Genomic DNA, 71,844 nt, shown 5'->3' on the forward strand with positions numbered 1-71,844 from the left:
CAGGTTTTCTCGATATTCGAGTCCGTCCTGGGTCAGGTTTTCTCGATATTCGAGCCAGGCCTGGGTCAGGTTTTCTCGATATTCGAGTCAGGCCTGGGTTGGGATTCTCAATATTCGAGTCAGGCCTGGGTCAGGATTCTCGATATTCAAGTCAGGCCTGGGTCAGATTTTCTCGATATTCGAGTCAGGCCTGGGTCAGACATTCTCGATATTCGAGTCAGGCCTGGGTCGGGATTCGCGATATTCGAGTCAGGCCTGAGTCGGTGTTCTCGATAATCGAGTCAGGCCTGGGATGGATTTTCTCGATATTCGAGTCAGGCCTGGGTCAGGTTTTCTCGATATTCGAGTCAGGCCTGGGTCAGGATTTTCTCGATATTCGAGTCAGGCCTGGGTCAGGTTTTCTCGATATTTGTGTCAGGCCTCAGTCAGGTTTTCTCAATATTCGAGTCAGGCCTGGGCCAGGTTTTCTCGAAATTCGAGTCAGGCCTGGGTCAGGTTTTCTCGATATACTAGTGAGGCCTGGGTCAGGTTGTCACGATATTCGAGTCAGGCCTGGGTTGGGATTCTCAATATTCGAGTCAGGTCTGGGTCGGGATTCTCGATATTCGAGTCAGGCCTGGGTCAGGTTTTCTCGATATTCGAATCAGGCCTGGGTCAGGTTTTCTCGATATTCGATTCAGGCCTGGGTCAGGTTTTCTCGATATTCGAATCAGGCCTGGGTTGGGATTCTCAATATTCGAGTCAGGCCTGGGTCAGGTTTTCCTGCTATTCGAATCCAGCCTGGGTCAGGTTTTCTCGATATTCGAATCAGGCCTGGGTCAGGTTTTCTCGATATTCGATTCAGGCCTGGGTCAGGTTTTCTCGATATTCGAATCAGGCCTGGGTTGGGATTCTCAATATTCGAGTCAGGCCTGGGTCAGGATTCTCGATATTCGAGTCAGGCCTGGGTCAGGTTTACTCGATATTCGAGTCAGGCCTGGGTCAGGATTTTCTCGATATTCGAGTCAGGCCTGGGTCAGGTTTTCTTGCTATTCGAATCCAGCCTGGGTCAGGTTTTCTCAATATTCGAGTCAGGCCTGGGCCAGGTTTGCTCGATATTCGAGTCAGGCCTGGGTCAGGTTTTCTCGATATTCGAGTCAGGCCTGGGTCAGGTTTTCTCGGTATTCGAGTCAGGCCTGGGTCAGGTGTTCTCGATATTCGAGTCAGGCCAGGGTCGGGATTCTCGATATTCAAGTCCAGCCTGGGTCAGGTTTTCTCGGTATTCGAGTCAGGCCTGGGTCAGGTTTTCTCGATATTCGAGGCAGGCCTGGTTCGGGATTCTCAATATTCGATCAGGGCTGGGTCAGGTTTTCTCGATATATAAGACAGGACTGGGTCAGGTTTTCTCGATATTCGAGTCAGGCCTGGGTCAGGTTTTCTCGATATTCGAGTCAGGTCTGGGTCGGGATTCGTGCCATTCGAGTCAGGCCTGAGTCGGTGTTCTCGATAATCGAGTCAGGCCTGGGTTGGATTTTCTCGATATTTGAGTCAGGCCTGGGTCAAGTTTTCTCGATATTCGAGTCAGGCCTGGGTCAGGAATTTCTTGATATTTGAGTCAGGCCTGAGTCAGATTTTCTCGATATTCGAGTCAGGCCTGGGTCAGGATTCTCGATATTCGAGTGAGGCCTGGGTCCGGTTTTCTCGATATTCGAGTCAGGCCTTGGTCAGTGTTTCTCGATATTTGAGTCAGGCCTCGGTCAGGTTTTCTCAATATTCGAGTCAGGCCTGGGCCAGATTTTCTCGATGTTCGAGTCAGGCCTGGGTCAGGTTTTCTCAATATTCGAGTCAGTCCTGGGTCAGATTTTCTCGCTATTCGAGTCAGGCCTTGGTCTGATTTTCTCGATATTCGAGTCAGGGCTGGGTCAGGTATTCTCGATATTCGAGTCAGGCCTGGGTCAGGTTTTCACGATATTCGAGTCAGGCCTGGGGTGGGATTCTCAATATTCGCGTCAGGTCTGGGTCGGGATTCTCGATATTCGTGTCAAGCCTGGGTCAGGTTTTCTCGATATTCGAATCAGGCCTGGGTCAGGTTTTCTCGATATTCGAATCAGGCCTGGGTTGGGATTCTCAATATTCGAGTCAGGCCTGGGTCAGGATTCTCGATATTCGAGTCAGGCCTGGGTCAGATTTTCTCAATATTCGAGTCAGGCCTGGGTCAGGTTTTCTCGATATTCGAGTCAGGCCTGGGTCAGATTTTCTCGATATTCGAGTCAGGCCTGTGTCGGGATTCGCGACATTCGAGCCAGGCCTGGGTCGGTGTTCTCGATATTCGAGTCAGGCCTGGGCCGGATTTTCTCGATATTCGAGTCAGGCCTGGGTCAGGTTTTCTCGATATTCGAGTCAGGCCTGGGTCAGGTTTTCTCGATATTTCTGTCAGGCCTGGGTCAGTTTTTCTCAATATTCGAGTCAGGCCTGGGTCAGGTTTTCTCGATATTCGAGTCAGTCCTGGGTCAGGTTTTCTGGATATTCGAATCCAGCCTGGGTCAGGTTTTCTCGATATTCGAGTCAGGCCTGAGTCGGGATTCTCAATATTCGAGCCCAGCCTGGGTTAGGTTTTCTCGATATTCTAGTCAGGCCTGGGTCTGGTTTTCCCGATATTCGAGTCAGGCCTGTGTCAGGTTTTCTCGATATTCGAGTCAGGCCTGGGCCAGGTTTTCTCGATATTCGAGTCAGGCCTGTGTCGGGTTTTCTCGATAATCGAGTCAGGCCTTGGGCAGGTTTTCTCGATATTCGAGTCAGGCCTGGGTCAGGTTTTCTCGATATTTTAGCCAGGCCTCGGTCAGGTTCTCTCAATACTCGAGTGAGGCCTGGGTCAGGTTTTCTCGATATTCGAGTCAGGCCTGGGTCAGGTTTTCTCGATATTCGAGTCAGGCCTGGATCAGGTTTTCTCGATATTCGAGTCGGGCCTAGGTCAGGTTTTCTCGATATTCGAGTCAGGCCTGGGTCAGGTTTTTTCGATATTCGGGTCAGGCCTTGGTCAGATTTTCTCGATATTCGAGTCAGGCCTGGGTCAGGTTTTCACGATATTCGAGTCAGGCCTGGGTTGGGATTCTCAATATTCGAGTCAGTTCTCGGTCGGGATTCTCGATGTTCGAGTCAGGCCTGGGTCAGTTTTTCTCGATATTCGAGTCCGTCCTGGGTCAGGTTTTCTCGATATTCGAGCCAGGCCTGGGTCAGGTTTTCTCGATATTCGAGTCCGGCCTGGGTTGGGATTCTCAATATTCGAGTCAGGCCTGGGTCAGGATTCTCGATATTCAAGTCAGGCCTGGGTCAGATTTTCTCGATATTCGAGTCAGGCCTGGGTCAGGTTTTCTCGATATTCGAGTCAGGCCTGGGTCAGGTTATCTCGATATTCGAGTCAGGCCTGGGTTGGGATTCTCAGTATTTGAGTCAGGCCTGGGTCGGGATTCTCGATATTCGAGTCAGGCCTGGGTCAGGTTTTCTCGATATTCAAGTCGGGCCTGGGTCAGGTTTTCTCGATATTCGAGTCAGGCCTGGGTCAGGTTTTCTCGATATTCGAGTCAGGACTGGGTCAGGTTTTCTCGATATTCATGTCATGCCTGGGTCAGATTTTCTCGATATTCGAGTCAGGCCTGATCAGGTTTTCTCGATATTCTAGTCCGGCCTGGGTCAATTTTTCTCGATATTCGAGTCAGTCCTCGGTCAGGTTTTCTCAATATTCGAGTCAGGCCTGGGTCGGGATTCGCAATATTCGAGCCAGGCCTGGGTCATGTTTTCTCGATATTCAAGTCCAGCCTGAGTCAGGTTTTCTCGATATTTGAGTCAGGCCTGGGTCAGATTTTCTCGATATTCAAGTCAGGCCTGGGTCAGGTTTTCTCGATATACGAGTCAGGCCTGGGTCAAGTTTTCTCGATATTCGAGTCAGGCCTGGTTCAGATTTTCTCGATATTCGAGTCAGGCCTGGGTCAGGTTTTCTCGATATTCGAGTCAGGCCTGAGTCAGGTTTTCTTGCTATTCGAGTCCAGCCTGGGTCAGGTTTTCTCAATATTCGAGTCAGCCCTGGGCCTGGTTTTCTCGATATTCGAGTCAGTCCTGGTCAGGTTTTCTCGATATTCGAGTCAGGCCTGGGTCAGGCTTTCTCGGTATTCGAGTCAGGCCTGGGTCAGGTTTTCTCGATATTCGAGTCAGGCCTGGGTCAGGATTCTCGATATTCGAGTCAGCCTGGGTCAGGTTTTCTCGATATTTGAGTCAGGCCTGGGTCAGTTTTTCTCGATATTCGAGTCCAGCCTGGGTCGCGATTCTTAATATTCGAATCCAGCCTGGGTCAGGATTCTCGATATTCGAGCCAGGCCTGGGTCAGGTTTTCTTGATATTCGAGTCAGGCCTGGGTCAGGTTTTCTCAATATTCGAGTCAGCCCTGGGTCAGGTTTTCTCGATATTCGAGTCAGGCCTGGGTCAGGATTTCTCGATATTCGAGTCCAGCCTGGGTCGGGATTCTTGATATTCGAATCGAGCCTGGGTCAGGATTCTCGATATTCGAGCCAGGCCTGGGTCAGGTTTTCTCGATATTCGAGTAAGGCCTGGGTCAGGATTCTCGATATTCGAGTCAGGCCTGGGCCGGATTTTCTCGATATTCGAGTCAGGCCTGGGTCAGGTTTTCTCGATATTCGATTCAGGCCTGGGTCAAGTTTTCTCGATATTCGAGTCAGGCCTTGGTCAGGTTTTCTCGATATTTGTGTCAGTCCTGGGTCAGTTTTTCTCGATATTCGAGTCAGCCCTGGGTCAGGTTTTCTCGATATTCGAGTCAGGCCTGGGTCAGGTTTTCTCGATATTCGAGTCAGCCCTGGGTCAGGTTTTCTGGATATTCGAATCCAGCCTGGGTCAGGTTTTCTCGATATTCGAGTCAGGCCTGAGTCGGGATTCTCAATATTCGAGCCCAGCCTGGGTTAGGTTTTCTCGATATTCTCGTCAGGCCTGGGTCTGGTTTTCTCGATATTCGAGTCAGGCCTGGGTCAGGTTTTCTCGATATTCGAGTCAGGCCTGGGTCAGGTTTTCTCGATATTCGAGTCCGGCCTGGGTCAGGTTTTCTCGATATTCGAGTCAGGCCTGGGTCAGGATTTCTCGATATTCGAGTCAGGGCTGGCGCAGGATTCTCTATATTCGAGTCAGGCCTGGGTCAGGTTTTCTCGATAATCGAGTCAGGCCTTGGGCAGGTTTTCTCGATATTCGAGTCTGGCCTGGGTCAGGTTTTCTCGATATTTTAGTCAGGCCTCGGTCAGGATTTCTCAATATTCGAGTCAGGCCTAGGTCAGGTTTTCTCGATATTCGAGTCACGCCTAGGTCAGGTTTTCTCGATATTCGAGTCAGGCCTGGGTCAGGTTTTCTCGATATTCGAGTCAGGCCTGGGTCAGGTTTTTTCGATATTCGGGTCAGGCCTTGGTCAGATTTTCTCGATATTCGAGTCAGACCTGGGTCAGGTTTTCACGATATTCGAGTCAGGCCTGGGTTGGGATTCTCAATATTCGAGTCAGTTCTCGGTCGGGATTCTCGATGTTCGAGTCAGGCCTGGGTCAGGTTTTCTCGATATTCGAGTCCGTCCTGGGTCTGTTTTTCTCGATATTCGAGCCATGCCTGGGTCAGGTTTTCTCGATATTCGAGTCAGGCCTGGGTCAGATTTTCTCGATATTCGAGTCAGGCCTGAGTCAGGTATTCTCGATATTCGAGTCAGGCCTGGGTCAGGTTATCTCGATATTCAAGTCGGGCCTGGGTCAGGTTTTCTCGATATTCGAGTCAGACCTTGGTCAGGTTTTCTCGATATTCGAGTCAGGACTGGGTCATGTTTTCTCGATATTCGTGTTATGCCTGGGTCAGATTTCCTCGATATTCGAATCAGGCCTGATCAGGTTTTCTCGATATTCTAGTCCGGCCTGGGTCAATTTTTCTCGATATTCGAGTCCGTCCTGGGTCAGGTTTTCTCAATATTCGAGCCAGGCCTGGGTCATGTTTTCTCGATATTCGAGTCCAGCCTGGGTCAGGTTTTCTCGAAATTCGAGTCAGGCCTGGGTCAGCTTTTCTCGATATTTGAGTCAGGCCTGGGTCAGATTTTCTCGATATTCATGTCAGGCCTGGGTCAGGTTTTCTCGATATACGAGTCAGGCCTGGATCAGGTTTTCTTGATATTCGTGTCAGGCCTGGTTCAGATTTTCTCGACATTCGAGTCAGGCCTGGGTCAGGTTTTCTCGATATTCGAGTCAGGCCTGGGTCAGGTTTTCTCGATATTCGAGTCAGGCCTGAGTCAGGTTTTCTTGCTATTCGAGCCCAGCCTGGGTCAGGTTTTCTCAATATTCGAGTCAGCCCTGGGCCTGGTTTTCTCGATATTCGAGTCAGGCCTGGTCAGGCTTTCTCGGTATTCGAGTCAGGCCTGGGTCAGGTTTTCTCGATATTCGAGTCAGGCCTGGGTCAGGATTCTCGATATTCGAGTCAGCCTGGGTCAGGTTTTCTCGATATTTGAGTCAGGCCTGGTCAGGTTTTCTCGATATACGAGTCCAGCCTGGGTCGGGATTCTTGATATTCAAATCCAGCCTGGGCCAGGATTCTCGATATTCGAGCCAGGCCTGGGTCAGGTTTTCTCGATATTCGAGTCAGGCCTGGGTCAGGATTCTCGATATTCGAGTCAGCATGGGTCAGGTTTTCTCGATATTCGAGTCAGGCCTGGGTCAGGATTCTCGATATTCGAGTCAGCCTGGGTCAGGTTTTCTCGATATTTGAGTCAGGCCTGGTCAGGTTTTCTCGATATACGAGTCCAGCCTGGGTCGGGATTCTTGATATTCAAATCCAGCCTGGGCCAGGATTCTCGATATTCGAGCCAGGCCTGGGTCAGGTTTTCTCGATATTCGAGTCAGGCCTGGGTCAGGATTCTCGATATTCGAGTCAGCATGGGTCAGGTTTTCTCGATATTCGAGTTAGGCCTGGGACAGGTTTTCTCAATATTCAAGTCCAGCCTGGGTCGGGATTCTCGATATTCGAGTCAGGCCTGGGTCATGTTTTCTCGATATTTGAGTCAGGCCTGGGTCAGGTTTACTTGTTATTCGAGTCAGGCCTGGGTCAGGATTCTCGATATTTGAATCAGGCCTGGGTCAGGTTTTCTCAATATTCGAGTCAGGCCTGGGTCAGGTTTTCTCGATATTCGAGTCACGCCTGGGTCAGGTTTTCTCGATATTCGGATCAGGCCTGGGTCAGGTTTTCTCGATATTCGAGTCAGGCCTATGTCAGGTTTTCTCAATATTCGAGTCAGGCCTGGGTCAGGTTTTCTCGATATTCGAGTCACGCCTGGGTCAGGTTTTCTCGATATTCGAGTCCAGCCTGGGTCAGGTTTTCTCAATATTCGAGTCAGCCCTGGGACTGGTTTTCTCGATATTCGAGTCAGGCCTGGTCAGGTTTTCTCGATATTGGAGTCAGGCCTGGGTCAGGCTTTCTCGGTATTCGAGTCAGGCCTGGGTCAGGTTTTCTCGACATTCGAGTCAGGCCTGGGTCAGGATTCTCGATATTCGAGTCAGCCTGGGTCAGATTTTCTCGATATTTGAGTCAGGCCTGGTCAGGTTTTCTCGATATTCGAGTCCAGCCTGGGTCGGGATTCTTGATGTTCGAATCCAGCCTGGGCCAGGATTCTCGATATTCGAGCCAGGCCTGGGTCAGGTTTTCTCGATATTCGAGTCAGGCCTGGGTCAGGATTCTCGATATTCGAGTCAGCATGGGTCACGTTTTCTCGATATTCGAGTTAGGCCTGGGACTGGTTTTCTCAATATTCAAGTCCAGCCTGGGTCGGGATTCTCGATATTCGAGTCAGGCCTGGGTCATGTTTTCTCGATATTCGAGCCAGGCCTGGGTCAGGTTTTCTTGTTATTCGAGTCAGGCCTGGGTCAGGATTCTCGATATTTGAATCAGGCCTGGGTCAGGTTTTCTCAATATTCGAGTCAGGCCTGGGTCAGGTTTTCTCGATATTCGAGTCACGCCTGGGTCAGGTTTTCTCGATATTCGAATCAGGCCTGGGTCAGGTTTTCTCGATATTCGAGTCAGGCCTATGTCAGGTTTTCTCAATATTCGAGTCAGGCCTGGGTCAGGTTTTCTCGATATTCGAGTCAGGCCTTGGTCAGATTTTCTGGATATTCGAGTCAGGCCTGGGTCAGGTTTTCACGATATTCGAGTCAGGCCTGGGTTGGGATTCTCGATATTCGAGTCAGGTCTCGGTGGGGATTCTCGATATTCGAGTCAGGCCTGGGTCAGGTTTTCTCGATATTTGAGGCCGGCCTGGGTCAGGTTTTCTCGATATTCAAGTCAGGCCTGGGTCAGGTATTCTCGATATTCGAGTCAGGCCTAGGTCAGGTTTTCTCAATATTCGAGTCCAGCCTGGGTCGTGATTCTCGATATTCGAGTCAGGCCTGTGTCAGGTTTTCTCGATATTCGATTCAGGCCTGGGTCAGCTTTTCTCGATATTCGAGTCAGGCCTTGGTCAGGATTCTCGATATTCGAGTCAGGCCTGGGTCAGGTTTTCTCAATATTCCAGTCAGGCCTGGGTCAGGTTTTCTCGATATTCGAGTCAGGCCTGGGTCAGCTTTCCTTGATATTCGAGTCCAGCCTGGGTCAGTATTCTCGGTATTCGAGTCAGGCCTGGGTCAGGTTTTCTCGATATTCGAGTCAGGCCTGGGTCAGGTTTTCTCGATATTCGAGTCAGGCCTGGGTCAGGATTCTCAACATTCGAGTCAGGCCTGAGTCAGGTTTTCTCGATATTCGTGTCAGGCCTGGGTCAGCTTTTCTCGATATTCGAGTCCAGCCTGGGTCGGGATTCTCGATATTTGTGTCAGGCCTGGGTCAGGTTTTCCCGATATTCGAGTCAGGCCTGGGTCAGGTTTTCTCGATATTCGAGTCAGGCCTGGGTCAGGATTTCTCGATATTCGAGTCAGGGCTGGGGCAGGATTCTCTATATTCGAGTCAGGCCTGGGTCAGGTTTTCTCGATAATCGAGTCAGGTCTTGGGCAGGTTTTCTCAATATTCGAGTCTGGCCTGGGTCAGGTTTTCTCGATATTCGAGTCGGGCCTAGGTCAGGTTTTCTCCATATTCGAGTCAGGCCTGGGTCAGGTTTTTTCGATATTCGGGTCAGGCCTTGGTCAGATTTTCTCGATATTCGAGTGAGGCCTGGGTCAGGTTTTCACGATATTCGAGTCAGGCCTGGGTTGGGATTCTCAATATTCGAGTCAGTTCTCGGTCGGGCTTCTCGATGTTCGAGTCAGGCCTGGGTCAGGTTTTCTCGATATTCGAGTCCGTCCTGGGTCAGGTTTTCTCGATATTCGAGCCATGCCTGTGTCAGGTTTTCTCGATATTCGAGTCAGGCCTGGGTCAGGTTTTCTCGATATTCGAGTCAGGCCTGGGTCAGGTATTCTCGATATTCGAGTCAGGCCTGGGTCAGGTTATCTCGATATTCTAGTCAGGCCTGGGTTGGGATTCTCAATATTTGAGTCAGGCCTGGGTCGGGATTCTCAATATTCGAGTCAGGCCTGTGTCAGGTTATCTCGATATTCAAGTCGGGCCTGGGTCAGGTTTTCTCGATATTCGAGTCAGGCCTGGGTCAGGTTTTCTCGATATTCGAGTCAGGACTGGGTCAGGTTTTGTCGATATTCGTGTCATGCCTGGGTCAGATTTCCTCGATATTCGAGTCAGGCCTGATCAGGTTTTCTCGATATTCTATTCCGGCCTGGGTCAATTTTTCTCGATATTCGAGTCCGTCCTGGGTCGGGTTTTCTCAATATTTGAGCCAGGCCTGGGTCATGTTTTCTCGATATTCGAGTCCAGCCTGGGTCAGGTTTTCTCGAAATTCGAGTCAGGCCTGGGTCAGGTTTTCTCGATATTTGAGTCAGGCCTGGGTCAGATTTTCTCGATATTCATGTCAGGCCTGGGTCAGGTTTTCTCGATATACGAGTCAGGCCTGGGTCAGGTTTTCTTGATATTCGTGTCAGGCCTGGTTCAGATTTTCTCGACATTCGAGTCAGGCCTGGGTCAGGTTTTCTCGATATTCGAGTCAGGCCTGGGTCAGGTTTTCTCGATATTCGAGTCAGGCCTGAGTCAGGTTTTCTTGCTATTCGAGTCCAGCCTGGGTCAGGTTTTCTCAATATCCGAGTCAGCCCTGGGCCTGGTTTTCTCGATATTCGAGTCAGGCCTGGTCAGGTTTTCTCGATATTCGAGTCAGGGCTGGGTCAGGCTTTCTCGGTATTTGAGTCAGGCCTGGGTCAGGTTTTCTCGATATTCGAGTCAGGCCTGGGTCAGGATTCTCGATATTCGAGTCAGCCTGGGTCAGGTTTTCTCGATATTTGAGTCAGGCCTGGGTCAGGTTTTCTCGATATTCGAGTCCAGCCTGGGTCGGAATTCTTGATATTCGAATCCAGCCTGGGCCAGGATTCTCGATATTCGAGCCAGGCCTGGGTCAGTTTTTCTCGATATTCGAGTCAGGCCTGGGTCAGGATTCTCGATATTCGAGTCAGCATGGGTCAGGTTTTCTCGATATTCGAGTTAGGCCTGGGACAGGTTTTCTCAATATTCAAGTCCAGCCTGGGTCGGGATTCTCGATATTCGAGTCAGGCCTGGGTCATGTTTTCTCGATATTCGAGTCAGGCCTGGGTCAGGTTTTCTTGTTATTCGAGTCAGGCCTGGGTCAGGATTCTCGATATTTGAATCAGGCCTGGGTCAGGTTTTCTCAATATTCGAGTCAGGCCTGGGTCAGGTTTTCTCGATATTTGAGTCACGCCTGGGTCAGGTTTTCTCGATATTCGAATCAGGCCTGGGTCAGGTTTTCTCGATATTCGAGTCAGGCCTATGTCAGGTTTTCTCAATATTCGAGTCAGGCCTGGGTCAGGTTATCTCGATATTCTAGTCAGGCCTGGGTTGGGATTCTCAATATTTGAGTCAGGCCTGGGTCGGGATTCTCAATATTCGAGTCAGGCCTGTGTCAGGTTATCTCGATATTCAAGTCGGGCCTGGGTCAGGTTTTCTCGATATTCGAGTCAGGCCTGGGTCAGGTTTTCTCGATATTCGAGTCAGGACTGGGTCAAGTTTTGTCGATATTCGTGTCATGCCTGGGTCAGATTTCCTCGATATTCGAGTCAGGCCTGATCAGGTTTTCTTGCTATTCGAGTCCAGCCTGGGTCAGGTTTTCTCAATATCCGAGTCAGCCCTGGGCCTGGTTTTCTCGATATTCGAGTCAGGCCTGGTCAGGTTTTCTCGATATTCGAGTCAGGCCTGGGTCAGGCTTTCTCGATATTCGAGTCAGGCCTGGGTCAGGATTCTCGATATTCGAGTCAGCCTGTGTCAGGTTTTCTCGATATTTGAGTCAAGCCTGGGTCAGGTTTTCTCGATATTCGAGTCCAGCCTGGGTCGGGATTCTTGATATTCGAATCCAGCCTGGGCCAGGATTCTCGATATTCGAGCCAGGCCTGGGTCAGTTTTTCTCGATATTCGAGTCAGGCCTGGGTCAGGATTCTCGATATTCGAGTCAGCATGGGTCAGGTTTTCTCGATATTCGAGTTAGGCCTGGGACAGGTTTTCTCAATATTCAAGTCCAGCCTGGGTCGGGATTCTCGATATTCGAGTCAGGCCTGGGTCATGTTTTCTCGATATTCGAGTCAGGCCTGGGTCAGGTTTTCTTGTTATTCGAGTCAGGCCTGGGTCAGGATTCTCGATATTTGAATCAGGCCTGGGTCAGGTTTTCTCAATATTCGAGTCAGGCCTGGGTCAGGTTTTCTCGATATTTGAGTCACGCCTGGGTCAGGTTTTCTCGATATTCGAATCAGGCCTGGGTCAGGTTTTCTCGATATTCGAGTCAGGCCTATGTCAGGTTTTCTCAATATTCGAGTCAGGCCTGGGTCAGGTTTTCACGATATTCGAGTCAGGCCTGGGTTGGGATTCTCAATATTCGAGTCAGGTCTCGGTCGGGATTCTCGATATTCGAGTCAGGCCTGGGTCAGGTTTTCTCGATATTTGAGGCCGGCCTGGGTCAGGTTTTCTCGATATTCAAGTCAGGCCTGGGTCAGGTATTCTCGATATTCGAGTCAGGCCTAGGTCAGGTTTTCTCAATATTCGAGTCCAGCCTGGGTCGGGATTCTCGATATTCGAGTCAGGCCTGTGTCAGGTTTTCTCGATATTCGATTCAGGCCTGGGTCAGGTTTTCTCGATATTCGAGTCAGGCCTTGGTCAGGATTCTCGATATTCGAGTCAGGCCTGGGTCAGGTTTTCTCAATATTCGAGTCAGGCCTGGGTCAGGTTTTCTCGATATTCGAGTCAGGCCTGGGTCAGCTTTCCTTGATATTCGAGTCCAGCCTGGGTCAGTATTCTCGGTATTCGAGTCAGGCCTGGGTCAGGTTTTCTCGATATTCGAGTCAGGCCTGGGTCAGGTTTTCTCGATATTCGAGTCAGGCCTGGGTCAGGATTCTCGACATTCGAGTCAGGCCTGAGTCAGGTTTTCTCGATATTCGTGTCAGGCCTGGGTCAGCTTTTCTCGATATTCGAGTCAGGCCTGGGTCAGGATTCTCAACATTCGAGTCAGGCCTGAGTCAGGTTTTCTCGATATTCGAGTCAGACCTGGGTCAGGTTTTCTCGATATTCGAGTCAGTCCTGGGTCAGGATTTCTCGATATTCGAGTCAGGGCTGGGGCAGGATTCTCTATATTCGAGTCAGGCCTGGGTCAGGTTTTCTCGATAATCGAGTCAGGCCTTGGACAGGTTTTCTTGATATTCGAGTCTGGCCTGGGTCAGGTTTTCTCGATATTTTAGTCAGGCCTCGGTCAGGTTTTCTCAATATTCGAGTCAGGCCTAGGTCAGGTTTTCTCGATATTCGAGTCACGCCTGGGTCAGGTTTTCTCGATATTCGAGTCAGGCCTGGGTCAGGTTTTCTCGATATTCGAGTCAGGCCTGGGTTGGGATTCTCAATATTCGAGTCAGTTCTCGGTCGGGATTCTCGATGTTCGAGTCAGGCCTGGGTCAGGTTTTCTCGATATTCGAGTCCGTCCTGGGTCAGGTTTTCTCGATATTCGAGTCCGTCCTGGGTCAGGTTTTCTCAATATTCAAGCCCGGCCTGGGTCATGTTTTCTCGATATTCGAGTCCAGCCTGGGTCAGGTTTTCTCGAAATTCGAGTCAGGCCTGGGTCAGGTTTTCTCGATATTTGAGTCAGGCCTGGGTCAGATTTTCTCGATATTCATGTCAGGCCTGGGTCAGGTTTTCTCGATATACGAGTCAGGCCTGGGTCAGGTTTTCTTGATATTCGTGTCAGGCCTGGTTCAGATTTTCTCGACATTCGAGTCAGGCCTGGGTCAGGTTTTCTCGATATTCGAGTCAGGCCTGGGTCAGGTTTTCTCGATATTCGAGTCAGGCCTGAGTCAGGTTTTCTTGCTATTCGAGTCCAGCCTGGGTCAGGTTTTCTCAATATTCGAGTCAGCCCTGGGCCTGCTTTTCTCGATATTCGAGTCAGGCCTGGGTCAGGATTCTCGATATTCGAGTCAGCCTGGGTCAGGTTTTCTTGATATTTGAGTCAGGCCTGGGTCAGGTTTTCTCGATATTTGAGTCCAGCCTGGGTCGGGATTCTTGATATTCAAATCCAGCCTGGGCCAGGATTCTTGATATTCGAGCCAGGCCTGGGTCAGGTTTTCTCGATATTCGAGTCAGGCCTGGGTCAGGATTCTCGATATTCGAGTCAGCATGGGTCAGGTTTTCTCGATATTCGAGTTAGGCCTGGGACAGGTTTTCTCAATATTCAAGTCCAGCCTGGGTCGGGATTCTCGATATTCGAGTCAGGCCTGGGTCATGTTTTCTCGATATTCGAGTCAGGCCTGGGTCAGGTTTTCTTGTTATTCGAGTCAGGCCTGGGTCAGGATTCTCGATATTTGAATCAGGCCTGGGTCAGGTTTTCTCAATATTCGAGTCAGGCCTGGGTCAGGTTTTCTCGATATTTGAGTCACGCCTGGGTCAGGTTTTCTCGATATTCGAATCAGGCCTGGGTCAGGTTTTCTCGATATTCGAGTCAGGCCTATGTCAGGTTTTCTCAATATTCGAGTCAGGCCTGGGTCAGGTTTTCTCGATATTCGAGTCAGGCCTTGGTCAGATTTTCTCGATATTCGAGTCAGGCCTGGGTCAGGTTTTCACGATATTCGAGTCAGGCCTGGGTTGGGATTCTCAATATTCGAGTCAGGTCTCGGTCGGGATTCTCGATATTCGAGTCAGGCCTGGGTCAGGTTTTCTCGATATTTGAGGCCGGCCTGGGTCAGGTTTTCTCGATATTCAAGTCAGGCCTGGGTCAGGTATTCTCGATATTCGAGTCAGGCCTAGGTCAGGTTTTCTCAATATTCGAGTCCAGCCTGGGTCGGGATTCTCGATATTCGAGTCAGGCCTGTGTCAGGTTTTCTCGATATTCGATTCAGGCCTGGGTCAGGTTTTCTCGATATTCGAGTCAGGCCTTGGTCAGGATTCTCGATATTCGAGTCAGGCCTGGGTCAGGTTTTCTCAATATTCGAGTCAGGCCTGGGTCAGGTTTTCTCGATATTCGAGTCAGGCCTGGGTCAGCTTTCCTTGATATTCGAGTCCAGCCTGGGTCAGTATTCTCGGTATTCGAGTCAGGCCTGGGTCAGGTTTTCTCGATATTCGAGTCAGGCCTGGGTCAGGTTTTCTCGATATTCGAGTCAGGCCTGGGTCAGGTTTCTCGACATTCGAGTCAGGCCTGAGTCAGGTTTTCTCGATATTCGTGTCAGGCCTGGGTCAGCTTTTCTCGATATTCGAGTCAGGCCTGGGTCAGGATTCTCAACATTCGAGTCAGGCCTGAGTCAGGTTTTCTCGATATTCGAGTCAGGCCTGGGTCAGGTTTTCTTGTTATTCGAGTCAGGCCTGGGTCAGGATTCTCGATATTTGAATCAGGCCTGGGTCAGGTTTTCTCAATATTCGAGTCAGGCCTGGGTCAGGTTTTCTCGATATTTGAGTCACGCCTGGGTCAGGTTTTCTCGATATTCGAATCAGGCCTGGGTCAGGTTTTCTCGATATTCGAGTCAGGCCTATGTCAGGTTTTCTCAATATTCGAGTCAGGCCTGGGTCAGGTTTTCTCGATATTCGAGTCAGGCCTTGGTCAGATTTTCTCGATATTCGAGTCAGGCCTGGGTCAGGTTTTCACGATATTCGAGTCAGGCCTGGGTTGGGATTCTCAATATTCGAGTCAGGTCTCGGTCGGGATTCTCGATATTCGAGTCAGGCCTGGGTCAGGTTTTCTCGATATTTGAGGCCGGCCTGGGTCAGGTTTTCTCGATATTCAAGTCAGGCCTGGGTCAGGTATTCTCGATATTCGAGTCAGGCCTAGGTCAGGTTTTCTCAATATTCGAGTCCAGCCTGGGTCGGGATTCTCGATATTCGAGTCAGGCCTGTGTCAGGTTTTCTCGATATTCGATTCAGGCCTGGGTCAGGTTTTCTCGATATTCGAGTCAGGCCTTGGTCAGGATTCTCGATATTCGAGTCAGGCCTGGGTCAGGTTTTCTCAATATTCGAGTCAGGCCTGGGTCAGGTTTTCTCGATATTCGAGTCAGGCCTGGGTCAGCTTTCCTTGATATTCGAGTCCAGCCTGGGTCAGTATTCTCGGTATTCGAGTCAGGCCTGGGTCAGGTTTTCTCGATATTCGAGTCAGGCCTGGGTCAGGTTTTCTCGATATTCGAGTCAGGCCTGGGTCAGGATTCTCGACATTCGAGTCAGGCCTGAGTCAGGTTTTCTCGATATTCGTGTCAGGCCTGGGTCAGCTTTTCTCGATATTCGAGTCAGGCCTGGGTCAGGATTCTCAACATTCGAGTCAGGCCTGAGTCAGGTTTTCTCGATATTCGAGTCAGGCCTGGGTCAGGTTTTCTCGATATTCGAGTCAGGCCTGGGTCAGGATTTCTCGATATTCGAGTCAGGGCTGGGGCAGGATTCTCTATATTCGAGTCAGGCCTGGGTCAGGTTTTCTCGATAATCGAGTCAGGCCTTGGACAGGTTTTCTTGATATTCGAGTCTGGCCTGGGTCAGGTTTTCTCGATATTTTAGTCAGGCCTCGGTCAGGTTTTCTCAATATTCGAGTCAGGCCTAGGTCAGGTTTTCTCGATATTCGAGTGACGCCTGGGTCAGGTTTTCTCGATATTCGAGTCAGGCCTGGGTCAGGTTTTCTCGATATTCGAGTCAGGCCTGGGTTGGGATTCTCAATATTCGAGTCAGTTCTCGGTCGGGATTCTCGATGTTCGAGTCAGGCCTGGGTCAGGTTTTCTCGATATTCGAGTCCGTCCTGGGTCAGGTTTTCTCGATATTCGAGTCCGTCCTGGGTCAGGTTTTCTCAATATTCAAGCCCGGCCTGGGTCATGTTTTCTCGATATTCGAGTCCAGCCTGGGTCAGGTTTTCTCGAAATTCGAGTCAGGCCTGGGTCAGGCTTTCTCGATATTTGAGTCAGGCCTGGGTCAGATTTTCTCGATATTCATGTCAGGCCTGGGTCAGGTTTTCTCGATATACGAGTCAGGCCTGGGTCAGGTTTTCTTGATATTCGTGTCAGGCCTGGTTCAGATTTTCTCGACATTCGAGTCAGGCCTGGGTCAGGTTTTCTCGATATTCGAGTCAGGCCTGGGTCAGGTTTTCTCGATATTCGAGTCAGGCCTGAGTCAGGTTTTCTTGCTATTCGAGTCCAGCCTGGGTCAGGTTTTCTCAATATTCGAGTCAGCCCTGGGCCTGGTTTTCTCGATATTCGAGTCAGGCCTGGGTCAGGATTCTCGATATTCGAGTCAGCCTGGGTCAGGTTTTCTTGATATTTGAGTCAGGCCTGGGTCAGGTTTTCTCGATATTCGAGTCCAGCCTGGGTCGGGATTCTTGATATTCAAATCCAGCCTGGGCCAGGATTCTCGATATTCGAGCCAGGCCTGGGTCAGGTTTTCTCGATATTCGAGTCAGGCCTGGGTCAGGATTCTCGATATTCGAGTCAGCATGGGTCAGGTTTTCTCGATATTCGAGTTAGGCCTGGGACAGGTTTTCTCAATATTCAAGTCCAGCCTGGGTCGGGATTCTCGATATTCGAGTCAGGCCTGGGTCATGTTTTCTCGATATTCGAGTCAGGCCTGGGTCAGGTTTTCTTGTTATTCGAGTCAGGCCTGGGTCAGGATTCTCGATATTTGAATCAGGCCTGGGTCAGGTTTTCTCGATATTTGAGTCACGCCTGGGTCAGGTTTTCTCGATATTCGAATCAGGCCTGGGTCAGGTTTTCTCGATATTCGAGTCAGGCCTATGTCAGGTTTTCTCAATATTCGAGTCAGGCCTGGGTCAGGTTATCTCGATATTCTAGTCAGGCCTGGGTTGGGATTCTCAATATTTGAGTCAGGCCTGGGTCGGGATTCTCAATATTCGAGTCAGGCCTGTGTCAGGTTATCTCGATATTCAAGTCGGGCCTGGGTCAGGTTTTCTCGATATTCGAGTCAGGCCTGGGTCAGGTTTTCTCGATATTCGAGTCAGGACTGGGTCAGGTTTTGTCGATATTCGTGTCATGCCTGGGTCAGATTTCCTCGATATTCAAGTCAGGCCTGATCAGGTTTTCTCGATATTCTAGTCCGGCCTGGGTCAATTTTTCTCGATATTCGAGTCCGTCCTGGGTCGGGTTTTCTCAATATTTGAGCCAGGCCTGGGTCATGTTTTCTCGATATTCGAGTCCAGCCTGGGTCAGGTTTTCTCGAAATTCGAGTCAGGCCTGGGTCAGGTTTTCTCGATATTTGAGTCAGGCCTGGGTCAGATTTTCTCGATATTCATGTCAGGCCTGGGTCAGGTTTTCTCGATATACGAGTCAGGCCTGGGTCAGGTTTTCTTGATATTCGTGTCAGGCCTGGTTCAGATTTTCTCGACATTCGAGTCAGGCCTGGGTCAGGTTTTCTCGATATTCGAGTCAGGCCTGGGTCAGGTTTTCTCGATATTCGAGTCAGGCCTGAGTCAGGTTTTCTTGCTATTCGAGTCCAGCCTGGGTCAGGTTTTCTCAATATCCGAGTCAGCCCTGGGCCTGGTTTTCTCGATATTCGAGTCAGGCCTGGTCAGGTTTTCTCGATATTCGACTCAGGCCTGGGTCAGGCTTTCTCGGTATTCGAGTCAGGCCTGGGTCTGGTTTTCTCGATATTCGAGTCAGGCCTGGGTCAGGATTCTCGATATTCGAGTCAGACTGGGTCAGGTTTTCTCGATATTTGAGTCAGGCCTGGGTCAGGTTTTCTCGATATCCGAGTCCAGCCTGGGTCGGGATTCTTGATATTCGAATCCAGCCTGGCCCAGGATTCTCGATATTCGAGCCAGGCCTGGGTCAGTTTTTCTCGATATTCGAGTCAGGCCTGGGTCAGGATTCTCGATATTCGAGTCAGCATGGGTCAGGTTTTCTCGATATTCGAGTTAGGCCTGGGACAGGTTTTCTCAATATTCAAGTCCAGCCTGGGTCGGGATTCTCGATATTCGAGTCAGGCCTGGGTCATGTTTTCTCGATATTCGAGTCAGGCCTGGGTCAGGTTTTCTTGTTATTCGAGTCAGGCCTGGGTCAGGATTCTCGATATTTGAATCAGGCCTGGGTCAGGTTTTCTCAATATTCGAGTCAGGCCTGGGTCAGGTTTTCTCGATATTTGAGTCACGCCTGGGTCAGGTTTTCTCGATATTCGAATCAGGCCTGGGTCAGGTTTTCTCGATATTCGAGTCAGGCCTATGTCAGGTTTTCTCAATATTCGAGTCAGGCCTGGGTCAGGTTTTCTCGATATTCGAGTCAGGCCTTGGTCAGATTTTCTCGATATTCGAGTCAGGCCTGGGTCAGGTTTTCACGATATTCGAGTCAGGCCTGGGTTGGGATTCTCAATATTCGAGTCAGGTCTCGGTCGGGATTCTCGATATTCGAGTCAGGCCTGGGTCAGGTTTTCTCGATATTTGAGGCCGGCCTGGGTCAGGTTTTCTCGATATTCAAGTCAGGCCTGGGTCAGGTATTCTCGATATTCGAGTCAGGCCTAGGTCAGGTTTTCTCAATATTCGAGTCCAGCCTGGGTCGGGATTCTCGATATTCGAGTCAGGCCTGAGTCAGGTTTTCTCGATATTCGATTCAGGCCTGGGTCAGGTTTTCTCGATATTCGAGTCAGGCCTTGGTCAGGTTTCTCGATATTCGAGTCAGGCCTGGGTCAGGTTTTCTCAATATTCGAGTCAGGCCTGGGTCAGGTTTTCTCGATATTCGAGTCAGGCCTGGGTCAGCTTTCCTTGATATTCGAGTCCAGCCTGGGTCAGTATTCTCGGTATTCGAGTCAGGCCTGGGTCAGGTTTTCTCGATATTCGAGTCAGGCCTGGGTCATGTTTTCTCGATATTCGAGTCAGGCCTGGGTCAGGATTCTCGACATTCGAGTCAGGCCTGAGTCAGGTTTTCTCGATATTCGTGTCAGGCCTGGGTCAGCTTTTCTCGATATTCGAGTCAGGCCTGGGTCAGGATTCTCAACATTCGAGTCAGGCCTGAGTCAGGTTTTCTCGATATTCGAGTCAGGCCTGGGTCAGGTTTTCTCGATATTCGAGTCAGGCCTGGGTCAGGATTTCTCGATATTCGAGTCAGGGCTGGGGCAGGATTCTCTATATTCGAGTCAGCCCTGGGTCAGGTTTTCTCGATAATCGAGTCAGGCCTTGGACAGGTTTTCTTGATATTCGAGTCTGGCCTGGGTCAGGTTTTCTCGATATTTTAGTCAGGCCTCGGTCAGGTTTTCTCAATATTCGAGTCAGGCCTAGGTCAGGTTTTCTCGATATTCGAGTCACGCCTGGGTCAGGTTTTCTCGATATTCGAGTCAGGCCTGGGTCAGGTTTTCTCGATATTCGAGTCAGTCCTGGGTTGGGATTCTCAATATTCGAGTCAGTTCTCGGTCGGGATTCTCGATGTTCGAGTCAGGCCTGGGTCAGGTTTTCTCGATATTCGAGTCCGTCCTGGGTCAGGTTTTCTCGATATTCGAGTCCGTCCTGGGTCAGGTTTTCTCAATATTCAAGCCCGGCCTGGGTCATGTTTTCTCGATATTCGAGTCCAGCCTGGGTCAGGTTTTCTCGAAATTCGAGTCAGGCCTGGGTCAGGTTTTCTCGATATTTGAGTCAGGCCTGGGTCAGATTTTCTCGATATTCGAGTCAGGCCTTGGTCAGATTTTCTCGATATTCGAGTCAGGCCTGGGTCAGGTTTTCACGATATTCGAGTCAGGCCTGGGTTGGGATTCTCAATATTCGAGTCAGGTCTCGGTCGGGATTCTCGATATTCGAGTCAGGCCTGGGTCAGGTTTTCTCGATATTTGAGGCCGGCCTGGGTCAGGTTTTCTCGATATTCAAGTCAGGCCTGGGTCAGGTATTCTCGATATTCGAGTCAGGCCTAGGTCAGGTTTTCTCAATATTCGAGTCCAGCCTGGGTCGGGATTCTCGATATTCGAGTCAGGCCTGAGTCAGGTTTTCTCGATATTCGATTCAGGCCTGGGTCAGGTTTTCTCGATATTCGAGTCAGGCCTTGGTCAGGATTCTCGATATTCGAGTCAGGCCTGGGTCAGGTTTTCTCAATATTCGAGTCAGGCCTGGGTCAGGTTTTCTCGATATTCGAGTCAGGCCTGGGTCAGCTTTCCTTGATATTCGAGTCCAGCCTGGGTCAGTATTCTCGGTATTCGAGTCAGGCCTGGGTCAGGTTTTCTCGATATTCGAGTCAGGCCTGGGTCATGTTTTCTCGATATTCGAGTCAGGCCTGGGTCAGGATTCTCGACATTCGAGTCAGGCCTGAGTCAGGTTTTCTCGATATTCGTGTCAGGCCTGGGTCAGCTTTTCTCGATATTCGAGTCAGGCCTGGGTCAGGATTCTCAACATTCGAGTCAGGCCTGAGTCAGGTTTTCTCGATATTCGAGTCAGGCCTGGGTCAGGTTTTCTCGATATTCGAGTCAGGCCTGGGTCAGGATTTCTCGATATTCGAGTCAGGGCTGGGGCAGGATTCTCTATATTCGAGTCAGGCCTGGGTCAGGTTTTCTCGATAATCGAGTCAGGCCTTGGACAGGTTTTCTTGATATTCGAGTCTGGTCTGGGTCAGGTTTTCTCGATATTTTAGTCAGGCCTCGGTCAGGTTTTCTCAATATTCGAGTCAGGCCTAGGTCAGGTTTTCTCGATATTCGAGTCACGCCTGGGTCAGGTTTTCTCGATATTCGAGTCAGGCCTGGGTCAGGTTTTCTCGATATTCGAGTCAGTCCTGGGTTGGGATTCTCAATATTCGAGTCAGTTCTCGGTCGGGATTCTCGATGTTCGAGTCAGGCCTGGGTCAGGTTTTCTCGATATTTGAGTCAGGCCTGGGTCAGATTTTCTCGATATTCATGTCAGGCCTGGGTCAGGTTTTCTCGATATACGAGTCAGGCCTGGGTCAGGTTTTCTTGATATTCGTGTCAGGCCTGGTTCAGATTTTCTCGACATTCGAGTCAGGCCTGGGTCAGGTTTTCTCGATATTCGAGTCAGGCCTGGGTCAGGTTTTCTCGATATTCGAGTCAGGCCTGAGTCAGGTTTTCTTGCTATTCGAGTCCAGCCTGGGTCAGGTTTTCTCAATATTCGAGTCAGCCCTGGGCCTGGTTTTCTCGATATTCGAGTCAGGCCTGGGTCAGGATTCTCGATATTCGAGTCAGCCTGGGTCAGGTTTTCTTGATATTTGAGTCAGGCCTGGGTCAGGTTTTCTCGATATTCGAGTCCAGCCTGGGTCGGGATTCTTGATATTCAAATCCAGCCTGGGCCAGGATTTTCGATATTCGAGCCAGGCCTGGGTCAGGTTTTCTCGATATTCGAGTCAGGCCTGGGTCAGGATTCTCGATATTCGAGTCAGCATGGGTCAGGTTTTCTCGATATTCGAGTTAGGCCTGGGACAGGTTTTCTCAATATTCAAGTCCAGCCTGGGTCGGGATTCTCGATATTCGAGTCAGGCCTGGGTCATGTTTTCTCGATATTCGAGTCAGGCCTGGGTCAGGTTTTCTTGTTATTCGAGTCAGGCCTGGGTCAGGATTCTCGATATTTGAATCAGGCCTGGGTCAGGTTTTCTCAATATTCGAGTCAGGCCTGGGTCAGGTTTTCTCGATATTTGAGTCACGCCTGGGTCAGGTTTTCTCGATATTCGAATCAGGCCTGGGTCAGGTTTTCTCGATATTCGAGTCAGGCCTATGTCAGGTTTTCTCAATATTCGAGTCAGGCCTGGGTCAGGTTATCTCGATATTCTAGTCAGGCCTGGGTTGGGATTCTCAATATTTGAGTCAGGCCTGGGTCGGGATTCTCAATATTCGAGTCAGGCCTGTGTCAGGTTATCTCGATATTCAAGTCGGGCCTGGGTCAGGTTTTCTCGATATTCGAGTCAGGCCTGGGTCAGGTTTTCTCGATATTCGAGTCAGGACTGGGTCAGGTTTTGTCGATATTCGTGTCATGCCTGGGTCAGATTTCCTCGATATTCGAGTCAGGCCTGATCAGGTTTTCTCGATATTCTAGTCCGGCCTGGGTCAATTTTTCTCGATATTCGAGTCCGTCCTGGGTCGGGTTTTCTCAATATTTGAGCCAGGCCTGGGTCATGTTTTCTCGATATTCGAGTCCAGCCTGGGTCAGGTTTTCTCGAAATTCGAGTCAGGCCTGGGTCAGGTTTTCTCGATATTTGAGTCAGGCCTGGGTCAGATTTTCTCGATATTCATGTCAGGCCTGGGTCAGGTTTTCTCGATATACGAGTCAGGCCTGGGTCAGGTTTTCTTGATATTCGTGTCAGGCCTGGTTCAGATTTTCTCGACATTCGAGTCAGGCCTGGGTCAGGTTTTCTCGATATTCGAGTCAGGCCTGGGTCAGGTTTTCTCGATATTCGAGTCAGGCCTGAGTCAGGTTTTCTTGCTATTCGAGTCCAGCCTGGGTCAGGTTTTCTCAATATCCGAGTCAGCCCTGGGCCTGGTTTTCTCAATATTCGAGTCAGGCCTGGTCAGGTTTTCTCGATATTCGAGTCAGGCCTGGGTCAGGCTTTCTCGGTATTCGAGTCAGGCCTGGGTCAGGTTTTCTCGATATTCGAGTCAGGCCTGGGTCAGGATTCTCGATATTCGAGTCAGCCTGGGTCAGGTTTTCTCGATATTTGAGTCAGGCCTGGGTCAGGTTTTCTCGATATTCGAGTCCAGCCTGGGTCGGGATTCTTGATATTCGAATCCAGCCTGGGCCAGGATTCTCGATATTCGAGCCAGGCCTGGGTCAGTTTTTCTCGATATTCGAGTCAGGCCTGGGTCAGGATTCTCGATATTCGAGTCAGCATGGGTCAGGTTTTCTCGATATTCGAGTTAGGCCTGGGACAGGTTTTCTCAATATTCAAGTCCAGCCTGGGTCGGGATTCTCGATATTCGAGTCAGGCCTGGGTCATGTTTTCTCGATATTCGAGTCAGGCCTGGGTCAGGTTTTCTTGTTATTCGAGTCAGGCCTGGGTCAGGATTCTCGATATTTGAATCAGGCCTGGGTCAGGTTTTCTCAATATTCGAGTCAGGCCTGGGTCAGGTTTTCTCGATATTTGAGTCATGCCTGGGTCAGGTTTTCTCGATATTCGAATCAGGCCTGGGTCAGGTTTTCTCGATATTCGAGTCAGGCCTATGTCAGGTTTTCTCAATATTCGAGTCAGGCCTGGGTCAGGTTTTCTCGATATTCGAGTCAGGCCTTGGTCAGATTTTCTCGATATTCGAGTCAGGCCTGGGTCAGGTTTTCACGATATTCGAGTCAGGCCTGGGTTGGGATTCTCAATATTCGAGTCAGGTCTCGGTCGGGATTCTCGATATTCGAGTCAGGCCTGGGTCAGGTTTTCTCGATATTTGAGGCCGGCCTGGGTCAGGTTTTCTCGATATTCAAGTCAGGCCTGGGTCAGGTATTCTCGATATTCGAGTCAGGCCTAGGTCAGGTTTTCTCAATATTCGAGTCCAGCCTGGGTCGGGATTCTCGATATTCGAGTCAGGCCTGAGTCAGGTTTTCTCGATATTCGATTCAGGCCTGGGTCAGGTTTTCTCGATATTCGAGTCAGGCCTTGGTCAGGATTCTCGATATTCGAGTCAGGCCTGGGTCAGGTTTTCTCAATATTCGAGTCAGGCCTGGGTCAGGTTTTCTCGATATTCGAGTCAGGCCTGGGTCAGCTTTCCTTGATATTCGAGTCCAGCCTGGGTCAGTATTCTCGGTATTCGAGTCAGGCCTGGGTCAGGTTTTCTCGATATTCGAGTCCAGCCTGGGTCGGGATTCTTGATATTCAAATCCAGCCTGGGCCAGGATTTTCGATATTCGAGCCAGGCCTGGGTCAGGTTTTCTCGATATTCGAGTCAGGCCTGGGTCAGGATTCTCGATATTCGAGTCAGCATGGGTCAGGTTTTCTCGATATTCGAGTTAGGCCTGGGACAGGTTTTCTCAATATTCAAGTCCAGCCTGGGTCGGGATTCTCGATATTCGAGTCAGGCCTGGGTCATGTTTTCTCGATATTCGAGTCAGGCCTGGGTCAGGTTTTCTTGTTATTCGAGTCAGGCCTGGGTCAGGATTCTCGATATTTGAATCAGGCCTGGGTCAGGTTTTCTCAATATTCGAGTCAGGCCTGGGTCAGGTTTTCTCGATATTTGAGTCACGCCTGGGTCAGGTTTTCTCGATATTCGAATCAGGCCTGGGTCAGGTTTTCTCGATATTCGAGTCAGGCCTATGTCAGGTTTTCTCAATATTCGAGTCAGGCCTGGGTCAGGTTATCTCGATATTCTAGTCAGGCCTGGGTTGGGATTCTCAATATTTGAGTCAGGCCTGGGTCGGGATTCTCAATATTCGAGTCAGGCCTGTGTCAGGTTATCTCGATATTCAAGTCGGGCCTGGGTCAGGTTTTCTCGATATTCGAGTCAGGCCTGGGTCAGGTTTTCTCGATATTCGAGTCAGGACTGGGTCAGGTTTTGTCGATATTCGTGTCATGCCTGGGTCAGATTTCCTCGATATTCGAGTCAGGCCTGATCAGGTTTTCTCGATATTCTAGTCCGGCCTGGGTCAATTTTTCTCGATATTCGAGTCCGTCCTGGGTCGGGTTTTCTCAATATTTGAGCCAGGCCTGGGTCATGTTTTCTCGATATTCGAGTCCAGCCTGGGTCAGGTTTTCTCGAAATTCGAGTCAGGCCTGGGTCAGGTTTTCTCGATATTTGAGTCAGGCCTGGGTCAGATTTTCTCGATATTCATGTCAGGCCTGGGTCAGGTTTTCTCGATATACGAGTCAGGCCTGGGTCAGGTTTTCTTGATATTCGTGTCAGGCCTGGTTCAGATTTTCTCGACATTCGAGTCAGGCCTGGGTCAGGTTTTCTCGATATTCGAGTCAGGCCTGGGTCAGGTTTTCTCGATATTCGAGTCAGGCCTGAGTCAGGTTTTCTTGCTATTCGAGTCCAGCCTGGGTCAGGTTTTCTCAATATCCGAGTCAGTCCTGGGCCTGGTTTTCTCAATATTCGAGTCAGGCCTGGTCAGGTTTTCTCGATATTCGAGTCAGGCCTGGGTCAGGCTTTCTCGGTATTCGAGTCAGGCCTGGGTCAGGTTTTCTCGATATTCGAGTCAGGCCTGGGTCAGGATTCTCGATATTCGAGTCAGCCTGGGTCAGGTTTTCTCGATATTTGAGTCAGGCCTGGGTCAGGTTTTCTCGATATTCGAGTCCAGCCTGGGTCGGGATTCTTGATATTCGAATCCAGCCTGGGCCAGGATTCTCGATATTCGAGCCAGGCCTGGGTCAGTTTTTCTCGATATTCGAGTCAGGCCTGGGTCAGGATTCTCGATATTCGAGTCAGCATGGGTCAGGTTTTCTCGATATTCGAGTTAGGCCTGGGACAGGTTTTCTCAATATTCAAGTCCAGCCTGGGTCGGGATTCTCGATATTCGAGTCAGGCCTGGGTCATGTTTTCTCGATATTCGAGTCAGGCCTGGGTCAGGTTTTCTTGTTATTCGAGTCAGGCCTGGGTCAGGATTCTCGATATTTGAATCAGGCCTGGGTCAGGTTTTCTCAATATTCGAGTCAGGCCTGGGTCAGGTTTTCTCGATATTTGAGTCACGCCTGGGTCAGGTTTTCTCGATATTCGAATCAGGCCTGGGTCAGGTTTTCTCGATATTCGAGTCAGGCCTATGTCAGGTTTTCTCAATATTCGAGTCAGGCCTGGGTCAGGTTTTCTCGATATTCGAGTCAGGCCTTGGTCAGATTTTCTCGATATTCGAGTCAGGCCTGGGTCAGGTTTTCACGATATTCGAGTCAGGCCTGGGTTGGGATTCTCAATATTCGAGTCAGGTCTCGGTCGGGATTCTCGATATTCGAGTCAGGCCTGGGTCAGGTTTTCTCGATATTTGAGGCCGGCCTGGGTCAGGTTTTCTCGATATTCAAGTCAGGCCTGGGTCAGGTATTCTCGATATTCGAGTCAGGCCTAGGTCAGGTTTTCTCAATATTCGAGTCCAGCCTGGGTCGGGATTCTCGATATTCGAGTCAGGCCTGAGTCAGGTTTTCTCGATATTCGATTCAGGCCTGGGTCAGGTTTTCTCGATATTCGAGTCAGGCCTTGGTCAGGATTCTCGATATTCGAGTCAGGCCTGGGTCAGGTTTTCTCAATATTCGAGTCAGGCCTGGGTCAGGTTTTCTCGATATTCGAGTCAGGCCTGGGTCAGCTTTCCTTGATATTCGAGTCCAGCCTGGGTCAGTATTCTCGGTATTCGAGTCAGGCCTGGGTCAGGTTTTCTCGATATTCGAGTCAGGCCTGGGTCAGGTTTTCTCGATATTCGAGTCAGGCCTGGGTCAGGATTCTCGACATTCGAGTCAGGCCTGAGTCAGGTTTTCTCGATATTCGTGTCAGGCCTGGGTCAGCTTTTCTCGATATTCGAGTCAGGCCTGGGTCAGGATTCTCAACATTCGAGTCAGGCCTGAGTCAGGTTTTCTCGATATTCGAGTCAGGCCTGGGTCAGGTTTTCTCGATATTCGAGTCAGGCCTGGGTCAGGATTTCTCGATATTCGAGTCAGGGCTGGGGCAGGATTCTCTATATTCGAGTCAGGCCTGGGTCAGGTTTTCTCGATAATCGAGTCAGGCCTTGGACAGGTTTTCTTGATATTCGAGTCTGGCCTGGGTCAGGTTTTCTCGATATTTTAGTCAGGCCTCGGTCAGGTTTTCTCAATATTCGAGTCAGGCCTAGGTCAGGTTTTCTCGATATTCGAGTCACGCCTGGGTCAGGTTTTCTCGATATTCGAGTCAGGCCTGGGTCAGGTTTTCTCGATATTCGAGTCAGGCCTGGGTTGGGATTCTCAATATTCGAGTCAGTTCTCGGTCGGGATTCTCGATGTTCGAGTCAGGCCTGGGTCAGGTTTTCTCGATATTCGAGTCCGTCCTGGGTCAGGTTTTCTCGATATTCGAGTCCGTCCTGGGTCAGGTTTTCTCAATATTCAAGCCCGGCCTGGGTCATGTTTTCTCGATATTCGAGTCCAGCCTGGGTCAGGTTTTCTCGAAATTCATGTCAGGCCTGGGTCAGGTTTTCTCAATATTCAAGCCCGGCCTGGGTCAGGTTTTCTCGATATTTGAGTCAGGCCTGGGTCAGATTTTCTCGATATTCATGTCAGGCCTGGGTCAGGTTTTCTCGATATACGAGTCAGGCCTGGGTCAGGTTTTCTTGATATTCGTGTCAGGCCTGGTTCAGATTTTCTCGACATTCGAGTCAGGCCTGGGTCAGGTTTTCTCGATATTCGAGTCAGGCCTGGGTCAGGTTTTCTCGATATTCGAGTCAGGCCTGAGTCAGGTTTTCTTGCTATTCGAGTCCAGCCTGGGTCAGGTTTTCTCAATATTCGAGTCAGCCCTGGGCCTGGTTTTCTCGATATTCGAGTCAGGCCTGGTCAGGTTTTCTCGATATTCGAGTCAGGCCTGGGTCAGGCTTTCTCGGTATTCGAGTCAGGCCTGGGTCAGATTTTCTTGATATTCGAGTCAGGCCTGGGTCAGGATTCTCGATATTCGAGTCAGCCTGGGTCAGGTTTTCTCGATATTCGAGCCAGGCCTGGGTCAGGTTTTCTCGATATTCGAGTCAGGCCTGGGTCAGGATTCTCGATATTCGAGTCAGCATGGGTCAGGTTTTCTCGATATTCGAGTTAGGCCTGGGACAGGTTTTCTCAATATTCAAGTCCAGCCTGGGTCGGGATTCTCGATATTCGAGTCAGGCCTGGGTCATGTTTTCTCGATATTCGAGTCAGGCCTGGGTCAGGTTTTCTTGTTATTCGAGTCAGGCCTGGGTCAGGATTCTCGATATTTGAATCAGGCCTGGGTCAGGTTTTCTCAATATTCGAGTCAGGCCTGGGTCAGGTTTTCTCGATATTTGAGTCACGCCTGGGTCAGGTTTTCTCGATATTCGAATCAGGCCTGGGTCAGGTTTTCTCGATATTCGAGTCAGGCCTATGTCAGGTTTTCTCAATATTCGAGTCAGGCCTGGGTCAGGTTTTCTCGATATTCGAGTCAGGCCTTGGTCAGATTTTCTCGATATTCGAGTCAGGCCTGGGTCAGGTTTTCACGATATTCGAGTCAGGCCTGGGTTGGGATTCTCAATATTCGAGTCAGGTCTCGGTCGGGATTCTCGATATTCGAGTCAGGCCTGGGTCAGGTTTTATCGATATTTGAGGCCGGCCTGGGTCAGGTTTTCTCGATATTCAAGTCAGGCCTGGGTCAGGTATTCTCGATATTCGAGTCAGGCCTAGGTCAGGTTTTCTCAATATTCGAGTGCAGCCTGGGTCGGGATTCTCGATATTCGAGTCAGGCCTGTGTCAGGTTTTCTCGATATTCGGTTCAGGCCTGGGTCAGGTTTTCTCGATATTCGAGTCAGGCCTTGGTCAGGATTCTCGTTATTCGAGTCAGGCCTGGGTCAGGTTTTCTCAATATTCGAGTCAGGCCTGGGTCAGGTTTTCTCGATATTCGAGTCAGGCCTGGGTCAGCTTTCCTTGATATTCGAGTCCAGCCTGGGTCAGTATTCTCGGTATTCGAGTCAGGCCTGGGTCAGGTTTTCTCGATATTCGAGTCAGGCCTGGGTCAGGTTTTCTCGATATTCGAGTCAGGCCTGGGTCAGGATTCTCAACATTCGAGTCAGGCCTGAGTCAGGTTTTCTCGATATTCGTGTCAGGCCTGGGTCAGCTTTTCTCGATATTCGAGTCCAGCCTGGGTCGGGATTCTCGATATTTGTGTCAGGCCTGGGTCAGGTTTTCCTGACATTCGAGTCAGGCCTGGGTCAGGTTTTCTCGATATTTGAGTCAGGCCTGTGTCAGGATTCTCGATATTCAAGTCAGGCCTGGGTTAGGTTTTCTCGATATTCGAGTCAGGCCTGGGTCAGGTTTTCTCAATATTCGAGTCAGGCCTGGGTCAGGTTTTCTTGATATTCGAGTCAGGCCTTGGTCAGGTTTTCTCGATATTCGAGTCAGGCCTGGGTCGAGATTCTCGATATTCGAGTCAGGCCTGGGTCAGGTTTTCTCGATATTCGAGTCAGGCCTGGGTCAGATTTTCTCGCTATTCGAGTCAGGCCTGGCTTGGGCCTCTGAAGCTCCCACCAAAAGCAGGAAGGAACTTGATTACCATGTTCAGTAGGGGACATGGAAGGGCACTGTTTTCTATCTCAGGGGAATGCTTGGCACGGAGTATCAAGCAGAGTGGAACCTTACTTTGGCAGATGTTGTTAGTGCAGGCTCTACTTCCCAATGATGGCTGTGCCAGACTAACGCCGGTGCCACCACAATGAGATGTGAATGCCTGTCCAACCCTTATGCTGAATGTTCTTCAGACACCTCCAATCACAGCATGTTGTTCTTTACATGAGATTACATGAAGGGTGGCATGCCTGGGTGACCAGGAGTCTGTTTGGCCGCATCTGCCAAAAAAGCACCAGCCATTTCTATGAGCCCGGCAAACCCACCTGGGAGTGACTGTGGTAAACTGACGTCTCAGGGTTTGGATCAACACAGAGAGGAAGATGTCAAGCTCTGCCATCTGCTGCAAGGACACCAGTGGCTACCACACGGCACGGAGCTTGCACATGTGCAGAGACTGTAAGGGTCAGCAGTGGCCTGAAACTTGGCTGCCTTTCCCTGCAGATATGCTGCAGTGCTGCCATATGGGATGGTGCCTTAGAGTGGCACAGAGGAAAGCCCTCCTTGCAAGCACCTGATGCAGCGCCACCTTGATTTCAGCAGTCAAAGAGGAGACCAAGTGCTGAACTGCAGCGTCATTTGTCTGAAGACTCATGCTGCACCTACAGGTCCCTTTCTCTTCATTCTGACCTTTCACTTCTTAATCCTGTGCAACTTTAGCCTTGGTAACAGCTGCTGAAGGGTTGAGATGCCTTTTAATGTGGTCCAGTAGCTTTCTAAATTTTTGTCCCCTTCTTTGTGATACTCCCCTTTAGTTGTCCCGAGCTCTTTAAATGCAATTTTTATCTCCTACCAATCGTGTCATCCTTAGAACCAGTGGAGTTTGCACCTCGCATTGGGAATCATTATGCAAATAAGATTGGACAGGAAATTACATTCAATTAGCACTTGTGCAAATTAAAATAGGACTGTTTTACACCTGAAGAGGAAAATCACCTCCAATATTTAGAATCATAGAATCATAGAATGGTTACAGCATAGAAGGAGGCCATTTGGCCTATTGAGCCCATGCCGGCTCTCTGCAAGAGCACTTCAGCTAGTCTCACTCCCCTGCCCTTTCCCTGTAGCCATGCAAATCTTTTTCCTTCAGGTACTTACCAATTCCCTTTTGAAAGCCACGATTGAGTCTGCCTCCACCACCCTTTCAGGCAGTACATTCCAGATCCTAACCAATCGCTGCATAAAACAGCTTTTCCTCATGTCACCTTTGGTTCTTTTGCTAATCACCAAATCTGTGTTCTCTGATTCTCGACCCTTCCGCCAATGGGAACAGTTTCTCTCTATTTACTCTGTCTAGACCCCTCATGATTTTGAACACCTCTATCAAATCTCCTCTCAACCTTCTTTGCTCTAAGGAGAACAACCTCAGCTTCTCTAGTCTATCCACATAACTGAAGTCCCTCATCCCTGGAATCATTCTCATGAATCTTTTCTGCACCCTCTCCAAGGCCTTCACATTCTTCCCAAAGTGCGGTGCCCAGAATTGGACACAATACTCCAGTTGAGGCCGGACCAGTGTTTTATAAAGGTTCATCATAACTTCCTAGCTTTTGTACTCTATGCCTCTATTTATGAAGCCCAGGATCCCCTTGCTTTTATAATAGCTTTCTCAACCTGCCCTGCCACCGTCAACGATTAGTGCACATATACCCCCAGGTCTTTCTGTTCATGCACCCCCTTTAGGAGTAAACCCTTTAGTTTATATTGCCTCTCCTCATTCTTCCCACCAAAATGTATCACTTCGCACTTTTCTGTGTTAAATTTCATCTGCCACGTGTCCGCCCATTTCACCAGCCTGTCTATGACCTCTTGAAGTCTATGATTATCCTCCTCACTGTTCACTATACTTCCAAGTTTTGTGTCATCTGCAAATTTTGAAATTGTGCCCTGTACACCCAAGTCCAAGTCATTAATATATATCAAGCAAAGCAGTGGTCCTAGTACCGACCCCTGAGGAACAACACTGCATACCTTCCTCCAGTCCGAAAAACAACCGTTCATCACAACTCTCTGCTTCCTGTCATTTAGCCAATTTCATATCCATGCTGCTGTCCCTTTTATTCCATGGGCTTTAACTTTGCTGGCAAGCCTATTATGTGGCACTTTATCAAATGCCTTTTAGAAGTCCATGTACACCATGTCAACCACAGTGTCCTCATCAACCCTCTCTGTTACCTCATCAAAAAACTCGATCAAGTTAGTTAAACACGATTTGCCTTAATTAATCCACACTTGTCCAAGTGACTGTTAACTTTGCCCCCGATTATCATTTCTGAAGGCTTCTCCGCTACCAAGGTTAAACTGACTGGCCTGTAGTTGCTGAGATTATCCTTACACCCTTTTTTGAACAGGGGTGTAACATTCGCAATTCTCCAGTCCTCTGGCACCACCCCTGTATCTAAGGAGGATTGGACGATTATGGCCAGTACCTCCGCGATTTCCCCCTTAACCTCAGACAGCATCCTAGAATGCATCCCATTCGGTCCTGCTGACTGATCAACTTTAAGTTCAGACAGCCTTTCTAGTACCTCCTCTTTATCAATTCTTATCTCATCCAATATCTCCACTACCTCCTCTTTCACTATGAATTCAGCAGCATCCTCTTCCTTGAAGACAGATACAAAGTACTCATTTAGTACCTCAGCTATGCTCTCCGCCTTCATGCGTGGATCTCCTTTTTGACCCCTAATCGGCCCCACCCCTCCTCTTACTACCTGTTTATTATTTATATGCCTGTACAAAAGACTGATATTTAGAGGTCCTCAGTAGATGAGGGTCGTATATGTACAAATTTAAGTGCAGCCATTGACCAACTAATCTTACCCATAATTCCCTGTGGGTATGAAAATATTAAGGCTTGTTCAGCTACAAAGACAGACAGAAGCAGTTTTGACTAAGCTCTGATAACAAACAGCCACAGGTTGTAAGTGAAGGGTAAATCGTTAAATAACATATTATAATGCTAAGCTTAATTAGAGTTTGCTTAACACTGCTTGTACCAGGGAAGCTAGAAATGGGAGAGATAAGTTAAATTCTAATGAGGTGAAGAACGTATAAACAATATAACTATAAACAGGGTAGAGTTGTCGGAAAAATACTGGAAAGCTGGGGCCAAGATGCTAACTTTAATCTGAGTGACAATGGTTAGAACCAATTAAAAAGGTGATTTTGTTAAAGACCATATATGGACACTGGCCAAACGAACTTTTGATAAGAAAAGGGTTAAAACCTCGATGCTCAAAGAACAATTTCACATAGATCTGCTGCGAAGACAAAGGAACAGATTGAAGACAGCATCACCTGTGTCCAAAAGGTTCCAGAGACCAAGGGCTGCGAGCTACTCATTGAACTATCGCCTGTTGTTAAGTATATTACACTGTAAGCTTAATTAATCTTGATCTATTGTTCAAACATATTGGCTGCTGCCTATCTGTGTCTTGTCCAAGAACTCAGAGATCATTAAGATCTTACATGCCGATGGAAAACTTTTGAATTCCCTTTTATGATAGCTGCCTACATATTCTCATACTCTCTCTTTGCCCCTCTTATTTTCTTTTTCACTTCCCCTCAGAACTTTCTATATTCAGCCTTGTATTCTCAACCTGACATCTGTCATACGCGCTCTTTTTCTGCTTCATCTTACTCTCTATCTCTTTTGTCATCCAGGGAGCTCTGGCTTTAATTGCCCTACCAATCCCCCTCGTGGGAATGTACCTCGACTATACCTGAGCCATCTCCTCTTTAAAGGCAGCCCATTGTTCGATTACAGTTTTGCCTGCCAATCTTTGATTCCAATTTACCCGGGCCAGATCCATTCTCAACCCACTCACATTTGCCTTCCTCCAATTAAGTATTTTTACTCTAGATTGCTCGCTGTCCTTTTCCATAGCTAATCTAAACCTTATGATACTATGATCACTGTTCCCTAAATGTTCCCCTAGTGACATTTGCTCCATTTGATCCACCTCATTCCCCAGAACCAGATCCAGCAATGCCCCCTTCCTCATTAGGCTGGAAATGTACTGATCAAGAAAGTTCTTCTGAACACACTTCAGAAATTCTTCCCCCTCTCTGCTCTTTACACTATTACTATCCCAGTCTATATTAGGATAATTGAATTGCATTGTATGGAATGAAAAAGTGTATTCCTGAACTTGCAGTTTCACTAACCAACTCCTATGCTTTGTTTTTGGCACATTACAACTTGTAAGTACAGCTGATTTTCGGGCATCTTTTTTTAAGTTCACATATTGAATGCCTGTTTTGCATGGAAAAGTCAAATTCAATCATGTTATGTGAATAGGTTGAATGTAATAAATTGTGGCCATCTATTCCTTTCTTGAAGCAAACAAAATCTTTTCATGATTAATAGCTGCATTTTTTGGGCAGTTTCTTTACTTTAATTTAGCATAGTTCTGTTTTTCTGTGTGGAGGAATATCATTTATCAGTGGTGAGATGTGTTTGGAAGCCAAATTTTAACCACAGTTGTAATACTGCTTCTGCATTGGTCGATTGGAGGTGCAGCAGAATAACTGTATAATCTTTACACAGGCCTATTAACCCCTCCCCCAAGGTGGAGCATTGTACCATAGGGTGGTGTATCATCTAGTGGTCCAGTCAACAACTAAGTCCAGCAGTGGCAAGCAACCCTGAGGCACAAACCCACAAACAGATGGCTGGATTTCTTCTACCCATTCTGCCATGCCATCAATATCTGAAGGACAGATACAGTGAGAAGCCAAGGACTACTCATACATTACAATTAACTTCCAATTGAACACGACTTGTCAGCTCTTCCAAGGCCCCGAGAATTTAGTCTGGGTACCTGAATCATACAGACCAGGAAAGTCCCAGCCCAGGTTTGATCCCCAGACTGTGCTGAGTTAGTTGACCTGGGTTAGAGTGGCAGTAATGGCATTACAGGTACTCTCAGTGCATCTGATAAAGAAAGTCTTGCATTTATGTAGTGTTTTCATGACCTCAGGACGTCCCAAAGCAATTTACAGCCAATGAAGTACTTTTTGAAGTGTAGTCACTGTTGTAATGTAGGAAATGTGGCAGCCAATTTGCGCACAGCAAGGTCCCACAAACAACACAGTGATAATGGCCAGATAGTCTGTTTTTAGTGATAATGCATGAGGGATAAATATTGGCCAAGATACCAGGGAGAACTCCACTGCTCTTCTGCGATATAGTGCCGTGGAATCTCCACACAGCCACAGCTGACACCTGTAATGGGAGGGGAAGAAAAACAATCAATTGACCAGTGACCCTTGCCGGAAGCGCATGTGTGTGGATGTCAGATGACGGTTCAATTTGAGTTGCCGTTCCTGTGCAGTGCCTTGGTGTCGAATATCCTACCAATATAATTAATTCTAACACAAAAGCAGTGGCCACTTGGATGAGATTCTAGGATATGCTTTGTTGGTACCCCAGGGAGGAATCAGGAGAGGCAAGGAGGGCAGGGCAACAAAAACAGGTGATGAAAAATTGGCAAAAAATAATTTTGAAAGATCTGACTTGAATTTAGTTATAGACATCATGGCCGGAATTTTCCCATTGCCAAGCATGCGGGTTTGGGGGTGGGTTTGCTGTTAAAAGTGTGAAACGTGACAGCACGTCGGGAACCCGCCATCTTCCGGATTTAACTCAGATGCGCTTTAAGGCCCACCACGGACACACTTGAGCGGCCTCATTGAGGTCGTTAACTGCTTGTTGAGAGACCCTTAACTGCCATTTTAACTTCAGATTTTGGCTTTAACCTGTTGCTCACGGGATTCACGCACCTCGGGAACCTTGCCTCTGAAGGGGAGGCAGATGTTCAATGGCCATTTTGTGAGTCCATTAAGTGACAGTGGGAAAAAACACATAAATACTCCCACCTTACATTTGCTTCGTTGCCTAATGGAAAAGCTCTTGCTGACTCCATTTTGTGCAGAGATTTAGTTTTCAGGAGTTTGCAGGTCATTCAGCAACCTCGGAAGCCACTCTCACCATATTCACAGAATCACAGAATCACAGAAACCCCACAGTGCAGATAGAGGCCATTTCGGCCCATCGAGCCTGCACCGACACATATCCCACCCGATCCCCGTAACCCCTACACCAACACATATCCCACCCTATCCCCGTAACCCCACGTATTTAATCCCCCTAACACTAAGGGTCAATTTATCATAGCCAATCAACCTAGCCCGCACATCTTTGGACTGTGGGAGGAAACCGGAGCACCCGGAGGAAACCCACGCAAACACGGGGAGAATGTGCAAACTCCACACAGACAGTCACCCGAGGCCGGATTCGAACCCGGGTCCCTGGCGCTGTGAGGCAACAGTGCTAACCACTATGCCACCGTGTTGCTAGTCATTATCAGAACATTGAAGGACTATGCCTCTGATCTCCACTTTACCTGCCATCTATTACATCAGCATGGGTGCCGCTTATGCTGTCTCACCTTGGACCTCAGAATCGGACCAAGATGAGCCCCAGCACCAACAACGTCAGCCACAACACCAGCAGCAGCAGCAACCACAACAGCAGCCTTCTCCCCAACAACCTGATGCTCCACAGGAGAGAGGGGGTCAGCACATGGGTGCACCACGCTGGAGGCGATACCCACAACACAAGGTATACAGGTAGAGGATGAGCTTCCTGAACATGACTGAACAGCAGTGCTTGAGGAGGCTCAGGCTATCGCGCCAGGTCATCGCAGACATTTATCACTTGCTGGAACAAGACCTGTTGCCCAGAGGACCTGGTGGACATGCCTTAGCAGTGGCTGTCAAAGTCACCACCACCCTCAACTTCTTTGCCTCAGACACCTTCCAGGGATCTGCAGCAGACATTTGCAGGATCTCACAGTTGGCCGCCCACAGATGCATCATGCAGGTGAGTGATGCCATGTTTGACAAGTCAGCCAATTATACAAAAGGTAAATCATGCTTGACTAATCTACTGGAATTTTTTGAGGATGTAACTAGTAAAATAGATAAGGGAGAACCAGTGGATGTGGTGTATTTGGACTTTCAGAAGACTTTCGATAAGGTCCCACGTAAGAGATTAGAGTGTAAAGTTAAGGCACATGGGATTGGGGGCAAGGTATTGACTTGGATAGAGAACTGGTTGGCAGATAGAAAGCAAAGAGTTGGAATAAACGGGTCTTTTTCCGAGTGGCAGGCAGTGACTAGTGGGGTACCGCAGGGATCGGTCCTTGGACCCCAGCTATTCACAATATATATAAGAAGTCACACAACACCAGGTTATAGTCCAACAGCTTTATTTGAAATCACAAGCTTTCGGAGCGCTGCTCCTTCATCAGGTGAAGTGGAGAGATGCATACAGGCACAGCATATATAGTCAGAGAATACTGCCAGATGATTACAGGTAATCTTTCTAACTGCCCTTTATCACACCTCGGCAGAGATATAATCACAGCAATCAAAGGTGTGAATGGTGTCCAAACAGGTCAGTCAGGAAAACATTACATCAAAGAACAATGAGGTGGGGTCACAAGGGGTCAAATGTTGCAGATGCTGGGGTCTGTATGAAAAACAAAAAACAAACAAAAATACAATTGAAAAAATTTTTTTTTTTTGGCTGGAAATCACAGCAGTTCCGGCCGCATCTGTGTAGAGAGAACAAGCCAACGACGACTCAAGTCTGGATGACTCTACATCAGGTGCGGTTACATGCAGCGTGACATGAACCCAAGATCCCGGTTGAGGCCGTCCTCATGAGTGCGGAACTTGGCTATCAGTTTCTGCTCGACAATTTTCAATTGTCGTGTGTCTCGAAGGCCGCCTTGGAGAATGCTTACCCAAAGATTGGAGGCTGAATGTCCTTGACTGCTGAAGTGTTCCCCGGCTGGGAGGGAACACTCCTGCCTGACTCTATCTAACCAAGATAGAGTCCATGTTCTCAGCCTGTGCTCAGGACACAGCAGACCAGCTATGAGACACCGCCAAACAGACGAGGCAACGGAACTATGCTGCCTACATGCACACCAAGAACAGGAAGCTTGAGAAACTCGGCGTCACCACCAGCAGCAACCAAGCCTTCCCCGGTACCACGGTTGAAACCACAGGGAAGTCCATCGTCAACTTGTCCGACCACACCCTTCAACCAGACGAAATCAAAGTTCTCAGCCGAGGGCTCAAATTCTGCCCCACCACCAAAATGGGTCCCATTGGTCTCGCGGCAGACACAGAGGAATTCATCAGGAGAATGAGGCTCCGGGAATTCTTCCACAAATCCCAAGATGTCAGCAGTGAACCCAATGAGACAATCAATGATCTGGAACAGCAGACAGAGGGATCGGCAGTGCAGCAACTGAAGAAGAAAGAGTCAAATTGGACCCCTCCGGAGGGTCACTGCCATAAGCTTGACATGTATGCTCAAGCTGTCAGGAGATGCATCAACGCCAGATTCATCAGCCGCACTCACAAGACAGTCCAGAATGTCACCCGAGCAGAATGCAACGTCATCCACGTTCTCAAGACCAACCGCAACATCGTCATCAAACCAGAAGACAAAGGAGGAGCCATCGTCATACAGAACAGAACGGATTATTGCAAAGAAGCATACCGGCAACTGGACAACCAGGAACACTACAGCCAGTTACCCGCAGATCCGACCAAAGAACACACCCGCCAACTCAACAGACTGATCAAGACCTTCGATCCAGACCTCAAAGCATCCTACGCGCTCTCATCCCACGTACTCCCTGCGTGGGAGACTTCTAATGCCTTCCAAAGATACACAAAGCCAACACATCCGGGCGTCCTATCGTATCAGGCAACGGAACTGTTAAGTCTGTGTGTCCCAGTTATGCTTATTATAAATCACTGGACACAGACCACAAGAATAACTTTTAACAGGTCTTTACTATTCGGAGGTCAGGGCTGAACTGCCCAGCAAATCCCTACACAACGTTTATATGCCGGTGTGGTCCCCACCGGTATTACAGTATACAGCAGCCAAGAGAAAGTAGTACATCTCTTAAGGTAGTTCTCTTAAGGTGGAACAGGTTACATACACCACAATCCTCCCTTTTTAGCTTAACAGTTATATCCCCATTTAACATAACATAATAACATATAGATATATATATATACAACTTCATGCAAAACAGTTCAAAGATTCAGGCCTAGAAATTCAGCTGTTTGCGCCAGCCGTTAGCGCCAGATTTCCGGCGCTATCCACTTAGCGCCCGGGCACCGCCGGATCTGCGCCTACGCCGAAATTCAGCTGGGCTTTAGCGCCGGCGCAAAGTGTTAGCGCCCGCTCAGCTGCGCGCGCATCTTATGACGTCATTCCGTCGTGCAACGCCGTTTGTGCGCCCCAAACCGGAAATTCAGTGGCGCCCGGCCGATGTGGCCGTGGCGCTGCTAAGAACTGTGAAATGGAACTCAACAGAGGCCCTGTGGGATTCGGGGAGCGCTAATTAAAGGGCACATCCACTCACCCATAAAAGCCAGCCATTTCGCTGCAATGACTTGACTGGTTTGGATTTCTGCACAGAGAGCAAGGCACAGAGATTACTGATTTCGGACACCATAGGAGAGGTATTTTTGGCTTCTAGCCAGTGCTTTGACATTTGCATCCTTGTGATTTTGCTGTTTGGAACTTTGTAATGGGGGCTGCATGGGGGGCCAACCCTCAGTTCCTACATTTTGTGCGAAGGGCTCGCAGACGCTTTGAGAGAGGGCCAGACATGCCTAGACGCAGAGGGGCCATTAGGCGTCGCCAACGTAGGCCTTACCCAGTCAGGCAATACCGGGAGCAGGTCTCATATCTCACCATGACTGCGGCGCATTGTGTTAAGAGGCTGCGCTTCAGAAGGGAGGTGGTTGAAGAGATCTGCCAGCTGCTTCATGCAGATTTGCAGCCACAGCTCATGTCCAGGGCGTCTCTCTCGGTGGAAGTGAAGGTCACGGTGGCTCTCAGCTTTTATGCAAGCGGCTCCTTCCAAGCCGCTGCTGGGGACATCGCGAACATCTCCCAGTTCGCCGCGCATCGCTGCATCCGACAGGTCACCGAAGCACTTTTCGCGAGGAGGCACCAATTCATCTCCTTCCCCATGACCCAACACAAGCAGGAGCAGCGTGCATTCGGATTTGCCAGGATCGCGGCCTTCCCCATGGTGCAGGGCGCCATTGACTGCACGCATGTGGCTATGCGGGCACCTATCCACAATGCCGAGCAATACCGCAACCGGAAGGGCTACCATTCCCTAAATGTGCAGCTGGTGTGTGACCACAGGCAGCGCATCCTAGCTGTCAATGCCCGCTTCCCAGGAAGCAGCCACGATGCCTTTATCCTGCGCCAGACTACTGTGGCTGACATGTTCCAGGCACAGCCTCCACCAAGGGGATGGCTTATCGGGGACAAGGGCTACCCTTTGTGCAGATGGCTCATGACCCCGCTCCGCGCGCCCAGGACCCCAGCGGAGCTGGCATACAACGAAAGCCATCAAGCCACAAGGAACCTAATAGAGCAAACGATAGGCGTCCTCAAGCAACGGTTCCGTTGCCTGGATCGTTCGGGCGGGTCTCTTCAGTATTCGCCGGATAGAGTCTCCCAGTTCGTCGTGGTGTGCTGCATGCTCCACAGCCTGGCTATCCGCAGGACTCAGGCACTGCCACCTGACATTGCCCCACCACCTCAGGAGGATGAGCAGGAGGACCCTGAGGAGGAGGAGCACCAGGCCAGGAGGGAGCGACAAGGTCCAAGGGCCGTCCGCCGGGGGCTTCTTGCTCGACACTTCTAGGCCCCCTGTCAGGGAATGGCCTGGCCCACTGAACGCAGCCGCTTCGCAAGCCCTCAGCCGGTTAACCCAACAACCACTTGAAACATGACACCTGCACATGGTGAATAAATAAACATCTTTATTTCAAAAACTCAGGGCCCTTCCCACATGGAAGAGCAAAAACAGAGAAGACCCCCAAAAAACAGTAACAAACTTCTGTCACTCCCAAAACCTGGGGAGGACTAACATAACATCACCATCCAAATGGCCTTCGTCACTGGCCTAACAAAAACAAGCCCCCCCCACAACACAAAGACCCCCATAAAACCAAACCACATAATGCCCCCCAGAACAGAAGCCCCCGCATCACCCAAACCCTCGCTCAACACACTCTATTCGGTGTGGCGAGAGGGCGAGTCTGTCGACAGCCGTCTTTTGCCCCGGCCCGTCCTGCTGCTGCGCCTCAAGCTGGGCCGTGAGGCTGTGGCGAGGCTGGGTGAAGGATCCTCAGGGCGACAAGGCATCTCGCCAGATGCCCTTGGGGGTCGGCCTACACGAGGGCGGGCCCGGGAGGGGCCGGCTGGTGGCTGCTGCAGCTGTGGGTGGCCCTCTTCACTGGCTGCAGTAGCTCCTTGCACCCTGGCTGGGGGAGTCGCAGGCTCGCCTGCACCAATGGGGACAAGGTGGGTGATGCCAGGCGCGCGCTGGGCGCCAGACACAAGTGCACTCGGCCGGCCTGGCCGGGGAGCAAGCGCGCCAAACTGTTGGTCGCCAGACCGGTGTGCGGCAGCAGGGCGGCGGCTGGCCTGGCGACGCCTCCGCGCCAGTGCGAGGGTGGCAGAAGTCAGTGCCCCAACTGCGCCGGCATGTCCCCGCATCTGCAGTGCCATTGTCTGCACAGCACCTCTCAGCTGGCGACTGGCGTGCTGCGCTGCCTCGAGTTGTTCGACTCCCCTCTCATGCGCTGCCACAAGGAGCTCCACCCCCCTGGCGTGCGCTGCTGCGAATAGCTCTAGGCCCCTGGCCTGGGATTGGCCGAAAGCCACCACACTTTGAGCGAGGCTTTCGATGGCGTGAGGCATCTGTGCCACCACCTCCATGATTTCGACGTGCCGGCGCTCCGACGCCGCCGACATCTCGTCCAGGAGGCGCACCTCCTGGGCGACGTCTGAGTCCGGACTGGAGGGTGCCTCCACCCTCTGGCCAGAAGGCTGGCGTGCCGCCGGAGCGTTGCCGCGTGCGGCCACGCCACTGGGACCAGGTTCTGCCCTCCCCTCCACCGCCTCCCCCCTCTGGGCAGAAGGCTGGTGTGCCGCCGGAGCCTTGCCGCGTGCGTCCATGCCACTGGGACCAGGTTCGGGGCTCCCCTCCCCCGCCTCCCCCTGGCTCTCCGACACGCCAGACGTCTCCCCTTCATTGCCATCTCCTGGAGCGGAGGAGGGTTCCCCCGAGGTGGCACCTTCCTGCTGCTCCTCGACGTCCTCCTCCTCCGAGGGCCTGGCTGTGTGGGCTTCAGGGAGCACCTCCTCCTCACCAGCTGAAAGCAGGAAGGCACAAGTGTAGCTTTAGAGTGAGGACAGGCCGACAGCGAGGGAGGCCGCACTGGTGCATTATGCGCATTTTTCGGCCAGTGGGGAAGGATGTAGATCTGATACGCGAGGGCAAGGAGAGAGGTGCACCCGGTCCTGTCCTTACCAGTGGGTTCCAGTATAGGGTCGGCGTCGCCGAGCGCCACAGGCCCAATCACCGGGTGACGCAGCAGTCGGGCCACCCTCTCTTCCAGAGCCGTTAGCTCCTGGTAATCGCGAGGGCCTCCAACAGTGACACGCAGGCTCCTGGCGTTCCTCGCCAGCTTGGCCTGCAAGAGAAAGGAGGGCGTCTAAGTACAGTGTGGTGCCCCGTTGCTGTGTGTGAGGCCTCCCATGGTGGAATAGCTTGCACAGTGTGGTGCCCTGTAGCTGTGTGTGAGGCCTCCCATGGTGGAATAGCTTGCACAGTGTGGTGCCCCGTTGCTGTGTGTGAGGCCTCCCATGGTGGAATAGCTTGCACAGTGTGGTGCCCTGTTGCTGTGTGTGAGGCCTCCCATGGTGGAATAGCTTGCACAGTGTGGTGCCCCGTTGCTGTGTGTGAGGCCTCACATGGTGGAATAGCTTGCACAGTGTGGTGCCCTGTTGCTGTGTGTGAGGCCTCCCATGGTGGAATAGCTTGCACAGTGTGGTGCCCTGTTGCTGTGTGTGAGGCCTCCCATGGTGGAATAGCTTGCACAGTGTGGTGCCCTGTAGCTGTGTGTGAGGCCTCCCATGGTGGAATAGCTTGCACAGTGTGGTAAGTGCAGAAAGAGCTATTGATTAACATGCAAGTGCCATTGCAGCGGCAGCAGGGCTGGGCATTAGACCTTGGATGTCCCTTTGGCCCTAATGGCAGGTGCACATGCAAGGATGAGGGGGACATTGGAAAGGGTACTCACCTTGACCAGCCGACATAGGTCATTGTATTTCTTGCGGCACTGGTCCGCACTCCTGGGAACATCGGAGTTGGAGGAGACCCTCCGGGCAATTTTGGTCCACGCCTCCCTGAACTGGCTCCTGGGAGCCTTCCTGCCACTAGCCGGGCACACGACCCGTCTTCTTTTGCGCACCCCATGAAGGAGCACACCCAGCGCATGCTCAGAGAACCGCTGGGCTCTTTCACGGGCCCTCTCCATGACCTCCAGGCGTTGATATGGCACACAACCAGTCCTGAGGCCTAGTTGCAGGGCTACAGCATGCAGGGCGTGGCTGCAGTCAAAGTTGACCCTTCCTCCTTTAAGAGCTGGCCGGCGTCAGGGTGTCTGCTGACACTCACCACATGATCGCACCTGCGCTGCGCCCGGAATCGGCGTTATCAGGCTGCATCGCCGGATTAGCGCCTGAACACAGGGTTCCAACGCCTTTTGCAGCGCTCGGCCAAAAAGTTGGCCAAATCTACTGAATTTCGGCGAGCTCGCCTGCACTTTCCGGCGGCCACTAAATTTGACGAGCGCCCGACTTTAGCGCCGCAATAGCGTCCGAACTGAATTTCTAGGCCTCAGTCTCTGAGGAGGCCTCCTGATTCGAGTTGGATAACGCCTTTCAGGGGTCTCTGATTCTCGTTGCTGGGGTGACTCATCTAGTTGATCTCTTATGGATTGGACATCATCCTCAGGTACATTCACTTTGGAGGTAGATGCTTCAGGTTCACTAACTTCTTCCACGGTTGTCTCTGCCATAACCCTGGGTTCGACCCTTGTTCTCGATTCTACCAGTTGGTCAGCATGACGCCGTATTACATTTTCACCAATATCTACCGTGTACATCAGGGGTCCTTGTCTGGCCCGAATTGTTCCAGATTGCCATTTCTCGTTTTTATAGTCCCGGGCTAACACTGGTTGTCCTATTTCGAAACTCCGAGTGGTCTTGTTATTTATATGCTGGAACTGTTTGTTTTCAACTTCCCTCCGCACATTTGGTTTTAACAAGTCCAACCTGGACCGCAACCTCCTGTTACAGAACATCATGGCAGGACTTTGGTTTGTCACTGCATGAGTGGCATTTCGATATGCCAGTAGGAATTTGTCCACCTTGTGTTGTAGTGGAATCTGATCTTCGCTCATGGCCTTTATTGCTTTTTTGAACGTTTGTACAAATCTCTCGGCCAACCCGTTTGTAGCCGGATGATATGGGGCAGAGGTATAATGTTTCACCCCATTCTTCTTCATGAATTTCTGGAATTCTTCTGACACGAACTGCGGTCCGTTGTCTGAACATATTTGTTCTGGCAATCCATTTCTTGCAAATATCGTTCTTAGCACCGCGATCGTCTTTTCCGAGGTAGTGGTAGTCATCTTAATCACTTCTGGCCATTTAGAATGTGCGTCCACCGCAATTAAAAACATGGAGTCCATGAATGGACCAGCAAAGTCAATATGTACACGTTGCCATGGGGTTGAAGGCCATTCCCATGGATGCAGCGGTGCAATTGGAGGTGCATTTTGCACTTTTTGGCACCCTGAGCAGCTTTTCGTCAGATCCTCTATCTGTTGGTCGATACCCGGCCACCACACATAAGCCCTAGCAAGGCTTTTCATCTTGACTCCCCCCAGATGACCTTCATGCAGTTCCTTTAGAACTCTCTCTCTTAACTTAGGAGGAATAATCACCCTTGTTCCATACATCAATGTTCCTTGACAGACGGACAGCTGTTCTCGTCTTGCTGAGAATGCCGGTAACAGTGGATCACCATGTGCTGGCCATCCCTTCACTGTCACTTCGTAGACCCGGGACAGTGTCGGGTCATTCCTGGTTTCTCTTTCAATACTTGCATTGGTGACTGGTAAACATTCGATGATGGTCGAGTGAAATAACTCAACAGGGTCAACCGTCGGTGCCTCCTCCTCTGTAGGTAGTGGCAGGCGCGACAGCCCATCAGCATTACCATGCTGCTTTGTACCTTTGAATTCGATCTGATATTGATGTGCCCCTAGGAAAAGGGACCATCTCTGGAGTCTCTGTGCTGTCATCACCGAAACACCCTTCTTAGGGTTAAAAATGGATACCAACGGCTGGTGGTCTGTCAGAAGCGTAAACTTTTGGCCCTGCAGGTAATGATTAAACTTCTTTACTCCCCACACAAGGCTGAGAGCCTCCCTATCTATCTGAGCATAGTTGCGCTCAGCGGAGGTTAATGATCTGCATGCGAACGCAACTGGCCTCTCCAGGCCATTTGGCAACTTGTGTGAGAGTACTGCCCCAATACCATATGGAGAAGCATCACAAGCCAAACGAATAGGCAGCGTTGGGTTGAAGTGAGCCAACACTTCCTCTGAGGTGATCAATGCCTTGCTTTTGTGAAAGGCCCTCTTACAGTCCTCGCTCCACTTCCATGGTACTCCCTTCTGCAAAAGAGCGTTCAGCGGGTGCAGCACCGTGGATAAATTTGGCAGAAACTTATGGTAATAGTTAATCAACCCTAGGAATGACCTCAACTGGGATACATTATCCGGAGCGGGAGCCTTCACAACAGCTTCGATCTTGTCAGGAGACTTATGAAGCCCCTCCTGGTCAATGACATGACCACAGTACGAGATCCGCTTCTGAAAGAACTCACATTTCTGGCGATTAACTCGAAGTCCATATTCTTTCAATCTGGTGAGCACCAGTTCCAAATTTGCAAGGTGTTCCTCGTCATCATCTCCTGTAATCAGAATATCGTCCAGGTAACATTGTGTGCCTGGAATTCCCTGTAATACCTGCTCCATGGCCCTCTGCCAAATTGCTGGAGCCGATGCCACTCCAAAAACCAGTCTATTATACCGGTACAAGCCTCTATGTGTGTTGATCGTGAGATACTGGCGTGACTCTTCCTCAACTTCCAGCTGTAAGTACGCCTGCGCCAGGTCTATCTTGGTGAAGTGTTTCCCGCCAGACAATGAAGCGAAGATATCCTCAATCCGCGGAAGCGGATACTGCACCGTGTGAAGCACCGGATTAACAGTGATCTTGAAATCTCCACAGATGCGAACCTTCCCCGGTTCCCCCGGCTTGTTGCTCGTTGAACGCTTCATGACAGGGACAATGGGCGTGGCCCACTCACTCCAGCCTACCTTAGACAGTACTCCTGAACGTTCTAGCCCTTCCAGCTCAGCTTCCACAGCAGGTCGTATCGCATAAGGTACCGGTCTGGCTTTGAAAAATTTCGGGTTTGCATGTTCTTCAACCTTGATGTTTGCCGTAATTCCTCTCAGTGTTCCCAGTCCCTGTTGGAACACCTCTTTAGCATCGTCCAATATTCTGACAATCATTTAGGTTTGACAACTTTTTTACCGGAATCTACCGTTAGTGCTTTTAAGGAATGCCAGTCCATATTTATTTTCCTAATCCACTCCCGTCCCAGTAGTGGTGGACCTCCCTCAGGTAGCACATATAAGTCCATTCCTTGGCTTTCTTTGCCCTTGTGGACCACCTTTACCTCTATCTTCCCGATGGGGTATACTCTTTGCCCCGTGTATGTTTTCAATACAATCTCCGTATCCCATAGGGGAATATGTGGGAATAACCTTTTGTAATCTTGCTTATTCATGACCGTCAATGCCGATCCAGTGTCCAATTCCATCTTCACTTGGACTCCTGCTATCTGAAGTGTGACCCAGATTGTTTGGAGGTCTGCTTCATTACCAACATTGTGTACTCTTAGACTACCCAGTTCATTACTGCTGGAGTCTGAATTTGACTTCTGTTCGTTCGAACTGTTCTCTGTCACCTTGTGTACCTTTCTGTACTTTTCCTGCAGTGACTTTTTGTTGCTGGTCTTCTTTCCTGACCGGCATACTTTAGCTATGTGACCAAGCCTGCCACATTTTCTGCATTCCTGATTTTTGAACCAGCACTGGTTCTGATCGTGCGTTGTCTTTCCACAACGATAACATTTTACTGTACCCAAGACCATTTGATTGGTGCTGAGTTCCGGTGACCGTAGCTGCATTTCCACAGTGCCTCTCGCTGCGGCTTCGTGCGATGCTGCAATAGTGACAGCTTTATCAAGCGTAAGATCATTCTCCTCAAGCAGTCGCTTTTGTGTTCCTTCTTTTAACAATCCACACACAAATTTATCTCTCAGCGCATCTGCTAGTCCTGTTCCAAACTGACAGTACTTTGATAGCTTACACAGTTCAATTAAAAATTCAGCGTTGCTTTCGTCTTTCAGCTTCGTTCTTCTGTAAAATTTAAATCGTTCCGCTATCATCAGCGGCGTGGGGTTTAAATGATTTTTCAGGACAGTAACAATATTCGCGAAAGTCTGATCCGCCGGTTTATCTGGTGACAGAAGGTGCTTCAATAGCCCGTATGTCTTCGCACCCATTGAGCTTACTAAGGTTAGTGCTTTCTCATCATCTGGTACCTTATTTGCTTTACAATAAACTTCCATGCGTTCTACATACGTGGTCCAATCTTCGATATCGCTATCAAAGGTATTAATGTTCCCATGTTTAGGCATCCTTGCAAGTTTTTAAATTTTTCTTTTTCTCAAAATGGCGGCTTCCCGCGCTTGTCTTCTTCCCCCGCCTACTAAAATGGCGGCTTCCCGCGCTTGGCGGTCTTTCCCGCGCTCGTCTTCTTCCCCCGCCGACTACAATGGCGGATTCCCGCGTTTGCCTTCTTCCCCCCTGCTGGCTGCAATGGCGATTGCCGTGCTGCTGCCGTTCTCGCCTCCCCAGCGGTTCTCAATTCCCCGACGCTGCTTTTACTCCCCCGCGGTTCCCGTGGGCATTCACGCTTCCTCTGCTGTTGCGCCTCTCAGCCCTGCATGCAGCCCGGTCCTTTACACCGGCTGCGTTTGAGTTCTCCGCAGCTCTCGTGCCTTAAGCTGCCCCAGTCGCTGCGCCTCTCAGCCTCAATTGCAGCCCGGCCCTTTTCACCGGCCGTGGTCGAGTTCTCCGCCCTTTTTCCTCCATTTTCCCTCCCCCACTCCACAGTCAACGCGGCCGACTTTCTGCTCGTGTCGCTGATCGGCTTACCCACCACCGTGGTAGAAGGGATGATCACTGCCTGTCGCTGATGGAGGGCTTCGTGGTCAGAATTTTTCTTTTTAACCCGGGTTCTCGATGCCTCCCGTGCGATGGTGCTCAGCAGGATGATGAGGGCGGATGCCTCTTCTCGACGCCCGTTCTGAGGATGAAGCTGCCTTGGATGTAACTGCCGCAGGGTAAGATCGGACTTGTCGCCACTGTTAAGTCTGTGTGTCCCAGTTATGCTTATTATAAATCACTGGACACAGACCACAAGAATAACTTTTAACAGGTCTTTACTATTCGGAGGTCAGGGCTGAACTGCCCAGCAAATCCCTACACAACGTTTATATACCGGTGTGGTCACCACCGGTATTACAGTATACAGCAGCCAAGAGAAAGTAGTACATCTCTTAAGGTAGTTCTCTTAAGGTGGAACAGGTTACATACACCACAGGAACCCTGTGTGAGAACCTCTCTGGTTACGTCGAGGGCATCCTGAAACCCATCGTACAGGGAACGCCCAGCTTCTGTCGCGACACTACAGGCTTCTTACAGAAACTCAGCACCCGCGGACCAGTTGAACCAGGAACACGCCTCACCACGATGGACGTCTCGGCACTCTACACCAGTATCCCCCACGATGACGGCAACGCTGCGACAGCCTCAGTACTCAACACCAACAGCCAATCTCCAGATGCCATCCTACAACTCATCCACTTCATCCTTGACAACAATGTCTTCACCTTCGACAACCAGTTCTTTACCCAAACACACGGAACAGCCATGAGGACCAAATTCACACCCCAATACGCCAACATCTTCATGCACAAGTTCGAGCAAGACTTCTTCACTGCACAGGACCTCCAACCAATGCTATACACCAGATACATCGATGACATTTTCTTCCTATGGACCCACGGCGAAGAAACACTGAAAAGACTACACGATAACATCAACAAGTTCCATCCCACCATCAAACTCACCATAGACTACTCCTCAGAATCGGTTTCATTTTTGGACACACGAATCTCCATCAAAGACGGACACCTCAGCACTTCACTCTACCGCAAGCCCACGGACAACCTCATGATGCTCCACTTCTCCAGCTTCCACCCTAACCACGTTAAAGAAGCCATCCCCTATGGACAAGCCCTGCGAATACACAGGATCTGCTCAGACGAGGAGGAACGCGATGGACACCTACAGACGCTGAAAGACGCCCTCGTAAGAACGGGATATGATGCTCGACTCGACGATCGACAGTTCCAACGGGCCACAGCGAAAAATCGCATAGACCTCCTCAAAAGACAAACACGGGACACAACCAACAGAGTACCCTTCATCGTCCAGTACTTCCCTGGAGCGGAGAAACTACGCCATGTTCTTCACAGCCTTCAACATGTCATCGATGACCACGAACACCTTGCTAAGGCCATTCCCACGCCTCCACTACTCACCTTCAAACAGCCGCCTAACCTTAAACAGACCATCGTTCGCAGCAAATTACCCAGCTTTCAGGAGAACAGCAACCACGACACCACACAACCCTGCCATGGCAACCTCTGCAAGACATGCCAGATCATCAACACAAATACCATCATCACACGTGAGGACACCACCCACCAGGTACATGGTATATACTCATGTGACTCGGCCAACGTTGTCTACCTCATACGTTGCAGGAAAGGATGCCCTGGAGCATGGTACATCGGCGAAACCATGCAGACACTGCGACAACGGATGAATGGACACCGCACAACAATCGCCAGGCAGGAGTGTTCCCTTCCAGTCGGGGAACACTTCAGCAGTCAAGGACATTCAGCCTCCGATCTTCGGGTAAGCATTCTCCAATGCGGCCTTCGAGACACACGACAACGCAAAATCGTCGCGCAGAAACTGATAGCCAAGTTCCGCTATCATGAGGACGGCCTCAACCGAGATCTTGGGTTCATGTCATGCTACATATAACCCCAGCTGACGTAGAGTCATCCAGACTTGAGTCGTCGTTGGCTTGTTTTCTCTACATGGATGCGGCCGGACCTGCTGTGATTTCCAGCCAAAAAAATTTTTTTTTTTATATTGTATTTTTGTTTGTTTTTTGTTTTTCATACAGACCCCAGCATCTGCAACATTTGACCCCTTGTGACCCCACCTCATTGTTCTTTGATGTAATGTTTTCCTGACTGACCTGTTAGGACACCATTCACACCTTTGATTGCTGTGATTATATCTCTGCTGAGGTGTGATAAAGGGCAGTTAGAAAGATTACCTGTAATCATCTGGCAGTGTTCTGTGACTATATATGCTGTTGTAGGAACTGGGGTTCCTAGCCGAAGAATTGAGATCGACTCAGAAAATCAAAAACAATAAAATTTAATGAACAAGCGAAACTGTACAGGAAACTGTAGGATACAATGCAAATAGGTCTGGTCTGCTTGAAAGCCTCTCTGGAAACTGCTAGAAGGTTCCGAGCTCAACTGCTAGCAGGTTCCGAGCTCAACTGCTAGCAGGTTCCGAGCTCAACTGCTAGAAGGTTCTGAGCTCTACTGCTAGAAGGTTCCGAGCTCTGACATCATGACGTCATCACGTTCTTCCCGCCGTTGAGAGATCACGTGACGGACGGCATGACGTCATCACGCGGAGTGCAGGAAAGAAGCCCTAGTACAGTTAACAGATACATTAAAGGTGCAGCCCCCAGCTGTACTACATTGCTGTAAAAGAAATTATATACAATTGTCCATAATCCTCTGGTGGTTCTGCCACATGCGCCCCCCCAGAATTGCATTTAACAGAGAAGGTAACGCGAGAAGGGGGTCTGATGAGTCTGTCCGACCGACTGTGATATCCCGGCAGCTGGAACGGAGCGCTAGAAGACAAACTGGCCGTTGGCTATGGTTGGGATGATGCCGCAGGCGGAGGAAAAGAAGAGGCCAGCTGTGGTCGACCCGGTGAGGCGGGCACTGGCTACTCGGCAGATGACTGTGGCTGTACTGGACCGGCAGTCGACGGTGGACGACCACGACGAGGCGGCTGAGCGGTGATGACTGGTTCGCTCAGATCCAGATGCATCGGTTTCAACCGGTCGATGGAGTTGTGGTCAGGCTTACCGCCGATGTCGACTGTGAAGGACTTGTCACCTGACGAGATGACGTGGAACAGACCTGTGTAAGGCGGTTTGAGCGGGTTTTTGCGAGCATCCTGCCAAATGAACACGTATTCTGCACTCTTAAGATCCACCGGGACATGGGAGCGCTGCAGGTCATGATGCGACGTAGGCACTGGGATGAAATTCCTAGCCACTTCCTGGTGGCTGACGAGCTGCTGAGCTGGGGACCAGGGTTCCGTGTGAGGAGGAAGAAAAGCGCCAGGCACTCTGAGTGGTTGGCCGTAAACCAGCTCTGCTGAAGAAGAATGCAGGTCGTCCTTAGGCGCCGTGCGAAGACCTAGCAGCACCCAAGGGAGCCTGTCCACCCAACTAGGCCCACGGAGACTAGCACACAGTGCGGCTTTAAGGGACCTGTGGAATCTTTCACACAGACTGTTCGCCTGTGGATGGTAGGCGGTGGTACGATGAAGCTTGGTGCCCAAACCTTGAGCTACGGCGTTCCAAAGCTCAGAGGTAAATTGAGGCCCCCGGTCGGAGGAGCTGTCAGCCGGTACCCCGAACCGAGCTACCCACGACGGAAGGCTCCAGAGACGTCTGCCGCTGTGGTGGCAATGAAAGGAATTGCCTCTGGCCACCTGGTGGTGCGGTCTACCACGGTGAGGAGGTGAGTGTACCCGCGAGAGGAAGGGAGAGGACCAACCAGGTCCACGTGCACATGGTCGAATCGACACTCCAGAACCGGAAAAGTGGCGACTGGGGCCTTAACATGGCGTTGTATCTTGGACTTCTGGCAAGTCATACAGGTATTGGTCCAGTCACGGACGTTGAGATGCATGCCCTTCCAGACAAATTTCTTTGCCATGAGTCGTTGTGACGCTCTCATGCCAGGGTGTGACAACCCGTGGATAGTGTCGAAAATTCTCCTGCGCCATTCGACTGGAATGATTGGACGTGGGACGCCCATCAAGATGTCACACAGGGGTGTGGTCCCTGCGGCCTGGAAACTGACATCAGCCACTTGTAAGCTGGAAGGTGCGGTCTGGTATGCTTGCACTTCAGGGTCTGCCTTCTGTTCTTTTGCCAAACCAACATAGTCGACTCCCAGGTATACTGCGTGGAGCTGGGCGCGGAAGAGACAATCCGCCACCAGGTTGTCTTTGCCTGAGACATGTTGTATGTCGGTTGTAAATTCAGATATGTACGTAAGATGACGTTGTTGCCATGCCGACCATAGTTCCGATGTCTTGGCCATTGCAAACGTAAGTGGCTTGTGGTCTACAAAAGCCATGAATGGGCGTCCTTCCAGTAGGAAGCGAAAATGGCGGATGGCCAGAAACAATGCCAACAACTCCCTATCAAAAGTACTAGACTTGCGTTCGTTCTTCCACAATTGGCAGCTGAAGAAAGCCAGTGGTTGCCATGTGCCATCGACCCACTGCTCCTGTACTGCCCCGATGGCATAATCAGATGCGTTGGTGGTAAGGGCAATGGTTGCGCATGGAAGGGGATGTGCCAACATGGTCGCAGCAGCCAAGGCGTTCTTAGTGCCGAGGAAAGCCATGTCCATCTGGGGTGTCCAATCGATCGGGTCTTTGCCCGATTTACCTCTGAGGGCCTCGTACAAAGGTTGCATCAACAATGCTGCCTTGGGGACGAACCGATGATAAAAATTGACCATTCCCAGAAATTCCTGGAGGCCCTTGACGGTCTGAGGAAGAGGGAACGAGGTGACTGCTTCCACCTTCGTGGCCAGCGGGACGGCGCCTTCTGAGGTGATTCTGTGTCCCAGGAAATCAATGCTGTGCAACCCAAACTGGCACTTGGCCGGGTTGATAATAAGGCCATGTTGGCTGAGATGAGCAAAAAGGGTACGCAAGTGCGTAATGTGTTCTTTCGTGCTGTTACTGGCAATAAGGATGTCGTCTAGGTAGACGAAGATGACCGGCAGATCGCGCAACACGGAATCCATGAGACGTTGGAAGGCTTGTGCTGCATTCTTCAGCCCAAACGGCATACGAAGGAACTCAAAGAGCCCGAAAGGTGTGATGACGGCAGTTTTGGGGACGTCCTGAGGATGCACGGGCACTTGATGATAGCCTCGGACGAGGTCTACTTTGGAAAAGATGGAATTCCCTGCCAGATGGGCCGAAAAATCCTGAATGTGAGGAATTGGGTACCGATCCGGTGTGGTAGCCTCATTCAGGCGTCTGTAGTCGCCGCATGGACGCCATCCACCGCCCGGCTTAGGAACAATGTGTAATGGCAAGGACCAAGGACTATTCGAACGTCGAATAATACCCAAGCGTTCCATTGAATGGAACTCCGCCTTGGCGGCCGCGAGTTTCCGGGTTCCAGCCTTCGAGCTCTCGCATAAACAGGGGATCCTGTCATGGTAATGTGGTGCGCCACACTGTGCCTCGCGACTGAAGAAGAAAATGTGGGCCTGGTGAGCTCAGGGAACTCACTGAGAAGACGAGAGAACTCATTTGGAGATGGGACTGCACAGGCAACTGACCAAGACATCGCGGTGCTTCGGTGGCAGGGGACCGAGTGAAAAGTGGAGCACTGATTAGCCGGCAGTGTTGGACGTCGACGAGAAACCCGTTTGCGCAGAAGAAATCTGCCCCCAGGATGGCCTGCGAGACTTTCGCCGTGATGAACTCCCAAACAAAACGTTGGCCACCAAAACTCAACTGGACCCTACGCTTTCCGAACGTGCAAATGGCCGCACCATTGGCTGCCTCGAGGGGGGGACCTTGATCGCCGGATTGAAGATCTAGTTTCGACGCTGGTAGGATACTGCACTGGGAGCCAGTATCAGAGAGAAAACGTCGCCCTGACAGGGAGTCTGTAATGTATAGGAGTTTCCCTGCGGACCCGACGGCCATTGCAACTCCGGCGCGTCCCTTAGGCCTTATTGATCTTCTCAGAAACCGCTGGTTTGAGGTAGGCTTTTTTTTTGGTGAGAAACTGCAGGGCGGACAGCAATTTCTGGCCTTCGCACCGAAACGAGCATGGTATGCACACCAGCCTGCAGGAGGAGGAGTCGGATTCGCTCTTGTGGGAGATGGGCGCCTCGTGGCTGCACAAGATTGTTGTGAGACGGTGAATATTTTATCCGCTACCGCGGCGAGTTCAGCACAATCCGTGATCGCGGAATTGGCCAAGGCCGTCTGTACTGGCTCTGGTAGTTGACAGAGAAACAGCTCGCGGAACAGAAAACATTGCGATTCCGAGCCCAAAAGCGTGACCATTTGGCTCATGAGCTCTGAGGGTTTTGAGTCCCCGAGGCCGGGCATGGAGATAAGTCTGCGAGCGCGCTCCGACTTGGACAGACCGAAAATTTGCAGTAAACGTGCTTTTAAAGCTTCGTACTTGCCATCGTTTGGTGGACTCTCGAGGAGGCTGACAATCCGCGAGGCCATGGTGCTGTCGAGGGCGGAGACCACGTAATAATAATGGGTCGAATCCGCTACTACTCCCCGGATTGCAAATTGGGCTTCTGTAAAGTCTGTAGGTATTATGGCGAATTAATACACAGACTACAAGAGTAACTTTAACAGGACTTTACTATTCGAAGGTCAGGGCGAATCTGCCCAATAAATCCTGACACAGCACTTATATACCGGTGTGGTCACCGTCGGTATTACAGTATACAGCAGCCAAGATAAAGTCGTGCCACACCTAAAATAGTTCTCTTAAAGGTGGACGGTTACATACAATAGTTCTCTTAAAGGTAGAACAGTTACATACACTACAATCCTCCCTTTTTAGCTTACAACATACTTATTCCCTATTAACATAACATCATAACATATATACAACTTATGCAAAACAGTTCACAGATTCAGTCTCTCTGGAGGCTTCCTGACTCTGTCCGGATAACGCCTCGGTGGTGTAGTAGTTTTCGGCGGGGTAGTAGGTTCTTCTGGCAAGGTCAATTCGGCTTGAAGGACAGTGTCAGGTTCATCTGATTCCAGTATTACCAGATCGGAGGTAGGTGCTCTGGGTATCCCTGCTTCAACATTAGCCGTGTAAGGTTGTGGAGTAGGTTGGTCCTTTGTGGATGACCCTATGATCTGGTCAACATGGCGCCTTATTATGCTGTTACCAATGTCCACGGTATACATCAGCGGCCCTAGCCTTTTCCCAATAGTTCCAGGCTGCCATTTCTCGGTACGGTAGTCCCGGGCCAAAACTTGTTGACCTATCTGAAAGGATCTAGTTGGCCTTTCATTCATGCCCTGAAATTGCCGGTTCTCTACGTCCCTTCTGACGTTTGGCTTAATCAAATCCAGCCGGCATCTTAGTCTTCTATTGAAAAACATCATGGCGGGAGTTTGGTTTGTGACCGCATGTGTTGCATTCCTGTACGCCAACAAGAAGTTATCTACCTTATGTTGTAGGTTGATGTCTTCATTACCCATGGCCTTTATGGCCTTCTTGAAGGTCTGGACAAACCTTTCAGCTAATCCATTGGTGGCGGGATGGTATGGGGCTGACGTGTAGTGCTTGACCCCATTCCTTTTTAAGAACTTCCTGAATTCTTCGGACACAAATTGCGATCCATTATCAGAACAGATCTGTTCCAGCAGCCCATTCCTGGCAAATATGGTCCTTAATACTGTGATGGTTTTTTCCGTGGTGGTGGAGGACATCTTTATTACCTCCGGCCACTTGGAGTGTGCATCCACCGCGATTAGAAACATTGAGTCCATAAATGGACCAGCAAAGTCGACGTGTACCCTTTGCCAAGGAGATGAGGGCCACTCCCATGGATGCAGAGGAGCTTGTGGTGGCGCGTTTTGGACCTTCTGGCATCCTAGACAGCTCTTGGTTATTTCTTCGATGTCTCCATCAATACCTGGCCACCACACAAACGCTCTTGCTAGGTTCTTCATTTTCACTCCACCCAGATGCCCCTCGTGAAGCTCCTTTAGCACCTTCTGCTGAAGTTTGGGTGGAATCACCACTCTAGATCCACACATCAAGGTCCCTTGGCACACTGACAGCTGTTCTTTTCTTTGCGAAAATGCGGGCAGCGTTGGTTCGCCATGTGCTGGCCATCCCTCCACTGTTAAATCGTAGACTCGTGAGAGAGTCGGGTCATTTCTTGTTTCATTTTCGATCATCGAATTTGTTACTGGTAGACATTCCACTATGGATGAGTGGAACATCTCTACCGGGTCCACTGTAGCCGCCTCTTCTACTACTGGCAACGGTAGGCGCGATAACCCATCAGCATTTCCATGCTGTTTGGACCTTTTGTATTCGATGTCATATTGGTGTGCCCCAAGTAACACGGACCACCTCTGTAGCCTTTGCGCTGTCATAGTGGAAACGGCCTTGTTAGGGTTGAATATGGACACCAACGGCTGGTGGTCTGTCAGTAATGTGAACTTCTTGCCCTGCAGGTAATGATTGAATTTCTTTACTCCCCACACAAGGCTGAGGGCCTCCCTATCTATCTGAGCATAATTTCGCTCAGCGGAGGTCAATGATCGGGACGCAAATGCGACTGGCCTTTCCGAGCCATTTGGTAACTTGTGTGAAAGTACTGCTCCAATTCCATAAGGGGAAGCATCACAAGCTAGACGAAGAGGTAACATTGGGTTGAAATGAGCCAACACTTCCTCAGAGGTAATCAACGCCTTGCTTCTGTGAAAGGCCTTCTTACAGTCCTCGCTCCACTTCCATGGTACTTCTTTCCGCAACAGAGCATTCAGCGGATGCAGCACCGTGGATAGATTTGGCAGAAACTTGTGGTAATAATTAATCAACCCCAGAAATGATCTCAACTGTGATACATTTTCCGGAGCGGGGGCCTTCACGACAGCTTCTATCTTGTCAGGTGACTTGTGCAGCCCCTCTTGGTCAATGACATGACCGCAGTACGAGATCCGTTTCTGGAAGAACTCGCATTTCTGGCGATTAACTCGAAGGCCATATTCCTTCAACCTGGTGAGCACCAGTTTCAAATTTGTGAGGTGCTCCTCCTCGTCTTCTCCCGTAATCAGGATATTGTCCAAGTAACACTGCATGCTTGGAATACCCTGTAAGACCTGCTCCATGGCCCTCTGCCAAATTGCTGGAGCCGAAGCTACTCCAAAAACCAGTCTATTATAACGATACAAGCCTCTGTGCGTGTTGATTGTGAGATACTGGCGCGACTCTTCCTCGACTTCCATTTGTAAGCATGCTTGTGCCAGGTCTATCTTGTTGAAGTATTTCCCGCCAGACAACGAAACAAAGATATCCTCAATCCGCGGGAGCGGGTATTGTACCGTGTGAAGCACCGGATTAACTGTGATCTTGAAGTCTCCGCAGATGCGGACCTTTCCCGGTCCCCCTGGCTTGTTACTTGATGAAGACTTCATGACGGGCACAATGGGCGTGGCCCACTCACTCCAGTCCACCTTAGACAGTACCCCTGAACGTTCAAGCTCTTCCAATTCTGCCTCCACAGCAGGTCGTATCGCGTAAGGTACCGATCTGGCTTTGAAAAATTTTGGGCTTGCATGTTCTGCAATCTTGATTTTTGCTTTAATTCCTCTCAGTGTTCCCAGTCCTTGCTGGAATACCTCTTTAGCTTCGTCCAATATTCTGGACAACCGTTCAGGTTTGACATCTTCCTTTCCGGAATCTACCGTCATTGTGTTTAGTGAATGCCAGTCTATCTTTATTTTCCTGATCCACTCCCGTCCCAGAAGTGGTGGACCTCCCTTGGGCAGCACATACATGTCCATCCCTTGGTGATCTTTGTCCTTGTATCTCACCTTGACTTCTATCTTTCCGATGGGGTATACTCTGTGCCCCGTGTATGTCTGCAATACTATCTCCGTATCCCGTAGGGGAATATGTTTGAATAACTTTTTGTAATCTTGCTTATTCATGACCGTCAACGCCGATCCGGTGTCCACTTCCATCTTCACTTGGACTTTTGCAATCTGTAGTGTGACCCAGATAGTTTGTCGGTCAGCTTCTTTACTCACATTGTGAATCCTCAGACTACCCAGTTCCTTGCTGTTGGAGTCTGAGTCCGAATTCTGTTCATCTGGACTCTTCCCAGTCACCTTATGTACCTTTCTGTACTTCTTCTGCGGTGACTTATTATTGCTGGTCTTCTTTCCTGACCGGCATACCTTAGCTATGTGACCAAGCTTGCCACATTTTCTACATTCCTGGTTTTTAAACCAGCATTGGTTCTGGTCGTGTGTTGTCTTCCCACAACGATAACATTTCGTTGTACCCGAAGTCATTTGATCCACACTGAGTACCGCTGTCTTCCGCTGCATTTCCGCCGTGCCTCTCGCTGCGGCTTCGTGCGAAGCTGCAATAAGGACAGCCTTATCAAGTGTAAGATCGTTCTCTTCGAGCAGTCGTTTTTGTGTTCCTTCCTTCGACATCCCGCACACGAACTTGTCTCTCAGTGCCTCTGTCAGATTTACCCCAAACTGACAGTATTTTGCTAGCCTACGCAGTTCAACCAGGTACTCCGCATTGCTTTCCTCTTTTCGTTGCGTTCTCACGTAAAATTTTGATCGTTCCGCTAACATCAGCGGTGCGGGGTTAAAATGATCCTTCAGGATAGCAACAATATTAGCGAAAGACTGATCCGTCGGTTTAGCTGGTGATAGAAGATGCTTCAATAACCCGTATGTCTTCGCACCCATTGAGTTTAGTATGGCTAGAGCTTTGTCATAATTTGCTATCTTATTGACCTTACAATATATCTTGATGCGTTCTACATATGTGGCCCAATCTTCCACATCGGAATCGAAACCGTTGATGTTACTACGCTTAGGCATCTTCACACTCTTCCTGAGAACAACAACGAAATATTTCTTTAACTTTTTTTTTTTCAAAATGGTGGTTGCCTGCGCTTGTCTTCTTTCCCCGCCTACTGGCGGCTTCCCGCATTTCTTCCCCTGGCGGGAGGGGTAAGCTTTTCCCTCGGGCGACGACCGCTGGCTTTCGGAGTTCGCAGCCTACGCGTCAGCTTCAGTGCGTTCCTTGTTCCCTTTTCTCGGCAGGGCAACCGACGCTGGGTACAACCCGTTGACGGCGAACAGTTTCAGCCGCTGGGCTGGATCTCGCTCAGTCTCCCTCGCTCGGGCTCTGTCTCTCCCGCTCGCTCGGGCTCTGTCTCTCCCTCAGCGGCTTCCAATCGCGCCTCCCAGCCCTCTCGCAGTCCGGTGCTTTCCTCCCCGGCTGCGGCTGAGTTCTCCGCGATTTATTTATTTTTATATCTTCCCGCGCCTTACGATCCCGGTCGCAGCGCTTCATGGCCTCGGTCGCTGCCCGGCCTTTTTCACTCCAATCGCGCCTCCCAGCCCTCTCGCAGTCCGGTGCTTTCCTCCCCGGCTGCGGCTGAGTTCACCGCGGTTTATTTATTTTTATATCTTCCCGCGCCTTACGATCCTGGTCGCAGCGCCTCGTGGCCTCGGTAGCTGCCCGGCCTTTTTTGCCGGTCGCGGTCTAGCTGTCTCACGATGCCGTTGCGTCTCCCAGCCCGCTTGTACCGTGGCTTCCGTGCTCCACGCTGCCCCAGTCTCAGCGCCTCTGGGCCCGACTTCTGTCCGGCTCCTTTCCCCCGACCGTGGTCGAGTTCACCGCCCTTATCCTCCGTTTATTTTTTTTATTTTCCCTTTACTCACAGTCACCATGGCCGACTTGCTTCTCGTGCTGATCGGCTCACTCACCACCGTGGCAGAAGGGACAATCAGTGCCTGTTGCTGATGGAAGGCTTCGTGTCTGAATTCTTCCTTCTTCCTTGCTCTGCAGACTCGAGTTTTCTCTCAGCGGAACGACGAGGGCGGGTGCCTCTTCTCGACGCTCATTAACTGCTTCGGAAGTATTGTTGCCGCAGGGTAAGATCGAACTCGTCGCCACTGTAAAGTCTGTAGGTATTATGGCGAATTAATACACAGACTACAAGAGTAACTTTAACAGGACTTTACTATTCGAAGGTCAGGGCGAATCTGCCCAATAAATCCTGACACAGCACTTATATACCGGTGTGGTCACCGTCGGTATTACAGTATACAGCAGCCAAGATAAAGTAGTGCCACACCTAAAATAGTTCTCTTAAAGGTGGACGGTTACATACAATAGTTCTCTTAAAGGTAGAACAGATACATACACTACAGCTTCCGCCTGGAAAAACCACGCGGCCGGTTGTTGCTTCCAAAATTGCAGCAGTTTGAGGGTGACGGCGTTCGTGTCCATGATGTAACTTCAACGAAAATTGTTCGAAGAAATCGGGGTCACCAATGTAGGAACTGGGGTTCCTAGCCGAAGAATTGAGATCGACTCAGAAAATCAAAAACAATAAAATTTAATGAACAAATGAAGCTGTACAGGAAACTGTAGGATACAATGCAAATAGGTCTGGTCTGCTTGAAAGCCTCTCTGGAAACTGCTAGAAGGTTCCGAGCTCAACTGCTAGCAGGTTCCGAGCTCAACTGCTGGCAGGTTCCGAGCTCAACTGCTAGAAGGTTCCGAGCTCTACTGCTAGAAGGTTCCGAGCTCTGACATCATGACGGCATCATGTTCTTCCCGCCGTTGAGAGATCACGTGACAGACGGCATGACGTCATCACGCGGAGTGCAGGAAAGAAGACCTAGTACAGTTAACAGATACATTAAAGGTACAGCCCCCAGCTGTACTACATTGCTGTAAAAGGAATTATATACAATTGTCCGTAATCCTCTAGTGGTTCCGCCACACTGTGCCTATATGCCTCTCTCCACTTCACCTGACGAAGGAGCAGCACTCCGAAAGCTTGTGATTTCAAATAAAGCTGTTGGACTATAACCTGGTGTTGTGTGACTTCTTACATTTGTCCACCCCAGTCCAACACCGGCATCTCCACATCATCACAATATATATTAATGATCTAGACAAGGGAACTAGATGTAATATCTCCAAATTTGCAGATGACACAAAGCTGGGTGGGCATGTGTGCTGTGAGGAGGATGCCGAGAAACTCCAGGATGATTTGGACAGGTTGGGTGATTGGACAGAAGCATGGCAGATGCAATATAACGTGGGTAAATGTGAGGTTATCCACTTTGGTGGCAAAAACAGGAAGGCAGATTATTATCTGAATGGCATTAGATTGTGAGAAGGGGAAGTGCAACGAGACCTGGGTGTCCTTGTGCACCAGTCGCTGAAGTTAAGCATGCAGGTGCAGCAGGCGGTTAAGAAGGCAAATGGTATGTTGGCCTTCGTAGCGAGAGGGTTTGAGTACAGGAACAAGGATGTCTTGCTGCAGTTGTACAGGGCCTTGGTGAGACCACATCTTGAGTATTGTGTGCAGTTTGGGTCGCCTTATCTGAGGAAGGATATTCTTGCCATGGAAGGAGTTCAACGAAGATTCACCAGGCTGATACCTGGGATGGCAGGAATGACGTATGAGGAGAGATTGGGATGATTGGGCTTGTACTCGCTGGAGTTTAGAAGAATGAGAGGGGATCTCATTGAAACTTATAAAATTCTGGCAGGACTGGGCAGACCAGATGCAGGGAGGATTTTCCTGATGGTCGGGGAGTCCAGAACCAGGGGTTACAGTCTAAGGATAAGGGGTAAGCCATTTAGGACAGAGATGAGGAGGAATTTCTTCACCCAGAGAGTGGTGAACCTGTGGAATTCTCTACCACAGAAGGCAGTAGAGGCCAATACATTAAATGTATTCAAGAAGGAGTTGGATATATTTCTTAAGGCTAAAGGGATCAAGGGGTATGGGGGGAAAGCAGGGACCGGGTACTGAACTTGGATGATCAGCCATGATCGCATTGAATGGCGGAGCAGGCTCGAGGGGCCGAATGTCCTATTCTTGCTCCTATCTTCTATGTTTCTATGTTACCACTGATGAAGCCAGTATTACTGAGCGGGTGCTCGGCTTTGCAGTTCTGGCCGGCTTCCCACAGTTGCAGAGCATCAACAACTGCACACATGGCCATCAAGTCACCCCCACATCACCCAAGAGTGTTTGTGAACTGCAAGGGCTTCCACTCCCTCAGTGTGCAGCTCGTCTGCAACCATAAAAAATCATCTTACATGTGTGTGCAAGATTCCCTGGCAGCTGTCATGACTCTTTCGTGCTGCACCAGTCCACCCTCCCTCAGCTCTTCACACCTCCAAACAGACTTACCGGCCGGCTGCTTGGAGACAAGGGCTATCCACTGAAGACGTGACTGATGACACCCTTGAGGAGGCCAAGTTATGAGACCGAGGGGCAATATAACGACAGCCAGATGTGTCATAGAGAAAGCAATCGGCATGATGAAGATGCAGTTCAGATGCCTTGACTTAACTGGAGGAGCCCTTCTGTACGCACCAACCAGGGTCTCCAGAATCATTGTCGTATGCTGCACATTGCACAACACAGCGCAGCAGTGAGGATTGGAGCTGCAGGTGTAAGGTTCTCAAAATTCCCACATTCCCCCAAGGTTATTAATAAAAGGGACCCTGTATGGACAATTTAAAAAGGGTACTCAAAAAGATGGCATCCGCACCTCGTGACCAAAAGCCTGTAAGATTTTAAAAGCATGGACTCTGCAGCACAAGCAGGCAGCTTTGGGAAATCGAAACTTAAAATGCATTTCTGTGAAAAGGACTTTGTGTTTGAGAAAGCCAGACTGCTAAGCAAACATTGAATATGCATTGTGTCAGATTGAAACAGATCAAGCCCAGTTAGGCCTAAGCATACGGCCATTAGTTTGTCCGCATAAATAATCAGAAACAGCTCAAGGGAGCCACCAAGGCTGGACAGGCCGATTAAAATGCATTAATGACAATACAACCCGGACACCGGGGCCATCAGGTGTGATAAACGGTCATCTAAAGCCAGTTAACTTAGATTGGTATAATTATATTAAACGAGCCCGCCTAAATTGGACAATGGAGTGACCTGATTTGGCGCGCAGATAAGGGTTTTCGACAGGAGTATAATTATAGGCCCATTGGTAGCCACGTTGGCTTGCTCTTCCTCCTGCGCTTGCTACCTGGCCACTGCACGTGTCTTCCCCAAATCCATCAGGGACGCCCGGTACAGCACCAGGCGAACACGGGCAGACCAGGCCAGATGAGACGAGATGAGACAAGATGAGATGAAATGAGACAAGATGACTTGGAAGAAGACTGAAGAACGCTTCGAATAATCGGGCCTTCAATCCAGCGTACTGGCGACGATCTTCATGCAAAATTCAACTGCCACCCGAAGAAGAAGAACCATCATCCCTGCGAGGTAAAGTACCCAAGAAAAGACTTTAATCTCGGGGTACTTTACCGGGACGACGCCCTTGCAGCACCCTGAGACCACGTGATGACGGCAGGCCCCAGAGAGCACAAAGAGCGAACCCCAAACCCCACAACCGTTACAACTCAGCAGATTTTGACTTGGTGAGCATGAATTCCTGGCCCCTCATAGCTTAATCTAGTTAGGTATTATAGGTGGGATAAGGGTTAAGGGATTTTATTAATGTGTGTTGTTCCCTCGATGTGCCGTGTGTTCCCCATTCCCATTTAAGTGTATTCTTTTGATAAGCCTGTAACTACATAGTGACTTTTCAGTATTTGTAATTTTTATTTCTGTTTTAATAAAATCTTGGTTTTCTTACACCAAATCACTTGTCTACTCGTTTTCTGTATCGCCGCCTGTACCTAAGTCCGGTGTCGAGAACCCAGGGGTATGGGAGCGATTCGAACCGCTCACAGGCAGTCAGGGGCATAACTGACTGGGCACACACCACCTCCTACACAGGAGGAGAAAGGCACAGAGCGCACAGCCTCTTCAAAGGACGATGAGGAGGAACCCGAGGTGGTGATGGCACCAGCAGCATCACACATTGCTGCCCAGGATGGCCTCATAATGGCCAGATTTACTTAACTTGCGCCAGTGCACCCAAATGGCTCCCAGATTCTGTACTAACTTCCCCCACCCAACAACACCACAAAGCAGTACTACAATGACCAAGCCATTCCTGTCACCCAAACCCCCATTGCTCGAAATTAAGTAATGTCTCACCATTCACTCCAAGTGACAAAGCCACTTCACAGGTAGCAGGCAAAAATGGACAAGACGGTAAAGTTGTGCAAAGAAATAAATTTATGTGCGTCATAAATATAACTGAAACTTTAACATTAACATTTGTTCCTACACCCATGTGCATCTACGATTGTGCATCTACGATTGTGTCTTTTTTATTTTCCACATGCTTCTATGAGGTGCAACCCCTATGGCTTCAGCAGAGATAGATGCAGGCTGCTCACGTCCCTGCTGCGACTGCTTTGACACTTTTGGTGAATGTCCTCTGGGTTTTGCAGCCTGTGAGGCCCCCACCAAAGATTGCTCCTCCTGCGACTGTGCAGGGGCAGACTCAGCCATTGCGATCCGAGGCAGCATGTGGGGCTCTGACTGAGAGGGAGGCAACGGGGGAGAAATGTGAACACTTTGAGAAAAGCTCCCACTTCCATGTCCCCTCTCACCATCATCCCTCTCATCGGCCACCCGCACTTCCCTGCTAGAAAGGGGCTGGAGAGCACCTTGCTGCACATCAGTGGGGCAATGAAGGCCCAAGTCTACATTAATATCCCTCCTTGAGATGAGGTCTATGAGTGTCTGCCACCTGTTGTTCACGGCAAGCATGTTCTCGTTGGACTGGCGCATTTGCTCCATGTAGGTGACCATCCTTTCCATGGAACAGCACATCGTTGCCATCACCTGCGAGATGGTGGTGCTCATGTTGAAGATGGACTCCTCCATTCTCTGTATATTTGCACACATCGCGGCTGCAAAAGCTGCCAGAGCCTCGTGCAATTGTTGCTGCCCCTCCAAGATCACCTTCTTTCTCGATGGCCCCCGAGGTTCAGCATCTACATGCAGCTCAGCAGAGATTGGAGCATCCTGCGCCCTCCGGCAAGGAATCTCCTGGATCTGCTCTTGCTCACTTGTGATATGTGAGACACCAGGTGACAACACCAATCTATCTCTCACAGGACCCACCGAGGTGTGCGTATCTGTGCTGGTGATAGGTGCGCATGGGTCTGCTGACAGAGCACCCTCAGAGACTGGAGCTTCCTCTGAGGAGTTGTCTTCCTCCTCCGGCTGGACAGCTGCGGTGCGGGGGGGGGGACCACTTGACGGGCCTTTGGGAGGGTAAAGAGATGAATTAGAAGTGTAATGGTAAAAATGGATAAAGTTACCATTATGTACATGATGATATTTCACTGGCTGCTGACATCCACGTAGTTGTATGAGATTTGCCACGTTGTATGCCACGTAGCTGTATGAGATTTAATTCTGTCATCAGGTTGCTGGGAGAACCCCCTTGCTCCATCTCCCACCGCCAGCAGCTCTGCCACTCCAGAGATTTCTCGGGCCTCCTCCTCTGCTGGAGTCAAATTTGTGACGATTGGAGGGCCACCTCTGGTTCTCTGCCTCTCCCTGTTGTTGTAGGCTCTCTTCTCCTGCAAGGAGGGAAAGAGGAGAACTTTGAGTGAGAGTGATGGAATGAGTGCAAAGAATGGATGGGCTACATCTGTGACTATGAGGGAGTGATGTGACATTGCCAAATGGCCTCCTTCTGTGATGTTACTTGTTATGATTGCATTAGGATGAGGGTGAGTGTCAGTGGTGGTTAGACAGATGGGGATGTGAGTAGTTGCATAGACAGAGCGGGATGGGTGTACCTGCAAGGTAGGTTGGTGTGAGGAGTGATGTGCAGGAATAGGCTTGGGAAGGCAGAGTGATGGGGTTGGGGTGACAGGCACATCAGGATGTAGGTGAGTGTAGCATTGCACTCACCTTTACTGACCTCATAAGATCATTGAATCTTTTGCGGCACTGGTTCCACGTCCTCCTCACCACATCCCTGCTGTGGACTTCCTCTGCGATCTCCAGCCATGCCCTCTTAGTGTTTTTGGCTGGACTTTTTCGGCCATCCGAAGGGAAGAGGACCTCCCTGCATGCTCTGACTCCCTGAACCAGCACATCCAGGCAGGTATCTGGGAATCTTTGCGCTGCCCTCTGTCTTTGTGTCTCCATGACCCACAGAATTCTTAATCTTATTCAGCAATTTTTTTAGCTCTTCAAAGAACCTTGAACACTCCTACAGCAACCTTCAAATGAGATGTGTGCAAGGCTGCTTTAAATATCTGCGCTGAAAACAAGTCATCAGTGATGTCATCAGACATGTTCCATTTAATTAGGCTGGGAAACGCGCATTACTCTTTCAAGTTAAACGTGCAATGCAGAACTCGCTGTTGGAATCTTGGGGATCGTAACCCGTTACGCGGCCCGCACGACCTTGACCCAACTCCAAGGTAAAGATTCCAGCCCACATAATTATTTTCTGACTATTATCAATAGGCTGTAAGTATGATAATGTTATCTCATTAAAACATTGTGTCAGCGATGACATTTGAACACATCAGTCATGGAACTAATAGCTGATCAGAAAACAGCTGGCTTTTTGATTCATTAATGTTCAAACACTTTCTGCAGAAGGACATCAAAAACTCTTTCAACTCATTCCCACAAGATGAACCCATACATTGCTGTTTGTTGTTTATTGATCCCACCATGAATTTGAGGGAGTGTAGAACTGGTATACAGAGGTTAAAATGGAAAAAAAACATTCCAAAATACATCCTCAATTTTCCTTTCAGGATTTTGAATAATTTCAAATCTGGCAATAAGAATGTACTGAATTCTGAAATGATTTAACAGAGTGGATGAAACAATGAGATGGAAACTATTTGTGGTACTGCAAAATGTGAAATATTAGGAGTAATTTCAACATTTAATGGTATTTATGGTACTGTAAAAAGTGAAATATTAGGAGTAATTTCAACATTTAATGGGTTCAGACCACCCAACATGATAGGTTTTGCTCAGATGCTGCATATTCTATTGTCAAGTCTAAAACATTTTTTTAATCAACTCTATTATACTCACATGCTATTGCCTGAGAATGAAAAAAATTGAAGTATTTATTTTATCTGTAGAAATCTCAACCCTATCATTAAATAATCAGATCAGTGCTAATTCTCAGTGCTACACTACATAGAGACAGAGACTTACAGCCTCAAACACATAAGCTTCAGGAAATTATATTCAGTATTGAAGAATTCTCAAAAATAAATTACATGTTGCAAAGATTTTGCTTTCCAGACTTTTGTTGCTTTTATCACACTCAACAATATATATTCTTCACTGAAAAACAGTAATGATGGGGCTTATTATAATACAGCAATTTCTCATTATGAATAATCTTTTTGCCATGAAATTTAATTTGCTTGTCAGAAGTTCATTAGATTCTGCTACACAGTTCCTTGCGACCTTTTAAATGTAATGGAAGGTTTTTTTTCCAAAACATATTGCGCTTGCTGTAATTCACTGGGTTGCAGAAGTAACACAGTTACAATGAAGTAGGCAGAGTATTAAAGACTAGATTGTCCTTTAGGTCATAAATTGTATGGAAATATAATAGAGATCAGCAAACGGCAGATGTGTTAAATGTGTCTTCGCAACAGTCTTCATGACCGAAGACGATGAGAAATTTCCGATCCAGTCAAACGGCCCCTATTGTATACACAAGTGTCAGTAGAACATGTACAGTATTACCAAGAGACTCAAAGAAGCAAAAAAACAGAGCCAGATATGATGGATCCTGGAATTCTCATGGAATTGTGATTAAAAAATAGGTGATGCACTGGTTAATATATTTAGGTGCTCAGTCAATATGATAAACATGAGGACAGGAGGATAGCCAATATTCCACTAATATTTATAAAAGTCAGCAAAACATGATTTGGGGAATTATAGATCAGGTAATCTAACACTAATTATGAGTAAAAGTCACAAGAGTATTTTATAGGATGTTGTCAAAATTAATATGAAGTGTGTAGAAACCATAAGGACTGAGCAACATCAAATTGGCAAAGGTAGTCTGGAGGACAAGTTCATGGAATACATTCGGGACAGTTTCCTAGAACAATGTGTCATGGAACCAACCAGGGAACAGGCTATTTTAGATCTTCTCCTGTCTAATGAGACAGGGTTAATTAGCAATCTCATAGTAAAGGATCCTCTGGGGCAGAGTGATCATAATATGATAGAATTTCACATTAATTTTGAGAGTGACTTGCCTAAGTCCGAAACTAGAGTCTTAAGCTTAAATAAAGACAATTACAGAGGTATGAGGGGCGAGTTGGCTAAGGTAGATTGGAAAAATAGATTAAAATGTATGGCAGTAGATTCAGTGGCTAGCATTTAAAGCTAGCAGTGGCTAGCATTTAAAGAAATATTTTATAATTCTCAACAAAAATACATTCCATTGAGAAACAAAAACTCCACAGGAAAAGTGATCCAACCGTGGCTAACTAAAGAAGTTAAGGATAGCATTAGATTGAAAGAAGAAGCTTATAAGGTTGCAAAGAATAATAGCAACCCTCAGGATTGGGAGAGTTTCAGAAACCAGCAAAGGTTGACCAAAAAAATTGATAAAAAGGGATAAAATTGAATGAGAAAAAACTAGCAAGAAATATAAAAGCAGATTGTAAGAGCTTCTACAAGTATGTAAAAAGGAAGAGAGTAGCAAAAGTAAATGTTGGTCCCTTAGAGGCTGAGACAGGAGAAATTATTATGGGGAATAAGGAAATGGCTGAAATGTTAAACAAATATTTTGTATCTGGTTCACAGTAGAAGACACAAAAAGCATACCAAAAATGGTGGGGAACCAAGGGTCTAATGAGGCTGAGGAACTTAACGTAATTAATATAAGTAGAGAAAAAGTACTAGAGAAAATAATGAGACTAAAAGCCGACAAATCCCCTGGACCTGACGGCCTACATCCTAGGGTTCCAAAAGAGGTGGCTGAAGAGATAGTGGATGCATTGGTTTTGATCTTCCAAAATTCCCTAAATTCTAGAATGATCCCACAAGATTGGAAGGATGCAAATGTAACACCGCTATTCAAAAAAGGAGGGAGAGAAAAAACAGGGAACTACAGGTCAGTTAGCCTGACATCAGTCATCGGGAAAATGCTGGAATCTATTGTTAAGGAAGTGTTATCAGGGCATTTAGAAAATCACAACATGATTAGGCAGAGTCAACATGTTTTATGAAAGGGAAATCGTGTTTGACAAATTTATTAGAGTTTTTTGAGGATGTAACTAGCAGAGTAGCTAAAGGGGTAGATAAAGGGGAACCCTTTGATATTGTGTCATATAAAAGGTTATTACACAAGATTAGGGCTCATGGGGTTGCGGGTAATATAGTAGCATGGATAGAGGATTGGTTAATGACAAAGGTAGTCATGGAAAAGAACAAAGATGGACCAGAAATAAAGGTTCTAAATTGGGGGAAGCCCGACTTTAATATCATAAGGCAGGATCTGGCCAAAGTGGATTGGGGTAAGCTACTTGTAGGAAAATCCACATCAGAGCAGTGGGAGTCTTTCAGAAAGGAAATAGAAAGAGTACAACGCCAACATGTTCCCGTAAAGGTCAAGGGTGGGACTAACAAGCCCAGGGAACCCTGGATGTCAAAGAATATACAAGAATGGATTAGGAAAAAAAGGGAGGCTTTTGGCAGATACAAAGGACTAAAAACAGTGGAGGCCCTAGAGGAGTATGGAAAGTGCAGGGGGGCTTACTTAAAAAAGAAATTAGCAGAGCGAAGAGGGGGCATGAAAAAACACTGGCGGGCAAAATAAAGGAAAATCCCAAGGTGTTTTATAAATATATTAAGGGCAAGGGGATAACCAGGGAAAGAGTAGGGACCATTAGGGACCAAAGTGGCAATCTGTGTGTAGAGCTGGAAAATGTGGGTGAGGTTTTAAATGAATATTTTGCATCTGTGTTCACTATGGAGAAGGACGATGTAGTCATAGAAATCAGGCAGGGGGATTGTGATATACTTGAACAAATTAGTATTGAGAGGGAGGAGGTACTAGCGGTTTAGCGGGCTTAAAAGTGGATAAATCCCCAGGCCCAGATGAGATGTATCCCAGGCAGCTGTATGAGGCAAGGGAGGAGATTGCAGGGGCTCTGATACAAATTTTCAGAACCTCTCTGGCCACAGGGGAGGTGCCAGAGGACGGGAGAACAGCTAACGTAGTACCAATATTCAAGAAAGATAGTAGGGATAAACCAGGGAATTACAAGCCAGTGAGTCTAACATCAATGGTAGGGAAATTATTGGAAAAAATTCTGAGGGACATAATTAGTCTCCACTTGGAGAGGCAAGGATTAATCAAGGATAGTCAGCATTGCTTTGTTAGGGGGAGATCATGTCTAACCAATTTGATTGAATTTTTCGAGGGGGTGACTAGGTGTGTGGATTAGGGTAGTGCAGTTGATGTAGTCTACATGGACTTCAGTAAGGCTTTTGACAATATCCCGCATGGGAGGCTGGTCAAGAAGGTAAGAGCCCATGGGATCCAGGGCAATTTGGCACCTTGGATCCAAAATTGGCTTAGTGGCAGGAGGCAGAGGGTGATGGTCAAAGGTTATTTTTGTGACTGGAAGCCTGTGTCCAGTGGTGTACCGCAGGGATCAGTGATAGGTCCTTTGCTGTTTGTAGTGTACAGTAATGATTTAGATATGAATGTAGGAGGTACGATCAGTAAGTTTGCAGATGACACGAAAATTGGTGGAGTGGTAAATAGTGAGGAGGGAAGCCTCAGGCTACAGGATGATATAGACGGGTTGGTCAGATGGGCAGAACAGTGACAAATGGAATTTAACCCTGAAAAGTGTGAGGTGATGCATTTTGGGAGGACTAACAAGGCAAGGGAATATACAATGAATGATAGGATCCTAGGGAGGACAGAGGATCAGAGGGACCTTGGTGTGCATGTACATAGATCCCTGAAGGCAGCAGGACAGGTAGATAAGGTGGTTAAAAAGGCATATGGGATACTTGCATTCATTAGCTGAGGCATAGAATATAAGAGCAGGGAGATTATGATGGAGCTGTACAAAATGCTAGTTAGGCCACAGCTGGAATACTGTGTGCAGTTCTGGTCGCCACACTATAGGAAGGATGTGATTGCATTGGAGGGTTGCAGAGGAGATTCACCAGGATGTTACCTGGGCTGGAGCGCTTCAGCTATGAAGAGAGACTGGACAGGGGGGGATTGTTTTCCTTAGAGCAGAGAAGGCTGAGGGGGGACCTGATTGAGGTGTACAAAATTATGAGGGACATAGATAGGGTAGATAGAAAGGAACATTTCCCCTTAGTAGAGGGGTCAATAACCAGGGGGCATAGTTTCAAGGTAAGGGGCAGGAGGTTTAGAGGGGATTTGAGGAAAAAAAAATTCACCCAGAGGGTGGTTGGAATCTGGAACTCACTGCCTGAAAGGGTTTTAGAGGCAGGGACCCTCACAACATTCAAGAAGCATTTAGATGAGCACTTGAAACGCCATAGCATACAAAGCTACGGACCAAGTGCTGGAAAATGGGATTAGAATAGAAAGGGTTTGATGGCCAGCACAGACACGATGGGCCGAAGGGTCTCTTTCTGTGCTGTATCATTCTATGACTCTATGGGGTGGATTTTGATACTGAGGCGGGCTGGGGTCGTGTAATCTGCATTTTGTGTTAGCCACCCGATTCTAAATCGATGTGGGAAAATGATGTTATTTTAACTTAATTGGCCAATTGAGTCCAACATGTGGGAACCCATGGCCAATGAGTTTTTCCAGTCTGAGAGTCGCCTCCGATCACCTCATCATTGCTGCTGAATTTAAGGTC

Source organism: Somniosus microcephalus, chromosome 8, assembly GCF_052327205.1.
Source record: "Somniosus microcephalus isolate GS21.2 chromosome 8, FLI_Smic_1.0, whole genome shotgun sequence".
In the NCBI taxonomy this organism is placed as follows: Eukaryota; Metazoa; Chordata; class Chondrichthyes; order Squaliformes; family Somniosidae; genus Somniosus; species Somniosus microcephalus.